This window comes from Homalodisca vitripennis, chromosome 7 (genome assembly GCF_021130785.1).
Source record: "Homalodisca vitripennis isolate AUS2020 chromosome 7, UT_GWSS_2.1, whole genome shotgun sequence".
NCBI classification, from domain to species: domain Eukaryota; kingdom Metazoa; phylum Arthropoda; class Insecta; order Hemiptera; family Cicadellidae; genus Homalodisca; species Homalodisca vitripennis.
The window spans coordinates 15,150,750-15,222,838 of record NC_060213.1 but is presented as its reverse complement, the minus strand read 5'-3'; the positions used below and the strand labels follow the sequence as shown (position 1 = coordinate 15,222,838).

Here is a 72,089-nt window from a genome sequence, read left to right as displayed (position 1 = left end):
TTCTTATGAAAAACTCTTTAAATCAAAGGGTAAAGTTAAATTCAATTCGTATACTTATTGTTTTGACTATGTGTACTAATATATTTTATATGCTATACATATTTGACTATACCTGTCTGTAATTTCTTGAAAATATCGGTCCGTAAAATGTAAACCACTAAATGTGCTTGATGAGCGCTAATCTCGGGAACCAATTCGGCTAATAATCCTTTTTACTAAATAATATACGTTGAGGTTCTAAGAAGGTTTAATAAGGAGAGAAAAATTTCCCAGAATATGTAAGAATTCGGCGGGAAAGTCATCAAAATATTTACACACTTGACTGCTGTTGACAAGTGTTAGCTGAAGTTCATCAAAAGAGGCAGAAACAGTTTCGGCAGAGCAAATACTTTTTTGTGATTCAATGTTTATTGAAATTACATTTTAACTTATTTATTATATATATATATATATAAAAATAAAATAAAAGTTTAAAAAGTGAGTGGGATTGTTATAACGGAGAGTAATTCAGGAAATGTCCAGTCCTGATTTATTAGTTGACGCAGGTAGTTATAAACTTGTGTGACAAGTGCATCATTAATTTTGTATTTCGTCACACAAACCTGTATGTAACAATCGAACGTTATAACCTGTTATTTCTGCATAAATTATCAGTTCATTTGAAGTCGACACTGGAATTAAAGTATTAAACTTGAAAGTAACTAAGTGATATTATACACAACAAATATTTTTAGAATATTATTCGCTTATGGAATTAAGTACGTGATTCTTAAAAATGCATGTTTTCAAAGCTATTTGTTACTATCTGCATGAAAACACCATTTATACTCTTTGATGATACTTTCGTTTTTTTTTAATTCGATTACAGTTAAATAAAGAAATAATGTAACAAAGAGTGAGTTTAAATGTGACAAATTTGCTACCGTAATGTTAACCAGTGATTATCAGAAATTAACTGTTGTCCATTCATCAAGAGTTGAGAATGTGGCACCGCCCACCATTGCTGTGACATCATGACACGCAGGTTCACCTGAGATCTACAGCAGCGCCACCTCGGTAAATACCAACTCGCCGAGTGGCCTCTGTGTTTACACCAGATTCTCACCGCACTGCGAGAAGCGTATTACTCTCAACATGTGGTGAATAAACTATGTAAAGCCTCATTGGTCTCTGACCCAAATCCATGAAATTCCAAAAACAAAAACTTTATCAAATTATTTTCAATTAAATCAACACCCTCCATGTCAATGCTAACTTGAGAAATTGACACGTAACCAAATATATTATATGCAGGTACATTTGCATGTCTAATTATAATACAGTATCAAACAATTATTAGCCAATTAGTTACCTTTGTTCTACAATTCCGTAAAAAACACTGATTAATTTAAAATGAATCTTCCTGTGAATGAAAAAATGGCCATGTCATTATAGGAAATTAAAATGTTCAAGAAATCTTATTTTAAATTTTAAATTAAAATCATAGTGGAACATAGTAATATCAGATCAACCCTCCGCCACCCCTCAATCTTGTATTACAAGATTTAGACGACTCCACTACGTACAACTTGAAGGGCCCCAGCCGGAAAGAACATATACAGTAATGATTGCAAGGCGTAACGTGCGGTAGCTATCCACTCTGCTTGCCTCTGCAGTCAAATGTAGGAAATTTTTGATCGGAGAATATCGACCACGCTGGTGTTAACTATGCTTTGGCCTCAGCAGTCAAATGTAGGAGATTTGGGTCCGGAGAAATTTCGACCAAGCCGGTTTTCACTCTCCTTGACCTGAGCAGAGAAATGTAGGCGATTTGGGAACGGAGAATTTCGACCCCAGCCGGTTTACACTCTGCTTGGCCTCAGCAGTCAAATGTAGGAAATTCGGGAATGGAGTATTTCGACCCAGCCGGTTTTCACTCTGCTTGGCCTCAGCAGTCAAATGTTGGAGATTCGGGAACGGAGAATTTCGACCCAGCCGGTGTCCACTCTGCTTGGCCTCATAAAAAAAATGTAGGAGATTCGGGAACGGAGAATTTCGTCCCAGCCGGTTTACACTCTGCTTGGCCTCAGCAGTCTAATGTAGGAGATTCGGGAACAGAGAATTTCGTCCTAGCCGGTGTACACTCTGCTTGGCCTAAGCAGAAAAAATGTAGGAGATTCGGGAACGGAGAATTTCGTCCCAGCCGGTTTACACTCTGCTTGGCCTCAGCAGTCTAATGTAGGAGATTCGGGAACGGAGAATTTGTCCCAGCCGGTGTACTCTCTGCTTGGCCTCAGCAGTCTAATGTAAGAGATTCGGGAACGGAGAATTTCGTCCCAGCCGGTGTACACTCTGCTTGGCCTCAGCAGTCTAATGTAGGAGATTCGGGAACGGAGAATTTCGTCCCAGCCGGTTTACACTCTGCTTGGCCTCAGCAGTCAAATGTAGGAGATTCGGGAACGGAGAATTTCGTCCCAGCCGGTGTACACTCTGCTTGGCATTATTATTCAAATGTGGGAGATTTGTTAACTGAGAATTTCAATCCGGAAAGTGTCCATAATAATATCCGTCATCCTCCTATCTTCTTTATACTGCATTCTCTGGCCTGTTACCACACACTCACCTCTGGCCAAACTGAGCCAGAGGTGGCACATTCTTCTTGGCCCAAACGGGGTACAAATCTTGTCGACATGCTATTAAAAAGCTCTTTAACAATATATCATTCGTTATGGGAGGAAATCCAAAATGGAGGTGACAGCTAGGGTTATAAATCGAATTAAATTCGGCCTAAACTTTGTATCATGTTGACGGTTCAATTTTTAATTTGGAATGAGCAATTAATTTTGATCACCATGGAAATAATGAACAGTGTTTGTGATTGTTAGATTTTATGTTTACAAGTATTAATGTTTTGGCCAACTAGCTTTTAACAGAACTGTATGCTGGTAATGCAGTGGCCAGTAGAGGCTATGCGGTAAAGGTGTTGAACGACAATACCAATGACTGTGACTGTGTGTTAACTCTGGAGCACTTACCGCTATAGTGGTATCCAGGAGGGTTGGGGTTGTAAACCCTCATTCATTAAAATATTCGAGGTAAATTTTAACTTGAGTTAAACTGAAATTACACTCGTAGTCAAACCATCCTCATATTTCACTGTCGTTTTAATTTTTTTATTTACTCTTATCTAAATTCATTCTTATCTATAACAGATGACATACAGTACAACACAAAACTTGCGCCTAGTATTCTTTCCGAATGAAGAGTTCAAGTACAATCAGTAGGGACTGAGAAATACAATAAAAACTGCCCCTTTCGCACACTTCCCGCGCTTCGAGTGAGAGAGACGATGAGTAATCGCATTAAACACTTACCGATGGATCATCACTTTGAACGGCTAGTTTGTAATAGTCTTAACATCTCTATTCATGTTGAAAGTAGTTGTGTATTAGTAACTTTTGTTAATGATAAGTGCTGACAGTGTTAGTAGTAAAGAAAAAAAATTAAAAGCACACTTTTTTTGTTTGCCGATTATAATGTTTTAAATCATTTATTTCATCCACTGTTACTGTTACACTTCTCGGTAGGTTTCTACCAAAATTGTCAAACTATGGTAGACAATTCTACAAAAAATATAAAATTAAGACATATAGAAAATTTTACAGTTATCAAAACATGTTTTTTATGGTTGACCTATCAATAGAAATAAATTTACTACTAAGTATGTATATAACACTAAACCTTTTTTAACACTTTTTAACTTTTTTATTTTCGTACAATGTACATTTAGAATTCTGGGAATTCATCTTCAGGTACTAAGCTTAAGTTAAAATATGACAATAAATAATTAAAACCAAATTGTCATGTGTTTCTTCACTACCTCGGTGGCTAAATTTGTTTTATTTAATTTTATGTGTGATCAATGTATATTGTTTAAAACTCTATCGAATAATAAATTTGTTGTTTTAGCATACTACTAAGTATGCTAAAGGTATGCTATGATGATGTTTCATTTATTTTAAAATATATTTTAATAATCAAATGTTCGCAAAAATTTTATGTACTCCCAAAGTAAGGAAATATCGTGGTCTCTTAATATTTGACTTGAGATTCGTATTTTTTTAACTTTTTTAATTAAGCAAGAAAACATTGTTTTTGTTATATAAATAAATATTAATAATAAAAAACGCTTTATTAGCAAGTAAATGATAAGTTCGTACTCAAATAATCTCAAAAATCTCAAGCAAACAGTAAATATCTATCAGACCTACCATTAACGTTTACATTTATTCCTTAATAACATTAAACGGTACTTTGGGATTATACCGACCACACCCCAGACATGAATCGTTATTTCACATTTCGTTTCTACTGATTACTAGATTAGCGTTAGTAGAACAATATTTCGTCAATATAAAACAGGAATTGTCTTATCGCAAACACCTCCCCAACCTCAGACAGAGGTCAAAGTCGAGCGTCTAGTAGATAACGTGATTGCAGAGTCTCGCCGCCCGTTCAGCTGGTGCATCGCTTTGTTGTACTTCCGTGTTTTACCTCTACATTTCTCCAAACACAAAAATTCAACAAAAACAAACATTTACCAAACTAAACTTTTTATTAAAAAAACACTCAAAACTTGTTTTATATTCTTGATTCACATTCCGCCACCCAAAATGCGAGTGCCTCCGGCCATCAGCGCGGGGCAAGCACCGAAGGAAAAGAAAAACATCCCTCGAGATAGTACCTATCAGTAAAATATCAAATTCTAGAGGGGCTAATCAGAAATATAAATTGAATTGTAATGGAAAGGCAATGATGTACCGTGCAAATCACGTGATGCCGCGCGGCCTGCCGTAATCAGGATTCTCGAGAAAGATAAGATAACAGCGACAACAATACCGATCACAATACCTGGAAATGCTTGTAAGTTTGTAATTTTGTAATTGAAGAGTTGTTTTTTCGTTCTATCAATGTTTTGTTTCTATAAATTTCTATTTTTGTGTTCTTCATACTGGTGTGGTCGGTATAATCCCAAAGTACCCATTAAACTTGAAGTAGCTTTATTTAAAGAAACAGATTAAATTATTAAGGACCAAAATAGAGAATTGAATTATTATAAATGTTTAGATTTCAGTTTCTATTGTTCTATGACCTAGTATTTTAAACAAAGGTTGTCAAGAGAATTTTGTTTCGCTTGACGATGGCAAATGTCCAGAAAATCCTGTTTCCTTCAGAAGAATATAGACTAAATATTTATTTTATATACCTAATACATTTCAAAGCCATAGGAAAGCTTATCTGGGCCTTCGTCAACTAAAAACTCATCTTCCACCAACTAATTTCTTCTGTCAAGCTTCTTTTTTTAATTTCTTCAGTAGCGTTTTCGCTTTTCACACTTGTACTTTGGTAGGTAAGCTTTTTGAAGGTAGGATTGATTCTTATTGGCTACAAGAACTTGGTTTAACTAACTTTGACTAACTATAACCATGAGTTTCCTTTTACCAACATTTTTCCTCTTTTTAAAATCCCCTTTCGGTTTTGACGTTGTCACAAAGTATATATGTACACAAGAATACTCAATACTGTTTGTAAACAAATTAATAGAATTAACAAACACTGAATAAATGTACAAATAACCAATACTTTAGATATAAACAAGAAAACAAATTCTCTGACCAATCACCTGTCTTGACTGTAAAAGTCTCTAAGCAAGCTGCCAACTTGTGGGAACAAAAAAACATTACTGTGCACTACAACGAATTTTCCCACAATGTCCCAGGACCAACGTCATCCTATTTTGCATGACATGTTATCTTTGAAAAAGCATTTAAAGTACTTTCCGATGACGGTTCAGCATACACCTTATATCAAATTCAAGAAAGAATTCAAAAAATAATTTCAAAAGAAATAAAAAACAAATATTTGTGCTTACACATTCTCCTTAATTTGTAGTATTTTTTCAATTCTCATGGGCTATTAATCTGTACAATTTAAGCATCTTGAAGTTCTTGTCTTTTATTTCTAATTTAATTATTAAACCATTTTTGCTTGTTATAAAACTGATATATTTTTTTAATAAAAGGGAACGCTTTGTTAAAATGTTTTTCAACGACTGCTTTATTGAAAACACTATTCCAAAATTCTAGTTGCAATATTTTCAATAAGTCTTATTTCCTTTTCTTAATAAAACGTTTTACTTTAATTTATTCAGGTTAAGCATAGTTGCTACTGAGAAACTGCCAAATAAAAGGCATTCGTAGTCAGACAAGTGAGTAGGAGATTGATGATTCTTGGAGCATTGGAAATATTTTCATTTAACACCACTAATAAATTACTACAAATTTTCCAATATTAATTTTATTTTTGTGAAGTTGCCTGACGATGGAACCTTTGATTATGAAAGGCCTCGCAAAACCTGAAAATTAATATTGGAAAATATTTAGTAATTTACTTGTGGTATTAAATGAAGTAGGAGAGTTTATAAATTTGTAATGTGAAAGATGTTATAAATAATGTTAGCAATAGTGTGCTTCCTCTGTCACATCTCAGGATGATGCCTGTAATAGCCTGTCTTAAAATCTTTGTTATGAGGAGTACCTAACATTACAAACTACAAATGAAATAGAGTTGATTATGTATCGACCTATAATCGTGTAACCGGTGTTCGCTGTTACGGAAGTTATTTGAAATCGGCACATACTAAAAGGGCCTCAGTCAAAACAACCTACTTTTGAGAAAAACTAAAAAAACTGTTTCTAGAACATAGAATTAATAACAAAAATAAATAAAAAATACTACAAGGTAGGATAGGTATTGGTTAGTATTTTTGTTATAAGAAAACATTTTTATGAATTCTTTGTATTTAAAAACAATCTTAAAAGTGTCAGACTTAGGCCCTTTTAGCATGGAACGGGGTTTGCAATGAATAATTGAGTTCAAAATCATACTTTTAAATATTTTATTAGTTAAAATGAGGCCAGTTTGCTTTTATATGAATATATGAATATACAGAAGTAATATTTTAATTAACATTATGATCAAAAACAGTTTATGCATCATCTTCTTCATTATTTTCGTTGTCCTCAGTTGTTGGCCACTCCAAAATCAGGTTGTAAAAATCTGTATGTTTATGAGGAATGTAAGGCAACAACCTCCTGATGTCTTGTAGCTTAGCACGTTTAATTGGAACCTTATTTAAAGGGTAAGCAACCTTATTTGGCAGCAAAACTGCTTGGTGTTCTGATTGGTGTTCTGATTTGGTTACGTTATACAAGTTAGTAAATGGATTGATTGACTGCCCGGTTCTACTCAGCAGTGTTGATCTCTCTGTCTCAAGAGGAACCCGTTCCAGAACGATATTTCAAAGACGCCATCGTTCGACTTCTTACTCCTACCACAGCGGCCTCTCTAGACTCCTGAGAACTGGAAGTGATATTGCTACTCATGTAGACTTTTTCAATGAATCTGTTGTGTCTTTTAAATGTAAGGTAGCTTCCATTATTTGATATGTAATTTAGCTAGCCAGCTAGCCTATAGGTACTAATGTCAGTCTTGTTATTTATTTTCCTAGTTTAATTCATTATTGTTTTGTTACCATTCGTTAAGTAATGTATCTATTTGTTTCATATTTTGTTATTGTTGTGTAGTATTTATTAATCCTAGTCATATTCTTGTTACTGTTGTACTTATATATAAAACTAAAACACTAAGTTACTCTGCACTATTCTATTTGAATAAATGGTGTGTACCGTTGAAATAAATAAATAAATATGGCCAAGGCAAAATGTATGAGAAACTATTGAGTCAATAAAGTTTCTTCCCACAATACAAGAACTAAACTTGGAATCATAAGTTAGATGCATAAATTGCACTTTCTCATTTCTAGGAATATTCCTCGTTTTAGTTTCTTGAGATATACAATTTCTTTTATAGTAAGTAGGCCACCAACTTTTGAAATCCAAAATTTCTTCAGATTCTACTTCTTTAACTATGAACTTGGAGGACTTACTTGACTGTATGATAAGGCATGTCACTTCATGAATGGTATATATCCTGTCATGTATTTTCAATTCTTTCTTAATAGTTCCAAAATCCCTATCACAGGGGAGGAATGAATGTCCCCTGATTGGGAAGAATTGTAAATTTTACCGATCGCTTACTTGTGTTTGTGCCATACTTCGTGTATGAAAACCCGAAGTAAGACAACCAAAGTAACAAGATATCGTGCTTTGGGAGTATTTTACTAGAAGCTCGTATTTTATATTTCTGTGGTTATTTCATCTCCGCACCGTGCGTCTCTGTATGGACGTTAACCGCTCGGCTGTTAAAAACAAGGTTACATATTTCAAGTGTCATGATTAATTGTGTATTTGTAGAAACAGTAACTATATACTTACTCTATAATATATATGTAAAGAGACTTTAGATTATAAACGATTATTTATGGATTATTTGTGGATATTATGATTGCAAACTATGGGGGTGCTTTTGATCTTAGTAGTGTTTTTGACAATTTGTTCAGCATATATTTTGTAATATAAGGTCAAATAGATTCAGTAGATTTTGTGCTTAAACTATAATGAATATAAACCTCTGACAAAATACTCATGCCAATTACCGCAATTAGTCCTTCATCAAAGAAGCAATTATCTACGGCATATGAGAAACCTCTATATATGAAAGTTTCAGTTTTGGACTGTGAATGGACCTCATAGCGGTCTCCTTAAAGTTCAATGGACTGAAGAAGAAAGGTGCTCAGAAAATGGTCAACAGTTGATAAAAACAAGACATTCTTTGTTTCAAAATCATTACACGTGAACATTTGTATAAATGAATGATTATAATGGTAATTTGCCATTGTTGTAGTACATAATCTGCAAATGATGAATATAGCATTTCGAAATCTGGTGTTCACTTTCTATTTCAGTTGTCCTAAAGCAAGACGGTGGATGGACATATTCTCTTTATATAGAGCGAATAACGTATGCTTCTTTAAATCCGCAGCAGTACTGGAATACATTGCATTTTTCCTTTTTTTATACAGTTTTGGAATCAGTAAAGGTGTAATTAGAAAAGTTCAGATTGTTAAATCGGATTATTCTTGCTTCAACTTTGCTGTGTCTACGGATGCTGAAACACATGCTTACTTCTTCCTTCCCTGCTACCTAGTATAACTAGTTTTCTCAATTCTTAATCTTACTATCTTTGAATTGGCAATTAAAAGTGGAATGACTGTAAAATCGTCACTCGATCTTCCGATCTAAAATTAATTATGATATATTACGTAAAATATGCAATTCGCTCTTATATTTTATAAAATCGCTTCAAACCTTGTCAAAATAAAAACCATCGTTTTTCTCACAATAACACGCCTATCAAACACAACACAAAGTTCAGTTTTGGGGGAAAAGGTGGCATCAATTTTAGTAAATTGGCTCATATGTTATATTAAAAAGGTATGCTTAGTTACTATCCTTAAAACCTATAAAGTTCAAATGAATTAAATTCAAGCCCGTAAAATAAAACTTCTTGTTAACACGACTACGCTCATTTAATGCATAACGCAAACTTTATTTATTGATCAGTTATAAACGTAGATCAATCACTTTTTATCGTTACTTAAAAAATTCATGTATCTTTGTCTTTATATGAGAAGTTTTTGGGCAGTTTTCATTTGTAAGCGAGTAGGTTTTGTAATAAAACACTCTAAATTTTTCTTTCATTGTTCTACTATTTTGTATAGTTTCAATAAATATTAATAAAAATAAGTATTAATTAAAAATGTGATATGACTGTCTATAGGAGAATTTCTAAGTTCCTATCAAAGTAAAGAAAGCTGATAAATATTTTAAATATTATAGACATCGTAGGTACTAATAAATTATCATATCATTCAATAGTATTGAAAACCTTTATCAAAAGTAAGTATATTTTTGAAAATTGGAATCAAAGTTACAGACGGATATTATTTTGTGTTTTTCCATTATCCTTTCACGACAACGACGGAAAATACGGGACGAGGGAGAGAAATAGAGACACAAAGTAGGTGTATATATTGGTACAGGCCAGTTCCAATGTCCAGTCGGGAAAAGAGTTTATTTTTCAAGCCAACGAACCGGCAAATGTCTCCGAGATTAAAACCCTCAATCACAGCCCTGCCGATTTAGTGTCTTGTACTCATTTATATTTTACTCCAGATAGTAAACCATGCAACTTTACCATAAAATTGAAAATTGTCATTAGTTGCAAGAGTAATAATCTTGTATTTATTTGAACATTCGTATACCTTATTTTTACCATTTCTCTAATTTACATTTTCAAATTAATTTCAAATCGGTTAAAAATTAATGAGTAGAAACATTACTATGCTAACAATATAATAAGATCTAAATTATTACAATGAGTTTGAATGTAATTACATTTCCGAATGATACTATCCTTCCTCTAAAATACTACGTAATCATAACTCTTTTGTATTTTTTCATAAATTACAGATTAATCTTCTAATTACTAGTTGTGAAGCCAATTGTGTTTCACGTTGGGTTTCATAAGTGGGTATAAATTGTGATTTAATATAGCAACTGCAGCCTTTTAGGTCATTATGAAATAGAATTCTTAAAATCTACTAGTACATAGTCTGCTTGATCTAAGTAAAGGGTTTGTGACTAATATTTTGGTGACGAACTAAACTTTGGTTCAAGGTTTGTTGCTGATGATAGATGGCTTTAAATTATAATAGGATTTTGTACATTTGCCATCGTTATATGGTACATAACAGAGAACAACTATAAGTTCCAAAAATCCATTCATGTCGTCTTCTTTGGGTGTCAAAAAATCCCTAGTACATAAACATGCGTAGTATACTTAAAAACTAAAAGTGCGGCAATGAAGTCCCAATCAAAAACTTAACTCTCGCCTGAATGGTACACCAACGGCATGAAGCCCAAACTGGCTATAATTAACCCAATCTTCCACCTTCCCTAGTGCGCGTGACGTATTGTTTAGTCCTATTGGTTCTGTGTGGTGAGCCATTCTTAGGTTTATTCAGTTTGTTCAGGATTCAGTAGCAATCCATTGCTGCTAGAATTTTTAGTGTTAAAGCTTGTTGTGCACGTTTATGTATTAGGGTTTTATACAACTGAAGAAGAGGGTAGCATTCAATGCTCGAAACGTTGTATTATATAACATCTAATGATGATAGTGTCCCAAATACTGTTAATCCTTTCTATCAATTGATCTGACCGTAATCCTAGGACAGGAATAAAAAGTGCAAAACGAGAGTGTAAACTAACTCTCTCGTCTACTTCCTAAAATATTAGCTTAAGAAGAAATATATAAACTAAAAATACAAGATAGTTTTTTGCATTAAGTACTGATATTGTTATAAATTAACGCAAATTCCAATCAAACCAAACTACTTTATAGAGCATTAAATGGGATCAAAGAACTGCAAGCATCCCCGCTTGAACATCCACAATCTAGGACAGATCATTCTAACTAGCTAAGACAGTCTAAAGCTCCGGAATTGACCCTCGTTATGTTCCAGGATCATGTGGGTTTCAGACTGGAACCAACCAACTTCTACAGAGATAAACAGATTTATCTAAAACATCTACAGCGAACAAGATTAGCTTGAATGTTTATCTAAAAGGAAGACACGTTTTATATTCTTATTATAAATATAGACGTGTTCAAATTCAAATTCAAATTCAAATGACTTTATTTGTATTATATATACAAAAGGGCGAATTTAGGGCCATAAGGCCCTGTCTTACAATTAACCCTAATATAATAATATAGAACTTAAGTCAAATAAAACTACTACTGTACATTTAAAATAAAACAAAATTATATAATAAAGGTATCTTTAAGAATTTAGTATAAATACATTCATACAAAAAATTCATACACACATTCACTAGCACCCTATCCGTCCTCCAAAACCTACCCCAACTAACCCGTCGCTGACATCGTTTCTAGCAATTTAGCTTTCAGTAAGGCTGCAAACCGATTTCGACTCCCTACTGACTTAATATGGTTAGGAAGGGAATTCCAAGCTCGACAAGCAGTAACGACAAATGATTTGTTGTAAGTTGAGGTTGTTGTGTTTTTTTAAAGACTATAATGTTTATCTTCACCATTATATCCGCAATTCTTAATGGGTCTTTACGAACATTGGCTTTCAAATTTTGTAAGTAAATAACAAAAGTAAGACTCCAGTTTTAGGAAGATTGTTAACCAAACTACCATAAACTAAGTTGAAGAAATGATAACTACAAATTTGGAGCTAATGAGATCTGGGCTCTCGTTGTGCATTCTCTTCACAATAAACTTACACGTCCTTGTTAATCCATTGGTCTTAACTGAAATGTAAAGATACCTGGGAATACATTTTGACCTAAAATAGTTATTCAGCATTATTTCAATGAAAGGCAGATCCATATAACAAACCTATACAACTTTTAAACAAAACTAGTTCTGTTTCACTGTTAACGAGACATCTTTTTCAACCACCACTAAAACCAAGAGGGTGAAACCTTAGAGTGAATCCTGTTTAATCAATAGAATCCTGAATAATTCCTTTGGAATTCTAGGATTTCAACTAAAATTAGCAAACTTGCTATGATTCATGGTAATCCAGACTACCTATCCAGTGTCCTTCAAGGCAAGATGGTGGAACTCTTGAACCATGGACATGTCTTGCAGTATTGCCCATATGTAGACTAAACTTTTTATGAATTTTTGAATAGGTTTTTATCAAGAATTATTTGAAGAAACATTTGTAGCTGAGGAGAACTCCATTTTTCAAACAACAACGATTAATTCATTGTTATAATGACGATAGAATTTGGCAAATTTGTATGAAATCATTATGAAATATAATTTAACAAAAATACCTATTGCAGTAATTTTACTATGATTCATACTATGATTTTTTAGATATCAAGAGTTTTTTATAGGAGAGGGAACCGCTAGGTTCCGAGTCGAGAACTTCTAAATGTTTGAATCTCCCTGAGGCGGATATGTTTCAGAGTCCGAGAGTAAAAGAAGAAGAAGTCTGCAAAAGCTAGGATTTTATCAGAGACAATTCATTTTACTGACAATGAAATTAGATGCGAAGATGGTGGAAATCAGGATAAAAACACACCACAATTTGATCCGATTGACAGTAGAGTACAAATAACGTCCTGCATGTCTTAAAGAGGCGTATATTCTCTCAAAGCATTAAACAGAAAATTGAGCTTTTATACTCTACTACTACTAATTTTTGGAGGTCTATATCAAAATTTTTGTACTTAGTGTTATCAAACATTTGGGTAACGTATTGTCATTCTATGTGTACACTAACAACTTTTTGTTTGAACTGTATGTTATAATAGTTGGTATGATCACTTTAGTAAACCAATATAACATAAAAATAACAAAGTTAGGTCCATCTGAGAAACTTTTGAAAAAATTAAACCACACGTACAGTATTAAAAATTAATAACTATCACAGTTAATGTGAATTCTAATCGATGTGGCTCGACAAACTATTGAGATGATAAAGAAACAAGAATAAATATAAATGCTTCCTCAAAAAGAACTGACCCGTTAAACGATTGTTCAATTGTCTCTAAATGTCATCCTGGATATGTCTCGTTAGATACAAATAGAAAAGTTGCCCTCGCCCGAGTTCAGTTCGCTGATTTCCTTGAAACAATGAGCAACGATGACGGCATGTTGTGACAACTACTCACTCACAAACATCTTCAATGTCAGTCATCCTTTCTAAAACTTTATTTTAAATTTAATGCAATTAAATTATTTATTCTTTAACTACATCAATGATATGCTTTCAACATTCATTTTAAGCTCTTTTATTGAAAATGTGGTTTTATTAAAGTGACAGAGTACTATCGTGTTTATAGTGACAGAGTACTAGCATGTTTAACCCATATAAACCCAAGAACTGGAGGACTTTACAAGACACCGGCTACTTTCTGGACTCCCCTGCTGCCCCAATAATGGAAACTATGGGTACATACGAGTTATAGTGACAGAGTACTAGCATGTTTAACCCATATAAACCCAAGCAATTAAGGACTTTACAAGATACCGGCTACTTTCTGGACTTCCCTGCTGGCCCAATAATGAAACTATGGGTACATACGAGTTATAGTGACAGAGTACTATCGTGTTTATAGTGACAGAGTACTATCATGTTTAACCCATATAAACCCAAGAACTGGAGGACTTTACAAGACACCGGCTACTTTCTGGACTCCCCTGCTGCCCCCAATAATGAAACTATGGGTACATACGAGTTATAGAGACAGAGTACTAGCATGTTTAACCCATATAAACCCAAGCAATTAAGGACTTTACAAGATACCGGCTACTTTCTGGACTTCCCTGCTGCCCTAATAATGAAACTATGGGTACATACGAGTTATAGTGACAGAGTACTATCGTGTTTATAGTGACAGAGTACTATCATGTTTAACCCATATAAACCCAAGAACTGGAGGACTTTACAAGACACCGGCTACTTTCTGGACTCCCCTGCTGCCCCAATAATGAAACTATGGGTACATACGAGTTATAGTGACAGAGTACTAGCATGTTTAACCCATATAAACCCAAGCAATTAAGGACTTTACAAGATACCGGCTACTTTCTGGACTTCCTTCCTGCTGCCCCAATAATGAAACTATGGGTACATACGAGTTATAGTGACAGAGTACTATCGTGTTTATAGTGACAGAGTACTAGCATGTTTAACCCATATAAACCCAAGCAATTAAGGACTTTACAAGATACCGGCTACTTTCTGGACTTCCCTGCTGGCCCAATAATGAAACTATGGGTACATACGAGTTATAGTGACAGAGTACTATCGTGTTTATAGTGACAGAGTACTAGCATGTTTAACCCATATAAACCCAAGCAATTAAGGACTTTACAAGATACCGGCTACTTTCTGGACTTCCCTGCTGGCCCAATAATGAAAACTATGGGTACATACGAGTTATAGTGACAGAGTACTATCGTGTTTATAGTGACAGAGTACTAGCATGTTTAACCCATATAAACCCAAGCAATTAAGGACTTTACAAGATACCGGCTACTTTCTGGACTTCCCTGCTGGCCCAATAATGAAACTATGGGTACATACGAGTTATAGTGACAGAGTACTATCGTGTTTATAGTGACAGAGTACTAGCATGTTTAACCCATATAAACCCAAGCAATTAAGGACTTTACAAGATACCGGCTACTTTCTGGACTTCCCTGCTGGCCCAATAATGAAACTATGGGTACATACGAGTTATAGTGACAGAGTACTATCGTGTTTATAGTGACAGAGTACTAGCATGTTTAACCCATATAAACCCAAGCAATTAAGGACTTTACAAGATACCGGCTACTTTCTGGACTTCCCTGCTGCCCCAATAATGAAACTATGGGTACATACGAGTTATAGTGACAGAGTACTAGCATGTTTAACCCATATAAACCCAAGCAATTAAGGACTTTACAAGATACCGGCTACTTTCTGGACTTCCCTGCTGGCCCAATAATGAAACTATGGGTACATACGAGTTATAGTGACAGAGTACTATCGTGTTTATAGTGACAGAGTACTAGCATGTTTAACCCATATAAACCCAAGCAATTAAGGACTTTACAAGATACCGGCTACTTTCTGGACTTCCCTGCTGCCCAATAATGAAACTATGGGTACATACGAGTTATAGTGACAGAGTACTATCGTGTTTATAGTGACAGAGTACTAGCATGTTTAACCCATATAAACCCAAGAACTGGAGGACTTTACAAGATACCGGCTACTTTCTGGACTTCCCTGCTGCCCTAATAATGAAACTATGGGTACATACGAGTTATAGTGACAGAGTACTATCGTGTTTATAGTGACAGAGTACTATCATGTTTAACCCATATAAACCCAAGAACTGGAGGACTTTACAAGATACCGGCTACTTTCTGGACTTCCCTGCTGCCCCAATAATGGAAACTATGGGTACATACGAGTTATAGAGACAGAGTACTAGCATGTTTAACCCATATAAACCCAAGCAATTAAGGACTTTACAAGATACCGGCTACTTTCTGGACTTCCCTGCTGCCCTAATAATGAAACTATGGGTACATACGAGTTATAGTGACAGAGTACTATCGTGTTTATAGTGACAGAGTACTATCGTGTTTATAGTGACAGAGTACTATCATGTTTAACCCATATAAACCCAAGAACTGGAGGACTTTACAAGATACCGGCTACTTTCTGGACTTCCCTGCTGCCCCAATAATGGAAACTATGGGTACATACGAGTTATAGAGACAGAGTACTAGCATGTTTAACCCATATAAACCCAAGCAATTAAGGACTTTACAAGATACCGGCTACTTTCTGGACTTCCCTGCTGCCCTAATAATGAAACTATGGGTACATACGAGTTATAGTGACAGAGTACTATCGTGTTTATAGTGACAGAGTACTATCATGTTTAACCCATATAAACCCAAGCAATGAAGGACTTTACAAGATACCGGCTACTTTCTGGACTTCCCTGCTGCCCCAATAATGAAACTATGGGTACATACGAGTTATAGTGACAGAGTACTATCGTGTTTATAGTAACAGAGTACTAGCATGTTTATAGTGACAGAGTACTATCGTGTTTATAGTGACAGAGTACTAGCATGTTTAACCCATATAAACCCAAGAACTGGAGGACTTTTCAAGACACCGGCTACTTTCTGGACTCCCATGCTGCCCCAATAATGAAATTATGGGTACATACGAGTTATAGTGACAGAGTACTATCGTGTTTAACCCATATAAACCCAAGCAATGGAGGACTTTACAAGATACCGGCTACTTTCTCGACTTCCTTCCTGCTGCTCCAATAAAGGAGCAACATACGAATTAACAAATGTATAACTACCTACTTTCAGTTAGCAATCCAAAACTATCAAGACGCCATCTGTCAATTAATTCCATCAAGATCTTCTTGGTACGTGTCAATACTTTATCTTTATTTATTGTATTATCTATTCAGTTTTAAATTCTATCAGTGTAAATAGCATCCATTGTTTGACCATATTGGACTTACCTCGTTGGTCAAGTTATAATTAATTTTTGAGGTCATAAATTTGTGTATCAAAATTTTATTCGGCAACTGAATAGTTTTCTCTCATAACAAGTTGTAGAAATTTCATTTCAGGTAGTAACTGAGTTTGTCCCCTTTAGATTACATTCTGGATAATGTTTCCATCGTAACTGTGATACCACAGGTATCCAAAAAATGAGTTTACAATGAAGTATAAAGAAGGACTTCGCCTACTTTTAAAAGCTTATTAAAAAATAAAGTTGTGATTTAACAATGTTGTCACCATTTAACATAAAATCTTTCCGACTATAAAATTGTATTGTTCAACACCTTATATTTTCTTGCAATGTGGATACAACAAAACTTGGATACCAAAAATCTGTATTAATTTTTAATTTTGCATACTTGACGTTTACTTAATTGTATCCATACAAAACGGCTGCGGTTTAAAGTTACATAAACCAGCTTGTTCAAAATTGCTTTGTTATCGTTCTTTTAACTCGTTACACTGGTTAAACCCCAACAATCCACACTAAATATGAGGGAAAATACAAACTGTCACTTTGTTTGGATTGAGCCGTTTGAAGTCAAATTTACAGCTTTACATTCCACTGAGGTCTTAATTTCAATGTATCATTGCTTCTGGTGCTCTCTTTTAGGTATTTCTTCTTAATCCTTGATGCTGTCTCCTTATATGATGAAAAATAGTATATTTCATCGAAAAGTAGACATTAGGTTGTCCGTTGTCCCATACAACTTAAATTGTTGGATAGGATAGGTATTGTCTTCTTAGTATCTAATTTGTATACTCATGTTGGCAATGTAGCTATTAATTAGTACACTAATGGTTTATTAAAGAATTTAGCTGCAATACTAACGTCAAACTTATCATTCAATCCGATCAATACTTTAATAAGAATGCCTAGTTCTCTACAGTCACAATATCTCAGAGGGCATTTGATTTAAAAAAGCAACCTTTACCCTATGTTCAAGTATGCAGTACAAATTATGTTTTACTACCGAAATTAATAGAATGTCAGTAACCTTATCTTTTAATGTTAGCTCGGTGTCTAAGAAACTAATTAACATACTATATAATTAGTTTTAGACTTGGTGATTAAAGCAAACCTTAATTGGACATGTATTAATAATGTATCATATCCGTTATTAAATTACAAACTAATTGAAGTTTCATACTTCCAGATCTAGAACACATTTAATTAATTATACATCAACTGTTATCGTTCGCTTTTGTAACTGATTACATTATTACATAATCTCAACCATATATTTATTTTATTATCTTGGCCATGCAGCTTGCATACAGTAAAGTCTGCCTTATTTGGGATACGTTTCTAATTTGTAGTAGTGACGTTTTTCATTTCCAGTATGTACTGGTACCTAGCGGAGATGCTATGAACTAACTAGTAGCGTTAATGTAAGTTCTGACCAACATAATTCGTTGGTTCTGACTTGACTCCAGCAGTCTGGCGTTGTGTTTTAGATATGAATTACAGTTGTTGCTTTCATATATCAAGAAAAGATTTGTAGTTAATCCTATTAGAGGATATTTCATTAAGGTAAATGTATTTTTTATGTTTATCACTTCCATTTGTTAAGAAAATAGTGCAGTAATAATTACCTTCCAGTTCCACCAGTCGTACTTAATCGACAGTGATAAAGTTTAGGTTATGTTTCAACACGTGGGGCGTCCTAATTTGGATTAGTTCCTAATTTGGGGTGCCCAAACTTATATCCATCTTTTATATAGGACATACAAACTTTTTTATTTGCAGGTGGCTCTGAGAAAGCAGTGGGGTCCAGAACACAGGAAATCTGCTGTTGAAGCTGAAAAATCAAAAGAGATGGGATATTTTAAGCTTCAAAGGCATTTAGTGTGACTCGCTAATAACTGGCTCTTGTTCTCAGATGAAGACGACAACGCAGACTGCTTGTACTGCTCAGGATTGTATTCAGAAGAATGCATCCGGTGCACAGCTTGGTTAAGATGATCTCACTCGACGTATGCTGATATTGGATCTGCAGTCTTTGATTTTGATTTTTGTGCAAGAAAGAAAGCCACAATAGAGAAATTACTATACAATTTGATGTATTTAATTTAAATCACTCGTTAAATGTCATAATTAAAAATACTTTTCGTCATGTTTAATATAACTCAAAGAGTTTGTAGAATTGTATGTCTCAATAAAACTGGACCTTAAATATATTCTCTATTCTATAATTTTCTTACACGTACTCTTTATTTAAGACACTGGCCCAAATTGGGAATATCTGTTCTAAATTTGGGGTAAATGACACTTTGGACTGTTAAATGTTTAATATGACATTTTTATTTTAATAATTGTTATGTATAATATAATATACTGCACAAAGATTCCTCTAAAGGAATGTTAATTTATATTTCCAAAAACTGAAAAGAAATGAGGATTTAAAAAGTACCCCAAATTAGGACAACTTAATCTAATGAGCTCTGTAATACAACACGTTGTATGCGATTTCAACTACTTCATCCAGCTAACCTCACATTTTAGTATCAAAAGGATGTAATGTTTCACTTAAAGAATTAGTTTTTTAATTTGGCTTAATGCGCTTAAAACTGCTTGAACGATTGTTGTATTTGTTGTAGTCTAATTGTGTATAAAGATTTGTTGGAATTTCATTATTAGCTTATTTCATAAACTTTGACAGTTTTTCTTTGCCAAAATTGTGCAATAACCTCCAACTGATTGTATTGCTAATTTCTCCTTTGTAGCAGTCAATGGAAAATAGGTTCAAACCGATACTCAGCTCATTATCGGTTAGGTCAGTTGTTAGTGAGCGAGATCCTACATCAATCCTCACAACTTCTGTTCCGCTTCATGGCGGAAAACCACTCATGACTGTGCCCTGAGTTATTAACTTAATATTAACAATTAAAGAATTATTTATAAGTCACCTAAAATGTTAGGAGATTACTGAGCCCTATACTTCACCATAAATTTTTAGTTGTGTATTTTCATAAACCACTTGACTTATCAATCTGCAGGTTTTACTGTTTATAGTTCCCTCACTCATAAACTACCCCTCTCATTTTCACTGAAGTAACGAAAACCATTTCTATGTAATAACATTTTGAACATTGTCAATAAAAAACCTCGATTTTGTGAATATTTCTTAAACATTTTCTAAAAAAGTTACAACCTTTATTTGGCTAAGTCCTCCATAACATACTAAATTGTAATTGGTAAATCACAAACAGCTTTAGAGGAATATTTACCTTCAATTGTAAAAATAAAATCGTTTTGGAAGAAAGACACACCATCTTGGCTAGAAGTAAAGTACTACTCTAGAACACTTAACGACTATATGCACGTCCTTATAGGTATAATGGTGTCTTAAAACTTCCTTAACAATATTCTTAAACGGCAATTTATAAACCATATAAAACAATTACAACACCTTTTGGGTCCATGCTTCCCTTTACCTTTCCTATTGAATCAAAATATACATCTCCCAAATAACAATTATTTATGTTTGAATTCTAATTATTCGTAATTGAAATTATTGATTGGAAATAACACACATTCGTCTGAAATTAAACAAACGAGTTCGTGCAGCAGATAAACTCCTATACTAGATGACTTAGACAATCCACATAAACATTCTATGTAGACACCAAGGACATGCCGTGTCAAAAAAAATACAATATGTTCAACCAAGTCTTCTGTATAAATAAGCTAGTTTTGTGTGACTTACTGAAAAGGCAATAAGGTCAACAAGTAAGCTTATTTACTAGAATATTGTTAGTAATATTATACCAAATTCACGTATAACAAGTTATCATTGCTATTATCATATTAACAATATAAATAAAATAAATAGGCCTAACTTTCAAAACTATTTGGCTGTGTTGAACATAGATAGTATTTTGTCAAAGAAATTAGAATTGTATGGTATAAGAGGTTCCGTTCACAGTTTTTCTTTATATTTATCAAATAGGAAACAATAGATATCCCACAGTCCTACTTGTGCTGATTGTTGCAGTAGCATACAACAAATGTCTACACCATGATGAAAAATACTATATTTGTAATTAAATATAATAATGAAAGGGACGCTAGTAGAGTCTGGCAACAATAGCTGCTAGCTGAACAGTCCACAAATGGAGGGGGGACATCGACATTCGGCTCGTTTTCCGATCACACCACAATTCCAATCCCTATCCAGTGTGTTTACACATCGATGCTCTGTACTGTACTAACCATACACAGATAGGCTCTATAAGTCTATAGGGGAGAATAATGGCTGGATAATAACAATGAATGGTTGCCAAATTAAAGTACAAATAAACACAAGTTGGCGAATAGTAATAATGTATTCATTGTATGTTTAATTCTCTCGTGGTGTACACATATAATTAACAATATTTTTTGCAAATTTATATTTTAATGATTATTAACATATATAGCATGGTATCAGTGTTACAATAAGTTATTATTATTAAAAAGGCAGCCATGATAAAAAAAAGAGAACGCTGTAGCTGCATGTTTTTAACTAGCCTGTATATAGACTGACTATTATTATGACAGACTACAGGAAAAAAACACATCACGACATCGGTGGTAGTGATGGGATAATCGAGTAAAGCAAAGAATCGATCTTTTTGTTTCGATTACTTTAAGAATCGAGTATATAATCGGGTGCATGAATCGATTCACGTCCTTGGCTCCCGAAATTACATTTAAATAAACAATTCTTTGCGCGTTAGCGCTATGAAAACCGTCTCAAAAATAATTTAGTTGTAGCTACTAAATGTCACTAAATTGTCATAATTTTATCGCAATCTCTGTGAAACGCTTTATTAGATTAGACATTACTAATAAAGTATGGTCTTTTTGTTTATAACAATAAATTGTACATTTTTATTATTTTTTCCTGAATGTGGTTTTGATACATTTTAAACTTATATAAACAACATTATACATTATATGATGACGTAATCTATGTGTTTTGCTATATACAATTAAACATAATTAACCTATACATCATAACTTGGGTTTGTTATATGTAAACCCCTAAAGAGTTTGAACATTTGTTTAGATTTGTATTGTGGTATTTATTTTGCATACTGTGTCTATAACAAACTAATAATTTATTTCAGTGAAAATGAAGAATTTAAAAAAAAGAGCCAATATTTCTAATAAATGAAAATAACTGTATAATCGATTCTGCTTTATTCGATATCCATTCTAAAATACAAAATTGTTTCCTGTTAGGAATGAGTGGAATTTAAAAAATATCAATTCGATTTTGAAGTGCTACATCCAATTATTACAATATTGATATCTAAATATATATTATAACTATACAATTTAACAATGAAACAACAAAATACATACCTAAAATTGTCAGCATAAAGACTAGCATAAGTAACAAAAACCACTTACAAGAAGTAAATAAATTAGTAATAAATATAAACATAGCAAAAAGGAAATAACATAAAACAATAATTGAATAATTTTAACAATAATACAATAAACTTACTTAAGAGAATAACAAAAACAAGATAACCTATGTACACAAATGTCACTTCAACTGCATCTTAGTGTACCTAACATTTAAACTGAGTGTACTTAGAGTTTGAATCCTTCCCTCTCAATTATGTAGAAGGGCCTCATATCCTTACAAATAAAGTATAAATAAGGGTCACAGTTATAGCTGAATGCTTTTTACCTCCTTCTGAAAACAAAACAAAGAATTTACAATATTGTTATTAGAGATTGTTTAATTTAGGTGTTACATCCGATCTAAAAATTAGGTCCTGTGTGGATTGAATAGATCGGGTATGCACTGTAAGCAGGATATTCGAAAATCTAGATTCAAGGAACAGGTTATTCAGTAATAACAGCAATGGTTGTACACAAGTTATGTTTTACTGAATACAGCTGTAATTGTACTTTACAGTTACAAATTGTATTAAAACAAATTATAAACCAAAATACTGTGATCTTGATAAGAGGAAAGATAAATATTCTCAATAAACCTTGATAGGAGGGTAGTTTTTTAAAGGCGTCAAAAATAGGCTGCCGGATGCAACTAGAGTTTGAAGTTCCGGGATTCGTCTGAACTAGGCTATGTATTGCTGGTACACTGGTCTTGGAATCCTCATTAAATGAACTTGTAGATGGACAAGACGGCTGAACTCCTGAGGGTTCCTTTGGATCGGAACAAGAAAAATATCTTACAATAAATTCCAGGTTTACGAGTACTTGATGGAATTGTGCTTGCACCATGGCTAATATTCAGTTGTACTGTCCCAGATACAAATTTAATGAAAAACATCGGTTCATTATGAAATTTGCTATCCTTTGTTAAAAATAAGTTTTAACAATAACTAAAGCATAGTCGGTAAAGATTTACTATACGTGGTATAAAAATAATTTGTTTTATTTTACCAATTAAAAATTACGTAATATTGTAAAGAGTAAAGTTTAACATTTTCATAGGAAACTATGTTTTTATGAAGGAAATTGAGTTTTCCAGTCGGCCGAACTGAAAGTAGATAGAAATAGAAGGTCCCAGTACTAAACCCACAAAATTTGGGCTTGCTATAAGTTATGGATATTTTTTATACAAAGGTACATTATTAAAATGCATATTTTGTATTAAAAAAAACTGTAAACATCTCCGGTTGGCCTTCGAACCTAATCTAACCTCGCTATAACACCCAATTTGAATATATAACTAGTCAAAATATTATTAGAAAGACTGACCCGCATATGTCTATTAGAATAACAGTAGCTTTTTTGTAAAAAAAAAAAAACATAATAATAACTTCACAGTAGTTAAGCCTATTAATCGTGAAGGGAATAGTGATATCATTTGCTCAAAACTGCCGTTTCTTCTACGACTTCAAGTATATTATTGTTGTTATTGCACTACATAGTCTATTCTTCATATTTTCTTGTTGTATAATCTATAAGTTGTTAACGTATTTTTCAGAGTTTAATTTAGTGTTATTGTTGTTTTTCTCAGTTCTGCTTCAAAACTATGATAATTACTTGAGATAATTTTGCTTATTTTACCATTTTTGGGCATGTATATTAGACACACACACACACATATTATAGTTAAATTTTTCCATTTTATTATTTGGATAAAAATGATGATATTTCTGTTTTCTAGTTTGTAAGACATTCACACACTCTTAATGTGAAGAATGCATGAACTATAAAACTAGTGGTAGCTAAATTGTAAGTTTTTTCGTTGTTTTTTTATCACATTGTAAAGTGGTATACCGTTGCAAATAAAATAAACAGGCAAAAGTACTCGTATGATTCGATACCAAGTAATTGGTCTTCCGATACCAAGTATCGAAACAATAGTATCGATACATTACATTACTTGTATTTACTTGTATTGTATCTGAACAACCCTACCGGTAAGAGTTGACTATAGTTAGGTTAGAGTTGTCTATGGAACTCGAAAAGGCTTTCCTAAATTGCTAGTCTGGAGATATAACAGTCTAGTCTAATATGTGTTAAATTTATTTGGTTTATTCATTATTATTCTAAGCAAAATAATTAGTAATTCAGTTAAATGGCAAAGATGAAGGCTGAAGCATCATCTGAAGAGGCTAACTTGTTTATACACAAACAGGTAAGGATATAAATTTATTCAAACAGGATGTTTACATTAGCCGCGTTAGCGATGACGATCAAAACCCATTTATCAATTTCTTAAAATTCTATGTTTTCATTAACTAAAGGAACTTTTGGGTTAGCCCATAATTGCACAACTGATAATTGATTGATTGAAATTATAGGTTAAATGCCATAACTTTAGATTAATACTTCTAGGGGAATCTGAGTTTCTTGGTGGTGGGGATATAAGCTAAAGAGGCTTGGCATTGGTGGAGGGGCTAATTAGGGCTGCAGTATAATAAGTGGCGGTATTTATTTACATTATCGTGACCATGGAAAATGGACTTTTTTCATGGGTTGGGCATTTATAGCCAAGTATTATTATCACAGGTGCATATGAACTGGGGGGAAAGTATATTATTGTATTATATTTATGCCTTTTGGATATTATTGCAGGATTAACGTATAAGTCAGACTCGTCTTAACGAATTGCTTCCACGTGAGATACCGAACATCCAACACAAAGGTGTGCCATTACCACTACTGAACTAGGAGGTTAAGAATAGACGTGGAGGAACAACGGTAGTTCAAAATGGCGTCCCTTCTTTATTTGAGAAGGCGCAGAGTATTACCAAACTTTGTCAAATATGTATAGTGTTGCCAGAGGACGATAATTATCGTAAAGGTGCGATAATTTCATTTATTTTATGCGCCGGTAAGATACGCGATGGGTAGTTATTATCGTACCATGAAAGATTTTTGACAAATTTATACAAGTAACAAACCAAAAGTTAATTATAACATAATTTATTATACGAACATAACATACTTTTTCATTAAATGTGTTTGTTACGATTATGAATGCAGAGTTATAGGAAACTGTAAAAAACGGAGTTTTCAGAGGATTTAAAAAAATCGTAGCTCCTTTGATTTTCGTTGCCGACGAATTTTTTCTTCAACATTGTTTTCAGGGAAAAAAAATTAACATACCTTTCCATGGTCACGTTAATGTAAATTGATACCTAAGTGGCCACCAGGACAATCGAATCAATTGTCAATTAGAATAATTACATTATTGAATATAAAACATTTGGCTGCAGTACAGTAAGTGACCACCACCACAATTGAATTAGGATACTAAATATTGATTAGAAATACCTCAATCATTGAATACAAAAATATTATAATTATTGCCTTCTCTTTTTAACGTGGAATTGCGATACTGTTGGGATAAGCTCTCACAAAACTGCGACGAAATCGAGAAGAACAACTAACAGCGTAAAGTACATTGCATTTTATAGCATTCAAAAAAATTTTTTTTCATTGTCATTATAAGATTTTATATTCTGACATAACATTTAATTTCATGTATTTAAAAAATTAGACACTGTGCCAGGCCACTGGACAATCTTTCTAGTTGGTAGACAGATCAAAAAGTATAGTTACCTGGGTTTGAACGTTAACCATGCAGTAACTAATACAGTTAAATTTACAGGAGTTACATTAACATTTTAATTGTTTACTTTTGCGTTTAGATGTATCAAGCAAATTATTTACAAACTATAACCAAGTCTTGTGTCTGTAAGAATTAAAAAAGGTACTGGTTTTTCACTACTAAAATGCAATTTTGAAAATTAATTATTCATTGTTAAACCTGCCATTAGAAGTCCAAAACCTACATAAAAAAAGCTGATGGGAAATGGTCAAATTTTAATGTAGTATGGCCTCCTCTTGTAGTTAAGGGCGCGAAGGACCCACGCACAATCTTCGCAACACCGCCCTCGACAGTATGACGGTTCACGTGTTTCAACCAGCAGGAGCCAGCCGTGGTAAATTAACATAATGTGTTTAATTACGTAGGCCTAATTGTAGTTTTAAATTGTGTTTCCACAAATAAATGAGATTTAATATAAAAATAATGAAATAACGTGACCAATGCCGAACCCGTTTAAGATTAAAAGTTAAAAAGGTTATTTGACAACAACTTTTATCCATATAACTCTAAAATTAGATACTCTTAATAAGTACACTTGTACATATATTGTATAAACCTTGGGTCTTAAGGATTACTAGTTTTCTTGGTTATGAATGTTCAAAGTTACAGTTTGGTTGAAAACGCCACAAAACGACACCATTTTTTGTTTTTACTGACTTAAATTTAAAGTTTGTAAACAATTTTCTTTATAATGTATAGATACAGAAATAAAAAATCTAAATTTCTAGTTTGCTCAAGTTAGTTAGTTCTAGAACGTTTCAGCTTACTCAACTAGTTAGTTTGTGGTTTACGTTCAAACTAGGTTATCTATACTTGTTGAGTAGTATACAAAGAACGGTCATGCTTGTTGCGCTGACAGCATTGCTGATGCATGGTTGCTAATACGCATACAAACAAAAACGCTTCTAAATGTCATCTTGGCGTCTGTGACTAGTAGTCTACTGGCGATTCTTTGAGGTTATGATATAATCAGACTTTATTTTGAAATTACAAACATTTGTAAACTGTTAAGTAAGACCAATTTAAACAATTTGTTAATGATCTCTATTAAAGGTACTAATAGAAAGGAATGCATTTCAATGACGTTTAAACATTATTGTTTATAAAACAAAGAAGACTACAGATTTAATTATGTAAATTTATTTTATTATGGCCTAATAAGTGTTTTAAAGTTAAACTAATGTTAAAAGTCAATTGTTAAAAAAATCATACTGTTTTTTTTGTGTGTTTTATATGAAGAAGCCTTTTTGTTTGTTTGTATATTTTTACAATAAGTTAAAAATTGTATTTTCGAACTAAACTGTTTTTAATCAAACCTCCTCACAAAAATCTGTTCATCTTTGCGGATCTAGCTATTTTAACAACAGTATATTTATTAATGTAATTATTGGTTCTGGAGGCTAAAGTATTTGAGAACTTCAGACTTTTCCGATAAGTAGCTAGTATTCTCTGCTGAACACCAATGCTAAATAAGTGCTACAGGACAAGTAATTTTGCTAAAAAGTGTGAAGAGCTTGTAGCATTTTTGCTAAGAAAATTTTCATCTCAATTTAAACCCTGAATTATATGGTATTTGAGTAATGGCCGCACGTACAATGGTGATGTAGGCTACATGTGTTACTTGTGTCACAAGCTGTAAGACACAAGTATCCTTCAAAATAGTAAAAAGTAACTAAATTTTACACAGTTTGTTACATTATATAAACATTATATAGCCTAGATAGTTTTTTTTACTCGTCATGTAATTATTACCTATTTTAAATATAAAAAATCTGAACTCTACTGTAATTCGAATACCTATAACGTAATTTGATTTAATATTTTTGTTTCAGTAGTTAGGATAATCCAATATTGATGATTCAATTGTGGTGGTGGCTGCTTATATGATACTGCAGCATTTTGCCTTGAAATATTAATAATTATTACCAGCTGATTTTATACAGAATAACTATATTGCTTAAAATTAAGGGTGATTCCATGTCAAATCAACCAATAAAATAGTTTTCAATTTGACTGTTTCAGATTTGGCTGAAACTTGGTTTATTTATATTCTCTGAGATCCTGAATCAAATTTATTTTTTCAAATCTATCCCTTCACAAATTTTGAAAAAAATCACAAAATGCATTGTTTGTATTGTGCACTTAAATTTAATCTAAAATTAGCTGTAGTGCTAGAGAGCTGAGAGATTTTTTGCTCATTTTTAAGAGGGACTGGACTTTAATTTGATACTCAACTTGAACATTTAGGTTAAAAAAATGTATCATGAGATATATTAAAAATGTTGTAAAAACTTTGGTAACAACTGACTGTCCATCGTACTTGCAGCGTTCACTGTACGTTGATCGAACGAATAAATCGACAAATAAAATTCTCTTATAGTCCAGAAAAAAATTGTTGCAAGGACTTTTCCAGCAGAGACAAGTTTTGGCTTTCACAGGACAACCTTAATCCTTTCTACGCCACTCCTTACTTGCCATTTTTGACTCGGGGGTGTAGTGGTGTACCCACGTCTCATTGCATGTAACAATGAACTTTAAAAATTATTTACCCTCATAGCATATAGATTGTAACTTGATTGTAACAGAATGTTTATTTATAGCTCAGCAATTAAAAACTATTGTTTTGTTAAAATAAGGTTCAGAGTTTAAAATTTAAAATGTTACACTAATTTAAATTAGAGTCTAGTAAATAGTCAAAGTTCAATACAGATATATTTTTTTTTTTAGTTTCATATCAGATTCTAAGCTTGTTAGGTTCAGATCTGGTGTTAAAATATTTCTTAGTTGTGAAAAAAAACATTTGACAGCAAAAGATATAACGAAACTTACAGACCATCATATTTAAAATTTATCTATTGTACATTACGGGTACAGTTTTCTGTGTTGCACCAATTTAACTCAAAGTGAATACTGTTCTAGGAAGATTCAGAAGATGATGATGATGTGTGGGATGATGCACAACTTGTCAAAGCCTATGACAGAGCAATCTACAAAGCCAAACAACAGGTCTGTAATTCATGTATTCTGTAACAAAGTATATGGAATTTTTTAACGTAAGCAAAATAGAGTTAGAAGTTTAACCTGTAGGTCTCTTAAGAATTTGACTCCATTCACCATTGAGCTACCCTATTAAAATGGATGAAATGTGAGGTATTTTTTTATTTGTGGAAATATAATTTTTGTACGGTTTCATGTCAATGGTATAAAATAAAAGGCTGAAGAATTAAATGAATAGAGTTAGCATCTCTGCTACAAAAAGAAGATTTTTTTAATGTTGGTGAATTGGGCATTGAAGAACATATTGTAGAAATGAACGATTAACTCTAAACTAAAGTATTTTACAACTTCTTCATTCACATTGTGATCAATTTGAAGGCCTATTTTCTGACAACGGCTAAAGAAATTATTTTACTCTCGCTAGTGTTTTAGAAACGATTTCCCCGAAAATGTCAAAACTTTGTGATTTTATGGCTGGGACCAAATCATTATTAGTAGGAGGCTGTATTATTATTTATTTATTTACTGAATTAAATGTTTATCACTTAAAAATTGTAATGGATATTTTAAAACCCTTCATAACAAATTTCAGGTAAAAATGCTAAAAAGTTTCATCACAAATATAAGTAGATTTTTATGATTAATTCGAGAATCAAAGAGAAAGCAATGTGGAAACTAAAGCAAGGGGTTGATAGGCAACTAAGTTATTTTAGAGAAGTTGTGAAGATGTTTGAATAATTTCTCTGTCTTTAGAAGACTGAAAATTGGATTTAAAACTTTGCTTTCTATGACCGATATGAATTGTTCCAATAATAAATTAGTTAAATGATTTAAAAACAGATCAGATTTAAAACAGGTGTTACATAGCTTTTAAGCCATATCGTATTAAGCCTCAAAAATATTTACAGATACATGCAGGGTCCCCACCCGACCGTGAAAACCGTGAAACCGGGAATAAGCCGTGAATTTCGTTCACCGTGAAAAAACCTTAAATAAGCCGTGAATTTTGTTTACATACCGTGAAAATCTCTACAACTTTTGAATAAATAAAATCAACACGGGTCGTCGTCAGACGATCATATGGGAAAGTTGACCTTCGCTATTGCAAAGTAAAAAGTAGCACGCAATGTAGGGGATAGACCACGAAGTTTGACAGGTGCTGCTATCTGAGCGATTGTACTGATAATATGGTTTATAAACAAATGAGGAAAAGGAAGGGCCGGTGGGAGATGACGCTTCCGGCTCAAATCACGTGAGGCCTGTCTTTGTCTGTCGCCAGGTTCCGGGCCTTGGCTACGCTACGCGGCTGTAAACAAGGCATTCTCTGATTGAACGCGAGATTAATAACACAATTTAATTACTTGATAGATTGTCGTTTAATGTAAACACTTTTCGTATTGGAGTTTTATTGTATCAGATATAGTCTATTATTGTTTTCATAAAATAAAAAAAGTATACAAATCCTTAATCTAATGTAAGGAATTTAAATTACATTTTAACTTAATTTCATTCTATTAAATCCCTTATTTTATTTAAATATTAATGAGAAAAATGCTATTCAGTACGATATCTATATCGTTGTGTGTAATGACTGTTAACACAATGTAATAATTATAAAAAATTTTAATTTATGGTGGACAATAAATTGAATTAATTTAGGGTCTTGCGTAAATAAATAGTATAATAATGTGACGGAGCAGAACCTACACGACACATATCAATTAACGCAGCGAGACCATAACTTTATAGGCCTATATAACTGTTTTAATTACCAGTAAGGTCGTTTGAGAAAACAATTTTATTTTTCATCTCTTTAGATATTAAACGGTAGTGATATGCGTTTTCCTTATCAATAATATTTTTTATGATTCCTAAGCTGCATGGATATTACGAGTGTACACGGTTTAAATCTTTTATGGTGAATGTGTGTTTAAATTGTATAATGTATTAGTAAAATATTGCAAATGAAACGTCATGTTATAAAAACGTTAGAAAAAAAACCATTGCATTTTTCTAACCAGGAAACAACAAACGTCAAGTAACTTTGTAGTGTTAAGCTTTATTACTACAAAACTACAAATCGAGGAAGTCGTCCAAGTATAATTTTGTCGGGTTCCATACGACTACGTTAACGCTATTAATCATTTCATGCAGATGAAAAATATATCGTAGTACAAGGTTCATTTATTGTAATGTGGTGCAGCGATGTTATGGTAAAAATAACCTTTGTTGTCTACTGTCAATGAGAGTGGAAGGGGAGGGGTATATCGTGTACTCCACTCCCCCATCCTCGGACAACAGCTGGTTTCATGTCTCAACATGAAAGATTTGTTTCCCCAGCTCGACACTCCAATCTTATTCTTATTGTGAGAATTGATATAAAGATTTAAAGCTTTTCATTCAACTCATTCTGACACTTTCTCACGGAAATTCTTCTGTTGAAAGAGGCTTCTCTGTCAACAAACAGTGTATAGTTGAAAACTTGAAGGAGGAGAGTTTAGTCGCGTTGAGAAAAGTTTGTGACGGCGTATCAGCAGCAGGAGGATTGGAGGCAATGGAAATCACTAATGAATTAGTTCATGCTGCCAAAAATTCCCACGCCCACTACTCGGAGCACTTGGCAAAACAACGAGAAGAAATGAAAGACAAAATTAATTCTGAGAAAGAGAGGAAGCAAGCTGCAATAGAAAAAAAGAATTGGAAGCACAAAAATTCCAGGTTTTGTCCGACGTCAGGAAAAGGGCAGCTGAGTTAGACGATAAGATACAGGAACTTAGCAAAAAGTGCAAATCGTAATTCACTTTTATTCTAGACATTTTTATCAATTTCTTTATTTATGTGTACAAATATAATTTTTTTTTATAAACTGGTACCAAATAACTTTTCTTATAACAAGTTGTATATAATTTTTATACATTTAACGTTTATATGTTATTTTAATTTCAATAAAATTGCCTTTTCTTATGTACTAATTAAAATGTGAACCTGTGATTATGTGAAAATTTTCCTGTGGAAGAAATTGATCGAAATAATAATAATAATGCGTTAAACAAGAAAATAATTTAATAATCACGCAAGTGTACTTCATGGACTCAAACGAGTTAGCCTTAGCCAACGTACGAATCCTGTCACCCTGCATCTTGTCTAACCTGTGTCAACAAAGTTCTCTTCAGATTTCAACAAACTTGTAAGTTAAAGAAAATTATGAGCTATGTGCATGCTAATTATATTGAAATTTGTCTTTGTCATTGCTTTGATGACTGTTATGATGATGTTTTGTAAAAATAATATGCCTTGTTATATTCATTATGTAGCAAATCGCACATAAAATCGGGCGCTCGCCGCTCATTGCTTGCGTCGTAACCGAAGCCTATTGTTATTTCGTTCTTTTAGACGTTTCCGTCAATTCCTGCACGACCAATGACATCGTTAGTCAAATGGGAAGAAGTTTTATATTGTATTTTACCGCTCTGCCGCGTCTGTAGTGTTTACGTCTCAACTTCGCCCCCCTCCAACACGATTTTGTTTGTACCGGTAACGTTGTTCATGAAAACTTTCCGACCTTGAATTTTAATTTTTTTAACCGTGAAAACCGTGAATTAGCCGTGAATTTGAGTATTTAGATTGAGTGGGAACCCTGTGTATCTAATGTTAAAATAATATAAGTTTTTTGTTTTCCAGAAAGTAGAAAACTATTGTTCCAGATTTATGCTTTATACAAGAATCATTATAACAATAAACACTCTTATTTAAGAATTGTTACTGTGTAAAAAGTTATTTATTGTTTGTAAAACATTTTTTGTTTGTACTTGTAGCCTTATAATTATTAGTCTAGGGAACGCCTCTGCTAAAGATGTACTGCTGTTGTTGATCTAAGTAAGGATGTTTTTAGTTAAGTACATGCCACCTAACATGGCTGATTGATCTTGAATCGAATTACTCTATTGTTTATTCTACTTTTACAACATCCAATTTTGTTACTGAGCAGAGCAATGTCATTTGTTGTATTTTATTGAAGTATTTGATATGATTTGATCTAAAAATTGGAATGCAATAAACATTAAAAATACTACTTTATTATATGCCATTGCAATTTATACATTCTCTATGAACAATGAACAGATGATTTGTAAATAAAGAATTTGTCTATTGTCTATAAACTGTTTTGTGCACATTTAAAATCTTGTAATGTCCAAAAACAAGAACCGTATTTGGTCTAGAAGACTAAAAATTTAATGTAGTATTGGGTTTCTTTCATAAATAAATTGTAACTTTTATAGATTCTGGATAAAATCCAAAAAGAAATGAGTCTGACGGAAGCAGATATACAGGATGTGCTTGGTGATCCGCCAACCCCCAAAAAGCGAAAGAAGAGAAAAAACAAAAGCAATACTGGTGGTAATTATGTAAGTATAATTAACTTTTTACTATTACAAATTGATAGGAATAACAACAGGTTACTTTTAAAACCTTCTATGGTCCACTGATTTAACATTAATACTTAAAACAACACATAAATTTTAAATTGCAAATTTCACAGTCCGAAAAGATAAAAAAAAGTTGGTGACGAAGAAGCTCAAAATGAACTATTTACATCATTTTACATCAGGGATATCTAGACTACAAAATTCATTGTAATCTATGTAAAGAAGTATTCTAATTGTCTCATTAGATGCTACAATCACAATTCAGTGCACTACGATGTTTTAGACACAATCTCTAAGGAACCATGCAACCACCAGGAACAACCAAGTTTTCTACATATAACTTATCTATAGTGGCAAAGAAAGGTTAATTCAGTGTGAGTGTTGAATTTAGCTCCAGTTCACCTTCCTCTTAGTGCAGCGTCTAGAATCTGGCTCTATCATATACTTGACTTCTGGAATCTGGAGTCATGTTCATCTGAAGAGATAAAAAAATTTTTGCAACGACATCAGAGACACTTGGACTATAAAGTATAGAGTAATCTAGATGAAGTGCACTTTATGAAACAATGAAAATACCTCTTGTCTAGATTCCAGTAATTTAGTCTGCAACAGTGTCACATCCCAAACACTGTACTAAGAGGAAGGTGAACTGGAGCTAAACTCAATATTTACACAAAATCGTTATGTAGGTCAAATCGGATGTTAACAGTTCATTCAACTCACTAAAACCACAACATTGTCATAGAGACACAAACATTAGTGTTCTTTAAGAAGATATTCTATTTGGGAGCAAAATACCTTAACAGATTACCAGCTGTAATTAAAAATGATGGTATTTTAAAAGATACATTAAAAAGTATTTCATAGCTAAACCATTGTATGAGTTTTAAGATTTTATTGCAAATATTAGTTTTGGGAAGAAAACTCTGTTAATTATGTCTGTTGATTAGAGTTATGGTTTTATAGGTATACTATGTACATTTTATGAATAAGACACCAATTTCAATTACAGACTTTGTACTTCACGAATAATTCATCTTCAATTCAGTCCAAAAATCAGTAACAATTGATTTGTTTGGAAAAGTAACTCTTGTTTTACTTTTCATTTGATATATTTAGAAATGTTTCTGTAAGATGTTTGGATTTTTTCTAGCCGATGTGGAAAGTCGGTAGTGCGTGCCGAGCAATATGGTCAGAAGATGGAGAAGAATATGAGTGTGAAATCGTGGAAATGATCGATGGAAACTGGTGCACTGTGAGGTTCATTGGTGAGTCTTTTAACCTTTATTCCTTATTAATCATAAACTAACGTCTTTTTTTTATTCTACCTAGAGCTAGCTACGTCCAGGGTTATTGAAAAATATTTGAACTATAAAAAAAATCATATCTTCGTTACTATTATAAATAAAGAAACTTTTATGGTTTTGGTCGGTAGAAGAACTCAAAACGATCTGTTACAAACCTTTTATTTTTTGTTCTCTTAGGACATGAAATTTATAAATTGGACCTTGTTCTATAAGGACTTTTGTGCTGCTTCCAGAGTGACAGGATATTTTGGATGGGTAAGGTTGGGGTTAGAGGTCACCTCCTGTCAAGATCTGCGTAGAAAAATGTATGACACTAATCTCAAGTCATGTCCCCTCGGAAGAAGTTGAAGCAAGCTTTGAACCAGCCTCTCCAGTCAAAGCAGGCAGGGGATGGCACAGTCTTATGTCTAGGCTAGCAAGAACCTTTGACACCAGATTTGACACCTTTGATACCCATTGCGGATCATATTGTTTTGGCGTATGGGCACGAATTAATTTACTGTCAGCGGCCGAAACGAACAGCAATGGTGTACCACATCGTATCGCTCGCTATTGTATACTAGAAAATTCAGCTATGAAGGTATTCGTTCAGATGGGACATGGGCCTACTGGGGTATCTGTGATGTAGGAACGATAACACGCGAGCAAGGTTCTGGGGTGGCAGGGATGATGTCTGAATCATAGTCTAAATAAAGCGGCTCGGGCGAAGCGATTACAACATCCGGGCCATTGTCTAGACTAAACCCGCCAACATGTACGTCTGCATCGTTTAGTTCTTTGTCACTAACCTCAAAAGTATTATAATAACAATTGAGGAAAACACCCAATCAGAAGCGCTAAAAAGCAGAGAGTAAACTCATATGAATGATTTTTCAACTTCAACATAACAACTGCGATCTGTAGGATATTTATAAAACTTTTGAAAACTCTAAACGTAGACCGTTGTTAAACACTCTTAGTTGACAAGTGAAGACGATCGCCCGATCTATCAGACATTAATAGAACTAATTGGAGGGAAACTTCAAAGCAGACCGCTTTTGCGACCTGAGCTCGTCATCGTGTCGTTAGGCCCAGCCACGGCGTGACGAGCCCAGCTCGTCAGTGATCTGCAATGGGTTAAGTGACACATCGTTTTTACTGTGCCCAGTGTCTGTTCAACTGGTAGGTATAAACCAGCCAAAAGTGACCCCTGCTGGGTAGTTACAAACCTTTTACTTTTTAAATATGTGCTCCGTTGGAAGCTCTGCAAACGCCCAACCGATAATTTATTTTTACCAAGGTTTGCTGAATCATGTCATTTGTGATTGTGGCTAGAGCAGCAATGACGCATTGCAGATCTCCAATATTTTCGCTGTAGACAATATTTTACATGTATCCCCCATAAGAAAAAGACTATTAGTGCCATGTCTGGGCCTCTTGGAGGCCGAAGAATAGGTCCAGCTTGCATGATCCAACAATTGCGAATCTTTTATTGAGAGTATCTTGAATTTGTTGGCTATAGTTTAAACAAGATAGGGGTGAGCCATGCATGTTAAAATTGTAATAACTGTTTGTTTTCTTGTTCAGTTTCATTTGACTGTGGGAAAACGTACTACTAAAGCATGTCCAAATAAACATTTCGTGTGATAGTTTATTCCAGCGTTTCCCAAACAGTGGGTCGCGGGCGGATTTAAGGTGGGTCGCGGCGTGAAACAGAAACAGGCGTCACTGCCACTCGTAAGGCCATGTCACACTGCCGTGGCGTCGCGTCCGTCCATCCATAGTATGAACGTCCGCGTATGCCGCGACGGTCTCGAATCCCGTCAAACTACCAGACACGCGTCCGCGTCCGCGGCCAACGCCACGTATTTCTAGGAGGGTGGAAGCTCAGTACGCAATAAAATGTCGTTACTCACCCTTATGATTGTAGTTCACATTGCAGCTATATGTGTCCTGAGTAACTCGTAAAAACTTTGTAGCTGTAGCACAAATAGTTTTTGAGTTTTGACGGTAATGTAAAACACAGGTTTCGGAGAATCGCTGTCAAAGTTTTTTAACACTAATATTTACATTAAAATTGTTTAAAATTTTAATTTAGCATATCTAACCAGCAGCATAACACCTTCTCTTTACTTGTCTTTTTGTTCTTTTTCAATTCTTAGCTTCCTTCTTGCTCTTCTTACTTCCAGTGTTCCCAATTTTGCCTTTTTCTCCGAGTATCCCACTCTCAAAATGTCAAAATTTTCAATGAGAATCCTAATGGTTTTTTCGACAAAATATCTTTGTGAGCGTGCCTTTTCAACCTTGGTTCACATCAAGAATAAGTATAGAAACAGACTGGTGGACGTTGAAAGTGATTTTAATCCTGACATTGAATTACCTGTTCAGTCAAAACAATGCCAGAAGTCACACTAGTATTATAGAAAAATTATTTGTAATCTTGAATAACCAATAAACTCTTTCTATGTTTTCAATACTAAGCTGTGTACATATTTATTTACATTTTACATTTTTTTTCTATACACGTATATAAATATAAATCATGTGTATTTTATATTAATGTTATATATACATAATATTCATATGTATATATAAAATCACGGGTGAGGGATTGGTCGCGAATGTGAAAAAACATTTGGAAGTGGGTTGGGAAAGGTTGGGAACCACTGGTTTATTCAATAGAGAAGAAAGAGCTAATACCTCTGTCATGCATCAAAGAGTACCACTTGTTTAACTTTGGAAAATCTTTATCGTAGTTGTCAATTTCATTAGGTTTTTAAGACCCCAAAACCTACAATTATGACAATTGATGCAACCATTGACATGAATTGTAGCTTCATCACTGACGTGTTTTTGTTGAATTTTGTTTATGAAAATTATGCTTTTATAAATAATTTTTTGCTAGTAGCCTAGTTTCTATTTTCTATGTTTTTGTTTGTGCAATGCCAAGCATCTGCTACGTATATACCACTTCACGATGTTTTGTAGTTTTATAAATATTTTTTTGTATAGAATATACTATGCGTATATTCTATTTCATAATTAGGAATGATTTTTGATTTTTCAAATGTTTAAATTTGTTGTCATAGTCAGGGTGTTAAAATACGTTTTATAAGTAATACAATTTTATGCCCATATTTTTTTGCAGATTAAAAGCATATATTCTGGAAGCTCATATTATAATCCATCAAAATAAAGTAGAAAGTAGGGGATATAATTTTGTCCTTAAAATATAGCTATATCTGTGTACCTCTGCAAATTCCTTTGCAATAGAGTGGTATTTTTAATTCGTTTTTTATTATCAGGCGGACTCCAACAGTTAAAAAAATGTGATTGATGATGATTTTGTTTGAATCATACTTCTTAAAAAAGCTATCAGGATTCGAAATCAGGAATCAATTTTTAAGATTCGGAATCGGATTTGAGATTGAAACTTCTGGATTAGTCCATCACTAGCCCACTTACCCAATGTTAGTGTGGCATCATAGGCAGAATACTTTAGGGTGATATTGGAGTTAAGGATTTCAGTTTGACACCACACATTGATGGATCAATTTTGTATCAAAACTTAACAGAAATAAATGACAACCATGGTTAAAACAGCAAACCATGCACTCTTTGAACCTTATTTCGTTACAGTCTCTAGTTTGGCCAGGAGAAATCCTCAACAGGCAATTTACATCGCTTCTTAGTGACCAGAAGAGGGCAGTAAGGGCAATTGCTGGCTTACAACCAAGACAGAGAGCTGTTATCCATTCTTTATCAACCTATCAATAGTAATGGTTGTGACTTACCCAGCAGAGATCATTTCTGGCTGGTTACTGGGCACAGCAAAAACCGACGTGTCACTTAAATCTGGGCAACCCTATGGATGTCCAAGAGTGGCACATCACTAACCGCGAATGTCGAGATTCTGTAGTGCAAGGGCAATTCCATAGGTCTAGTCTACTGCGGGAGATGACTGTTGGAGTTTGGTGGGATTCATTCCCTAACTATCAGAGGTTCTTGCTAGCCTCAACAAGGGTGTGCCACCCCCTGCCTGTTCAGACCTGGCCTCCCCTTCTTTCGGGGAGACATGACTTTGAGATTGATGTAAGCCAAATTTGATGAGATGTCAATTTTGATGAGGACCCCTCGTTACTGAGCCTATTGATGTAGGTCAAATTTGATGCGAGTGTAAATTTGATGAGAGTCCCAGGTTATAACACCAATTTGCTATGTGTCACTCCCACGTTGGTTACGATAATTTGCTGAAAGTCAGTTCTTTAGAATTATTCACTCACCATGTAGTTGTACGCGCCTTGTCACCAGTGGCACGTTGTTATACCATGTTGTTCATCATAGTATCGGTCGCCATCTTGCCCAATGCTAGCTGTATTTCCTCGTATTACTCAAAAATTATTAGATTTGAATGTCTCTGGTGTTATCACCAGAGACAAGTCTGTGTGTATGTCAGGGTTCAAAATATATTAAGTAATAATTACAAAATTTAACATCACTCCACACTTTTTGTAAAAGCGATATTTAAAGAAAGTCAAAGCAAGTGACCACGAGATTAGTTTATTAAATGTCACACTCTCAACAATATTATAAACTCACTCACCTTGCAGTGCTTTGATAATTTTAAAAGTCTAAACAATATCCCATCCTTGATTAAATTTCAATATACTATACAACAGATCATTACTTTCCCAGGAGAACTAACACAACCTCCTTGCTTCGAGTCTGATGGTAGAAGAACGAATCTCCGTATAATACGACGGATACTGATTCAAAACAACACTCATCACTTCTCTCGTTCAAATCAGCGTCTTCACGAATAAATTTAATTTAATTCTTTCTTATAATTGTCGAAATTTATCACGTTTACTATAATTAATCAATTTAAGTATTTCTATTTTCTTTTTATTTAAATTTTTAGCAACATGTGCTTTATGACGTCATAAATTTTACAAGTCATTCATACCACAATTGGCTCTTCTGCGTAATTCTATTTAATGTTTTTGTAAAACACGAATTTTGGTTATGTTTACTTCATTTTAATTAATCAAATCTTTTCCCGTATAAAGTTCAATAAATGTCTTCGTTATTAAATAAATCTCAATTCCGACAACATGTGATTCACTGATGTCACAGTCTGCCGATTCATTGACGTCACAGTCTGCCAATTCCCCGCGAATATTCAAATGTCGTAATTTGACCTGTTACAAGATGTGGTGCCCTAATTCTTCTTCATGGATCTCGATATGAGGTGGCCGCTACTCCCTAACCTTACCCATCCTGAATATCCTGTCACTCCGGAAGCAGCGCTTAGGTTCTTACAGAACTAAGTGCAATTTATAAGCGTCTTGTCCTAAGATAACAACAACAAAAAATGGTTGTGACTCATTCTGGAGGAAGTTATCTTTGTTCATGACAGCAGACTATCCAAACGTTGCAGCATCCATCACTATAATGCTTGAGGTGCATCACACTTACACCTTCATTTGCACCGATTATTATTATTATTATTATTAGTATTAATTGATGCCATTACAACTGTCTATAAATTAGTAAATAAAATATATTGTCTGATGTTTGTTGTTGCAGGATACGATAATGAAGAAGAAGTGCTACTAAGAGAACTGATCCCTTCCTTTGGCAAAAGTGTGATAGAGTTCCAATTGGCCTCTGCTAAGTCCTATAATGCTGCTTTAAAGGTAACTGACTAATAATGTAAACCGAATAGTCATTTTATACATTAAAATATAAAATGTACAAATTCCACTTGTGAGGAAGTTTTCACCCAGTTTACTAAGAGATTCTACTCAAGGTCTTCAAAAACTTCTAAGACTCAGACTGGTAGAGCCCAGTTTATTCACAGTTTTATTGGCTGAGCGTTAGCGAAACCTCTCATGCTGATGATGAAATCCGATAACTGTTCATCTTTATTCAAGATTCAATCATTCTTTAATCATAGAAGTGTATGTTTGTACACTTTTTTCTTCAAGTACCATCAACAACCAAAAACGCTTTTCTTCGAATGTTGCAGTGGACATATTATATTTCTTTTCCCTACCACTGGCTGAGGGTTCTCCTTTCAATTATAATACAGATGGTTTCTGTACAGCATTGCCTTTCCTGTCAGTCTTTCCCTGTCTTCACTTTCCTGTGTCTTCAAAGTGAATCCTGTGTTTGGTTGAAATCATTTTTATATTCCTATTATCCTTCCACTTTGACACAACTAGAGATTCGTCATAGACACCATTTCTCCTATCTTCAGTCATGCATTTAGCTCATGTGGAAGGCCTTTCCTGTTAGAGCGAAGTGTAACTACCAGTTTTGTCGAGTTTTCCAGTAATTTGTGTGCCAGTTCCACTATGGATGAGTAGTAGTTATCTACACACAACATATGATTCACCATGAGTTCTATCACAACAGAAGTGTCATAAGCACATTGGTGTCTGTTTGTGGTTTATATACAATTTTAGGCTAGATGTGTATCCTGTTATTTGACAAAGCTTGAATAGCTTAATTCCATTTTTAAGAGATTTGTTAGAAAGATATTGACGAAACTGCATAAAATGCCTGAAGGAACCAAAGTTTTGTTTGCTGTTTTGTCTCAAAAATAAAGCATTTAACTAAGTAATTAGTGGATATACCTCTGCATTTCGGCCTTTTTGGGGGATGTTATCATTACTGAAATGCCAAAAACGTAACAGAAGCTTAAACCAATTTCTACTCATTACTTTCTGGCAGCATGATTTTTGGAGAGAATATGATTAGTCGGTAGTCCAAGCCCATTCCCAAAATAAATCCAATAAACTGTTTTGGTTCAACTGAAGGGTAGAAGTAACATTCTGATCTCATCAACCATCATGTTCCAAATATCATTGTTAAGAAATTCAGAGTAGTAATCTACAAACTTGGCATGTATTGGCAAATTTAAATGGAAACCACTAACATAGATAATAAGAAAATGTTGTTTTTTATCTTCAAACAATTCCTACTGTTCCAGCATATCAGTTGGTTTAGTTCCCAGTTGTATTGTATCGTCTTTTATTCTTATCATGGAAAATGTCAACGTCCATTTCATCTTTATCTGTATTCAATGAACGGTTCTGAACATGACTTGATGAATGACCACTCAGCAGATCGGTATTGTCAAAATTGTTACCAAATCTTTCAAATTCATCTGACATAGGAACGCCCAGATACTCATTTAAAGTAAAGTCATCATCTTCATGTAAAGTCACTCTTGGTAAAATTTTGCCACAGAGTGTATTCCAGTACAGATACTCTAACAAAACAGATAAGCAGTCACAAAAAAAACAAACTCTCCTCTGTTTTCGTTGGGAATGAGTGTTAGAGAGGTTAGATGCAAATGGTGGGAAGCTTAGATTGGAGGAAGCATCGGAGAGAGGATTCTAATCAGTAAATATTAAGTTCTGCATATACCAATTGGTACGGCAGCTTCATTTGTATCGTAAATGTACTATAAAAACCAAAATGCTTTACCAATTGGTCCACAATTTTAATTTTTTTCTGAATTATACATTGATATATTGCATGTGTATTAGACTTTTGTAATAACAATTTTAATTAATAAGTTCAAATAGCCACCTAAATTTAAAATTTAGTTTTGCTGTAATTTAGGTTGGCAAACAGGCTATAGCAAATATAGTAGTTAATGTGTTAAGCCACCAAAGTTAACCAAGTGCTAGTTAAGATTTAAGATGCCTTTGGGGGGGGGGGGGGGTGGGGGGGGGGGGGGGTGGGGGGGGGGGGGGGTGGGGGGGGGGGGGGGTGGGGGGGGGGGGGGGTGGGGGGGGGGGGGGGTGGAAACAACGGTGGTTTTTTTCTAAAGAAACATTTTGGATCTTTGATCCCACTTTTTTCATAATCACATATTTTTAAAAATCTTCCCGGAATGCTGACGGACTTCTGATATTTCATAAGTATTGTCTTGACTCCTCTGGATAGAAACCGGAACCTTTTTGAGGTGTTAAGGCGATTCTGTTTCAGCCCGAAGTTTTCCCTCTTTTCCCATGGTAGGGCTAATCAATTCTCACTATTAATTTTTACTAGTCGGGGTCTCACTAATAATCTTTTTCCCAACACCTGAAAGGAATCTTTTGGGGGTCTAGCCCGGTTTTCGGTTCATCGCTTCAAGAGCAAATTTTTTTTTTGTTTTTAAACCTTGGGGTACTTGTTTTTTTTTCCCCCTTGGTCTTTTTGGGGTTTTTCTTTACCAACATGTTGATGCCCCTGGAGGGGGGCCCGGCAGTCTTGGTGCACCCCCGTGGGGGTTTAATATTTCCCCCCTGTATCGAGGCCTTCATAAGTGCTGACAAACGGTATGGCTTTTTCGATTTTTTTTTGAGGGTTTTTCCAGTTGGATGACTCAAATTGGGTTTTTTCCCCAAATCCAACACTTTAAAAATTTTTAGGAGCGGGTTTTGTTTTCCCCATCTTTTCAGAGGGTTCTTTAAAATTTTTCATACCATGGGGTTTGGGCCTGGCACTTTTTTTAGTTTTTTGGTGCCGACCCCGTTGGAAACCGTTTTTTTCCTTACTACTTTTTGGGACATTGGTTTTTTGGGGGGGTTTTATTTGAGCACGTACACCCGGTCGGACAAAGCACGTTGTATGTTGGACTCTTTTGGGAATGTGGGGGTGAAGGGTATCCCGGGGAACTGTATGGTATATGCGGGTGAATAGTCTGACGTATCCGGAACTTCAAATGGGGGGTGGACCAAGTATTGATATAATTTTCAAAAAAATGGGGGTTACCCTTTTTTACGGGGGTTTTTTAAAAACTTTGGAGCGTGGGCTGTAGATCCCCCAAATTATAGCTCAAATTTTGGGGGAATAAAACCCTGGGTTTTTAACATAGACAAATCAAATCAGCAATCGCGTTTTGTTTTTTCGGGTTCTGAAAAATTTTAATGGGGGCTCTGGAAAAAATTTTGACATATCAAAATAAGCAATCGCGTCTTGTTCTTCAGGTCTGAGATTTGAAAAAGGATCGGGCAACATAGTTTTTTAAAAAAAACAAAAACGCGTTTTGTTCTTCAGGTTGAGATTTAAATTGGGACTGGGAAACCCTTAGACATATCAAAATCAGCAATCCCCGTTCTGGAATTGATTGTCCTAAAACATCAGCGTGGGTTTTCCAACAAAACAATCAAAATCCGGAGTTTGTCTGTCTAACTTGGACATGCATTTCTTTTTTTTTTTAATGGGGGGGCAGGAGGAGTTCCTGACTTCAGCACCACACCTTAAAACAAACTTGTTTATCGAAGGAGGTTTTTCATTAAAAACCGGGGAAAAGAAGCATAAGCTGGTGGATTTGACGCTGACATACACTTTTTTGTTTTTTGGGGGCCCGGGATAGGTTAGATGCAGAAACCCCCAGTCCAAAATTTCGGACTTTTTTTTCATTGATGATCTTCGAAAAAACCACCCCCGTACATTGAGAAATGCTGTTTGCTTGCTAGCAGGAGAAGACGCCATTATTATAGAGCTGGCTACCTCTTACTGTAGGGGGGCGATTGACGATGGAAAAGGATGAGGTATGGATGCACTTTTTTGTTTTTTGGGTGGCGGGATAGGTTAGATGCAGAAAACCTCTTTTTCCACAATTGGGGAATTTTCCCTTGCCCTGATGATCTTCGAAGACCATCCGAAAGCATTGAGAAATGCTGTTTGCTTGCTAGCGGGAAAAAGACGCCATTTTATAGAGCTGGCTACTCTCTTACGTAGGGGCGATTGACGATGGAAAAGGATGAGGTATGGATGCACTTTTTTTGTTTCTTGGTGGCGGGATGGTTAGAATGCAGAAACCCTCTTCTCCACAATTGGGGCCCCATTTCTTGACTGATGATCTTCGAAGACCATCCAAGCTTTGGGAGAAATGCTGTTTGCTTGCTAGCAGAAAAACACCATTATTATAGAGCTGGCTACTCTCTTACTGTATGGGCGATTGACGAGGGAAAAAAGGATGAGTATGGATGGATGAAAAAGGGAAGAGAGTAGGAAAAGGGGGGGTGTGTGGGATGAGTGGAAGGAAGGATGAGAGCATTTTAATACATTTAAACTCTGAACTAGAACAAGTTTTTTGTAACTTTTTTTCAAAAAACGATCCATTATTTCCTCACCAGACGGGCCCCTGCGATTTTGTAGGTAACGGGGCAAATTTTGTTTTAAAAGCCACAAAACCAAAAATTTCTCTTGCCAATTTTCTGCGGTATTTATTTCCAAATACATCTTTTTTTATAGTAATTCTTACGCGGGCTCCAACCGAAAGTCTGGGTCTGAAAACTAGAAAATCTCCAGTGTTTGCGTACTGTTTTTTTAAAATTTTTTTCATTGCTTGAATTCCCCTTCTGTGGGCTCACTTTATAGTGCTATGAAATTTACTGTTTATTGGGCTAAAAAGCTTCTGTAAATGGACAAAACCCCCTAAAAGAGTTTTGAATTTCAAAGTGCACTTTTATTTTTTCATTGAGAGTTCCCATGGGAAAAGCTCTATAATGGCACTTTTTTTCCTCATTTTCAGAAAGGTAAAAACTTTATTTGATTTTTGTGTAAAAACTCTCTAAATTCCTTATTAACAAAATTTTCCCTTTCCCTTTAAAACCGTGTGAAGAAAGGGTTTGGGGGGTTTTTGACCAAACCCAAATTTTGCTCTTCTTAATTTTTTTAATAAACGATTTAGTAAAACCCCTTGGAGCTTTTTTGTTTTTAATGGTTTGCCACGCCCTATTTTGAAAACGTATCAAAATTTCATTAAGTAAATTTTCGAAACCATCAATTTTTTCCTTTTAAAACCTAATCATTACAACAAGGTCTGCAGCCCACAAAAACATCAATACCCAAGTTAAAAATTTTTCTCTTAGGGAATCGCTTAACCACCCGGTTTTTGAACCTCTAATGCCGAAGCAGGATTTCTTTTTTCCGGGCTTTTCTGCTTCTTAATTTCCCGATACAACTACAATTCACTTACAAATATACCAAACATAATTTATAAGGGGCGATGTCTCGCGCGGCGCGGCGGGGACTGGACAGTGACGAGGCGCGTAACCCATTGTTTGTTTTACTTATAGAAACAAAAACGCGGGGTCCCCACACGGCGCGGTGGTGGGGACGGTTCAGCAGTCTCGCGGCGCGGTGATGACGAGGCGCCTGCCGATTGCTTGGGGGTGACGGTTCAGCAGTCGCGCGGTGCGGGGCGACGAGGCGCGTGCCGATTGCTTGTACACTTTCAGTAACAACGCGTGGTGGGGGGTGGCGGGCAGCGAAGACATGCGTGGTGATTCGCGCGGGGGCGTTCTGACTACCCGTACTCACACTCTTAGTCGCTCTCTAAAAAATTGCGGGGGGCGGGACAGCGATGACAGCTGGGGATTCCGCGGCGCGGTTCTGACCACCCGTACTCACACTCTTAGTCGCTCTCTAAAAATTCTGTCCCAGATTCGGTCTCAAAAGGTTTGCCCCCAAAAACCGGTCTCGGGTGCTCTGTCCCAGCAACGGCCAAAGAATACTACGGTTTTAAACCCACTAAACAGTACCTGGCCACATTTTCCTGAACTTGCTAGTAAGAGCGGAGTTAACAGCGAGGGTCCACGCCCACTGAGGGGAACACTATGAAAGGAGGTTGCCTCCCAGCTCTAGACTGAATGAGGGGTATTAACTACTAAACGGTATCTGGCCACATTTTTTCCTGAATTGCTATTTAAGAGCGGATTAAAAACAGCGAGGCCCCACATCGGGCTGAGGGGAACACTATAAAGAGTGAGTTGCCCCCAGCTCAAGACCAATGATGGTATTAACAAACTAAACAGTCCCCGGCCACATTTTCCTAAAACTTGTAGTAAGAGCGGAGTTAACGCGGGTACGTCCTGGGGGGGAAAAATAAGGGAAGGCCTCCCCGCTTGATAAAATGTGGTTTTTTAATACAAAAACTTTCCCCGCCACAGTTTGAATTGAAAAAGGGGCCCCGTTTTTTTAAAAAACCCCGGTCCCAAGGGGGGGAAACACTTGAAGGGGGGTTGCCTTTTTCCATTGGGGGGGCCGTTTTGGGGAAATTAAAAAAAAAAATTTTCCGGGGCCAAAAAGGTTCCCCCTTTAATTTTTTTAAAAAATTTAAAAAAGGGGGGAAGTAACCCGGGGGGGTTTTTCCCCCGTTCGCTGAGGGGAAAATTTTTTAAAAAAGGAAGGTTTTCCTCCCAGCCCCTGTTTTAATAAAGGTTTAACTTTTTAAAAATTGGGGGGGGTTTCCTCCCAGTTTTTAAAAAAACTTTTCCCAATTAAAAAGGGGGATTTAAACCACCCCCAAAAAGGTTTTCCCCCGTTGGGGAAAAAAAAATAAAAAGGGGGAGTCCTTTTTCCCACCAAAAAATATTTTTTAAATTAAACGTAGGGCCCCAATTTTGGGAAATTTAGTAAGAAAGTTAACAATAAATATGGGGGGAACAAAATTTTTTAAAATTTTTTTTCCCCCAGTTCTAAAATTAAAATTTTTAAAATTTTAAACCCCCGTTTTTTTTTTTTGGCCCAAAAAGGAATTGTTTTTAGCAAAAACAGGGGGCCAAAATCAGCGGGGGCCCAAAAGGGAATTTTGTCCCGCTTGATAATAATTTTTAAAAATAAAAAAATTTTTAACCGGGCCCAATTGGGGGAAATTTTTTAAAAATTAAAAAAGGGGGCCCCCCCGGGAAAGGTAAGGGGAAAAATAAAATTGGGGGGGGTTTAAAACCAAATGGGGGGCCTTTTGGGGCCCCCCTTTTAAACGGATTGGAATTGCCCCCTTTTGTAAAAAAAATTTCCCCACGGGGTTCCCCCTTGGGGCACCCAAACAAAAAAAAAAAATTTTTTTGGAATCCCCCCTTTTGGAAAAAAAAATTTTTAAAAAATTTTTTTAACAAAAATTAAAAAAAAATTTTTAATTTTTTATTTTTTTTAATTTTTAATTTTTTTTAAAATCCTTTTAAAACAGGGGGGAATAAAATTTTTCCCCTTTAAAAAAGCTTCATTTCCAAATTAAAAAAAAATTTTAAATATATTTTTTTTTTTAAATTTTTTTTTTAAAAATTTAGTATTTCGAAGGGAAAAATTTTTGTTTTTTTCTTTTTTCAAATTTTTTTTTTAAAACGATTTTTAAAAACCTTTCAAGGATTTTTTTCCCTTTGGGTTTTGGGGGAATGAAAGATAAAAAAAAAATTTTTAAAATTAAAATTTTTTAAAGTTTTTGGAAAGGGGGGTTTGTTTTGAAATTGGTTTTGGAAAAAAATTTTTGTAGGGTTAAAACCCAAATAAAAAGGGCCCAAGCGACGGGGGCGGGCTAAAACAAAAACAAAAAACCCCTTTTTTTTGGGACCTCGTTTAGGGGGGAAAAAGGGGTTTTTTGGAAACCCCAAAAAAACCTTTTTTTTAAACGGGGGGCGTTTTTATTTACCTTTCTAAAAAAGAAAAGGGGGAAAAATGGGATAAAAACATTTTTAAAAAAATGTTTTGGGTTTTTTTGGGTCCTTTATTTTTCCCAAAAAATTTTTTTAAAAAATGTTTTAAAATAAAAAAACTGAAAAATATTTAATTTACCAACCCTTTTTTTAAAAAGGATTTTTTTCATGATTTTTTTTTACATTTTAAAAATTTTAAAAGAATTCGTTTTTTTTAAGCCGAAAATTTTGGGGGGAAACTTTAAAACCAATACAAAAATTTGGGAACCCCCACAAAAAAAAAAAAAAAAAAACCGGGGCAAAAAAACCCAAAATTTTTAAGTTTAAAAAAAAAAACAAAAAAACAAAAACCAAAAACCCACCCCCAAAAAAACCGGGGGGAAAAAAAGGGAAAACACCCAAAACATCCAAAACAAACAGAAAAAACAAAAAAAAAGCAAAGGGGCCGGGGGGAAAAAAACCAGAAACCAAAACCCGACTTACCCAAACCCCCAAAAACACATTTGAAACCCCCCAAAAAAAAAAAAAAAACAAAAAACAAAAAAAAAAACAAAACCCAAAAAAAAAAAGGGGACAAAAAAGGGGGAAACAGAAGAAAAAAAAAAAAAAAAAATAAAAAAAAACCCCCATTAAAAAAAAACCCAACAGCACAAACAAACCCTTTTTTTTTCAAAACCAAAAAATTAAACGACAAAACAAAAAAACAAAAAAGGGGGGCCAAAAAAAAGGGGGGAAAAAAAAAAAAATTTTTTTTTAAAAAAACAAAAGGAAAAATTTAAAAAAAACCACCCCTTTGGGAAAGCCTGGAACCGAGCAGATTTTGCACAATCTTGTTTTTTTTTTTTTTTTTAACTAGAATAGCTTTAAATTAATGAAAACTGATTGTAATGAATTGAAGATATGAAACTGCACCCTAGCCTACCTAACAGGTTATATGGGCAGGTATACTTTTCAAGTTCAAGTTCAAAAGTTCTTTGTTAAAATCACTGAGATTTAAATCGTCCGTCAATGTTAATAATTCAGAACACGGATTGAACTTAATAGCTTAATGTTTTATGCGGCATGTTCTGAGATTTCTAACTATTAATTGTCTACCATTCTCCTACAGTAGTGAAGTTTTTGCTATGCTACATTTTAGTCACAAGTTTATAGTGAGGGCAGTACTGAAAGGCAGATGATCCGTTGTCTATGAGTTTGTAACCGAGTATGTTTATTTCAGATTGGGGACCAGTGGGCCATTTGTTTAGTGTTGCTAATGGTCCTGTCTGAGCCAAAGTAGGAAATTCAGACAGCTCTAGATTGGGGCAGCAGAATCTGGTAATAAAACGGTTCTGTGTAGTCTTTTCAATTCCAGATCATAAGACGAAGATAGACTTGTATAGTTCCCAAATTCATCTTTGCGGAAGAGTGTATTTAGTCTCTAGATGTCTCCTGGGGAATGGTGTTACCTCGGGTTTGGACTTTAAATGTACTTGGTCGATATACTTTGAGAATTGTTTTTGTTTCATAACTCGTTTTATTAGGGGTTTGTCCTTGTGAAAGCTGAGGCTGCTTGATTTCTCTGTACATTTTTGCTGGTGCGCTTTTTTCATGGAATGAGACAGTGTACCTTTAAATTTGTGGATGCTACGTAGATTCTAAAGTTTGAATAATTCATTATCATTAATCTTTGGTCATCACAGCAACATGGTCCGAGAGGGTTGAAAAAAATGCTTGGGCACGAAATCCTTTTACGGGTGATGATGGAGTACAGCAATTTACAAAATACCTGAGGGTAGTCTAGGAGCACTTCACGGTTTGATTGGCGGATTGAATTTAGATCTCTAGTCTGGAATCACCCCTCAGCTGCATGGATACATTCTGCCTCTCTTGCTACCCGGATCGAGATTAACTGTATCTCAACAAGAATATGCAGAATAAGAATTGTATGGAATTTGGATGCCCATTACCAAACCAGTTGCTATACGTCGATGACTGTCCATCACTAATATAGAGTTGCATGTCGGTTGCATCAAACAGCATGGTATTGTATGCAACGTATACAGACAAGCTGTAGCTTTGTCCGAGACTGATTGGGCTATGATGTCTTCTACAGTTACAGGATGTCTTCTAACTACATAGTTAAATGTTTAATCTTTTAAGTGCTAAATCACTGCAACAGCCACATTCGGATACATATTCCTACTCCATCACTCAGGAGAGTTCAAATTGTACTGTATGTGAAGGAAAACAGGATTGTCCCAGACATTTGCCATCGTTCAGTGAAACAAAAAAAATCCTGTTTCCTTCACAATCCTTCCATTGTCAAAAATAAAACCTCAAAACAAAAAATTGTATTGTACGAGTATATTCTACTGAGGTTAAAAAATGACTTGGCCGTCACTTATTCCTCGTTAGGAAAACAATATTTGTGTTGAAAAGTTAAACATAGAAACTGTAATACATTTAAAATACTCTTCTACCGTATGACCTGTATCCACCGTAAGAAAGTCATCCTAAAAATCACTCAAAAGTCCTTGAGTTTTTATAACAAAAAATTAATATCTGTAATTTATAGCAGATTAAAGAATACGTAGTAGATAAAGTATCCTTGATCACAGTTTTTACGTGTTTTGAATATTTTAAAAGCAGATAAGTATAAATGTTCTAATTACACAGATCAGCTCTTTTGTGTGTTCAGATTTGTCAGTTCACTTGCGGTAAACAGTAGTTAGTTTGACAATCGTACCGGCTTGCTGAAGGGTGGAGGCCAAGGCTAGCGCTGTCAGAGGCGTGTCTTCCGCAGGCTTCACCACACAGCTACACCCTGCGGCCAGCGCTGCTGCAGCCTTCCGTAGTATCATGGTGTGGGGGAAGTTCCACTTCCATGCAATACACAACGATTAGTCACTGATTGTAAAGTAAAAATCTTACTTATCTAATGCAAATTTTAGATTGTGACTTGATTCGAAGTTACTAAATATATTCTCAAGCTGTGTATACATCTGGGTGCTGTTTCCAGTTGACTAGGAGCGTCTGATATAGACCTTTGAAAGAGCTAGACTATTATATCATTCAGTTCATACAACCGGACCAATACTAGACCACTGTAGGGAATAGTTGTACTGGTCACTAGGGTAATGAATTAATACCCATTTTCTAAGTAAGTTGAACTTGGCTTTTAAAAAAGTATAAAGGGCATCCTCACTCCATTTACATTCACTCAATCATCTCATATTCATCCAATGTGACGCGCACTGTATTAAAAAGAATGGATAAATAAGTAAATGGGTAACGTATATTCCGTCGAATTGTTTGAACTGTGAGGTTTACACCTAACAGCTGTCTGAAGCTTTAACAAAGGATTAAAAACGTGAATATTCCAACTGTATAGAGTTTACACTTCTGTCTCTTTAGTATGCAATATAATTTCTTTTGTTTGATTAATTTGGTTTACATTTTGTATTCTTTATAAAAAAAAATATACAACTCAACGAGTCTAGTTACACTGAGTGTAGAAGATGACGTAGAAATCGGGCGATTGCTCACTATTGGCCGAGACAATTTAAAATACCCCTCTAGGCTGTAATGTTATCACGTGACACCACCTGATAGGACATCATCGCAGCTCTCGTTCCAAAATGTGCATCCACGTGTGGTTAGATAAGGGCTCGTACCTCGTTTGTGCCGGGAATGTGTCTCGTAAAACTCTTGTTAACTATGTAATGTAACTGTGTAATTCAACACACAAGGTTGTGGGTATTATCTTGAGAACCCCCTGAACCCGCTTTAGATTGCGTGCGTGTGCATGTGTGCGTGCGTGCGTGCGGCCCTTGATTATGGATCAAGACATCATCACACTTCGGGGAGTGCCACCATTTCTCTATTCAACCCCTTTTCCTATTATATTTTTCCCTTTCTATCCAAGTTTGTTTAATTTGTTGTCTCTAAAATGTAAACTTACTCTAAACAACATTCATTGCCCTCCCAATCGGTTTCTTTATTATATGCATGATTCAGTAACATGGCTGTTATGAATAGCTCATTTGAATTTCAGAGAGTCTTGTAGAGAAAACTTCAACAAATTTACTCTGCCAAGTCTCTACATTTTCGAAACAACTCTGCCTGTGAACACCCTCACAGACAGGTGTTCATTTCATCAACAACCTGGCCAATTTTTATAAAGAATGCCGCGACACCCAATGTGCTAAAACTCGTTTGAAACGCTTTTTTAGCGCCACAAGCATTTTATTATGTTACCGAGGTTTATGGCATTTGATTGGGAGATCACCCAATCAGGAGATTGACTTCGGCGCAGTAGGTGGAAAATTGACAATGAATGAAGGATGAATGAATTTTGAATCGTATGTGTGAGTGTGATCCTGATGTGGTAAGAATGTACAAATGTTTAGCTCTGAACTCGAATTGACTTTTGCTATACATGTGCTATATCATGTCTTCGCAATAAATATTGATTGATTAAACAGTATCAATAACAATAAACAAATTTGTATCCTTATGTACAGTGTGCAGAATATGAATGGTGGAAACTGATTAACAAAGTAGAAATAGGAAAGTAATACATTTTAGCTTTTCAATAATTAAAAAAAACACGATATTAAGTAGAGAATGTTTATTAGACTAATAAAGTTTGTCTTAGAGAAATTTCTTTCTGTGTGTTGTCCCCCCCTCCCAGAAGAGCCAAGTCCTGAGTGTTTCAGCATCCCCTCCCCAAATAAAATTCCGTAGTACTTGGTTGAGACAAACCTTAATTTAAACTGGTATTGAAAATGTTTGTTGTTCACTACAATAAACACATAACGGGACCAAATGACTATCGACCAACTATTTAAATACTAATAATATTGATAACAATACTTATGTAATCAAAGTGTTGACCAGCTGAAGTGAATACGCTTACCGGAGTTATCAGGGCGACAACTCCAACCGGCTCTCTCAGGTAAAAATACTGTTTGGTATTGTCACCACTCGTCATTGTTTCTCCCTGCAACAATACCGAACTCACTATTATCAATAATACATATTTTAAACAAAAATTCAACATTTTAAAAATAATTTTCCATTAAATTAAGTGTACAGACACATTTAAAGCCCACTATGTCTGAAGTTATGTTGTTTTAGCATCTAAAGTTATGTAATACATTACATTTTTCATTTTGCTATTACTGGTTTTGTTCTTGACTGGTATTACTGCCTATCGTTTGTACACCAAAAGTGGAAAATCCTGTAACAATTCTGGTGACCTCCATCGTCGAAATTAATCTTTGAAGAAAGCGATTTGACTACATCTACTTCCTGGCGCACCATTGGACATATGTTATCGTGGATGTGATTATATTAATAACACAACCACAGACGAGAAAATATGAAACGTGTGCACTGAATATTATTTCTTAACAATATTGGAAATGGTCTAAATTTACAAAAAATAAAAGATTGATGCATAATACTAAAAGAACCGGATTAAACAGATTAAAAACATGGGGCTTGACCACTAGATCTTTTCTCCAAGTTTGTGCCTTAGCCGTTGGCGTGTGCAAACTGGATACGGAAATAGAATTTTCATCTACATAAAAGAAATCATTTAGATCAGTCATTAGCCCTGAAATACCATGGTGTATGGTTCCAGATTGTGCTGATTGTTCCAGAAAATACCTTAATACAAGAACATATTGAATAAATAATATTTCAATTAACGTAGTAGCTCTTGGAATACTATTACTGTAGGTTGCAAAACACGAAGTACTGTAATATTTGTACAATACCATGATTCTTGTTGCCTCCCCGGCGAACATCTCCACGAAGGCATTGCCGTAAGCCACTTCCGCTACAGCCTCCTGGAGAGGTTTTCCGGACTCCAGTGCTATAACTTGGGCGATCTCCAGCGTGTTCAGCTCCAGGATGTCGAACCATCGTCTGAGCAGAGCGGCTCGCTCCTGTACCAGGCAAACATCCGTGCTCACTCCTCAACAGTTTTAAAAATTAAGTTGAAATTCTGATATTTTGAAGCCAATATTTACGGTTTCTTCCTTGCCTGTATAACATTAGTATTTCCGTGTAAATAATAAATATTGAAAATATCCCAACAGTAATAGATATATAATCTCCTAGATAAACGACTTTAGACAAATAAGCCAGTTAATGTTTTTTAAAGTTTGAATGCCAAGAAAACAATCATAACAAAATAAGAGCCTGGTTTCTCAGTAAAGCATGGATAGGAGCTTTAGTGTGGTCTAATCAGAATTGTTTGAAACATTTTTTTTTTCTCTTAGGACGAGGACCTTATACATTGCACTTAGTCCTTTAAGGACCTTAGCGCTGCTTCCGGAGTGACAGGATATTCAGGATGGGTAAGGTTGGGGAACAGGTGCCGCCTCCTATGGAGATCCATGTGGAATAATTAGGGCACTAATCTCAAAGTCATGTCCCCCGGAAGAAAGGGAGGCCAGCTCTGAACCAGCCTCTGAAAGCAGGCAGGGGTTGACACACCCTTGTTGAGGTTAACAAGAACCTCTGATATTTAGAGAACGAACCCCACCAACTCCCAACAGCCATCGTCCGCAGTGGACTAGACCTATCGAATTACTCTTGCTTTCCAGAATCTCAACATTTGAGGTCAGTGATGTGCCGCTCCTGGACCACCCAATAAGGTTGCCCACATTTAAGTGACACATCAGTTTTTGCTGTTCCCAGTGGTGGGTTCAACTGGAAGGTGTAAACCAGCCAGAAGTGATCTGCTGGATTATGTTTAAAACATTACTTCAGTTTGTGATGCATTAGTCAACAGAAACTTTTAAATACATCATTATTAAATAGCTTTTACCCGGATATGATAAAATCATTTGAAGGATGTGCTGGACAGCCTCAGTTTACTCAGTATCCCAAGTACTTCCAAGATCAGATAAGGACCAGTGAAGAAGTACACTATTGAACTCTAGATTTCATCATGCTTGAGGTTCAAGGCCAGACCTCGTGTTTTAAATTTCATTGATGGGAAGCGTGACAGTTTGAGTCAACATGGATTATAGGAAGGAATGTTAAATTAAAGAAGTCTTTACATCTAAACATAAGAAATCCATCGTCCCTAAAGTTTCTCAGTACGGTTTTCAGTTACAAGTTTCCAGGTCTATTTGAGCAAAATGGGATGATTTGTTAAGAGCTTCATCGTGTCGATTTATGGGTAAAAGTTTCACTTTGAAAGAGTCTGTTGTTAATGTGGAATCACAATACATTCCAAATAGATGCTCTAGTTACACAGTGAAATAGAACTAGAAGGTCAATATGGATTAGTAGTTGGGTATCTAAAGAAAGAAAAACAGTTTCCACTTGGGGTAGGGTGGTTGGAAAATGCTTTTCATTATTTGTTATTAGTTTGTTTACGTTTATTTAGACAGGACTCTGAGGTACTACCACACATGTAGGTTTTGAGGGAGGACGACATTTTGATAACAATAAAAACACTTGAAACTAAAGTGAATAGAAATCTCTGGAAGTATTTTAAATCTGTTCAAAAGTAAAATTGCATGTGTTAAAGTTGACTTGTTATAACCATGTAAAGTAAACAATGTACGGTCAGAAGGTTGGGGTCTCAGGGTGCGTCTGAACAGCGTCTCTTCTGATTGATTGTATTGTGTTCAATGCTACGAGGATCTCTTCAGTACTGTATCGACAAGTAGCTGAATGTTAGTAATACACGGGGAGATACTTCAATAGATTTGGTCACACCCAGATTTAAAGTCATGGGATGTTTAGTAAGGAGGGAATATTAACGAAGATCTGAGAAACACTCGTTGTAGGTCCGTTGTTTGTCAACTTTTGTCCTTCCTTCTGAGGAACTGTTTCACTTACCTTGGAAGCTAAGGTGCTCCAGTTCTTGAAGGCAATGGAGGCTGCCTTGATGGCGTCTACGGCGTCCACAGCGTCCATGTCCGGTACAGCAGCGATCTCGGAGCCATTACTGGGATGTGGTGAACACGGAGAACGTCATCTGGCTGCGTGCTTCTACCCATTCGCCATTTATAAAAGCTCTGTTCTGCACTAACGGGAAGAACTCGTGATCTTTGTCCTTCGTCGTAGAGCAGAGCTGAGGTACCAAGAAAATGATGAACAAACACACCGACATCTGAGCACAATGTGAACTGTTGGCTTCACAAACGGTTGATACCATTCAGTATGACAGCTCTAGATTGTAAAGATTAGAGTTCAGATCAGCTGATTTGATACTGATAATGAAACTACGCTCACATTAAACGGTGTCTATAGTTTGCCAGTTTTATCTGTATAGTTAGTGAAAAAATAAATACATTTAACCATTGACACCTACTCCTATTGCTTGATTAAGTTTAAAGCAAATGTTACTTTTATGGAATACGAAATAACAATTTATTATTAATTTTTTTATTTATTAGTGGATGTTTGTCACCGATGAAAGTAACAAACTAAGTATTTTAATAATAAATTAAAAAATTTTTACACTTCGGTAAAGTTTAATATTTTTGGTTTAAGCTAATAATTTAGTTCTAAAATCTCTAACTAAATTTTACTGAAATAACTTATTTAACCTTTCCCTATGAAAGGAATTAAATATAAATTTATTGGAAACGCATTCTCCTAAATTATTTCCCATAATTATTGAAGAAGTGGAAGGATATACATAAAGAGGGTATAATAGAGACAATCGTTACTGTTACATAATATTATGATGTTTTTTTTAGGACATTTGCATCGTGATACAAGAAATTAAAAGTACTACATTTCGAGATTGTTTAAGATTGTTGTGCGAATTAAAAAAAAAAACCTCTTAGAGTTTAGGATTTATTTGTGTAATCCGATCCTGTGTAAAGGGTGTAAATTGGTTTCATAAACTCAAGCCAACGCGATTCTCTTTGTAATACTTGATAAATATAACATGCGACTAAAATTAAGCCGAAATGAAGTGTTACAAGATAATGCTGTCTTACACAATTTGTAAGAAAATACCTCTTAGAGTTTAGGATTTGTTTGTGTAATCCGAGCCCGTGTAAAGGGTGTAAATTGGTTCATAACTCAAGCCAACGTAATTTTTAGTTCCATTATTCTTGGTAGGTTTTAATACGGGTTTGAAGTTATTTGTAATATTCTTTATCGCCAATGGTTCAAAGAAGATATTTGTTGTGTTACGGTGATTTCACTGTATTTTTTGCTCATTGATAAGTTAATGTTAAAATATCTAGTAATGTCTAAAGTTCTAAGTTATAGAAGAATAGTGGTTTTAGTGCAATTTTGATTAGATGATAACCAATTTAATAACACGTGAATAACATGTAGCTACAAAAACGTTAGTAATGACGTTATTCCATACATTTCTCTGATATTACAATTTTAGTGTACAATATACATCGAAAATTGCTCAGCATATTGTAAAATCTTTTGATCCCAATAACTTTCAAAGGTTTAGTTAATTTAATTGTTACGACACAATAGACGCTTATTTGGATAGTAAAATTATAATACAAGGCGATGACACGTGAAAAGGAAAACGTTATGTACCTGTCATATTTGATATTAATGTTTATACTATCTCCTATCTTATCACTAATAACCGTATTTCTCTCTCTCTTAGATTAATTTCTCTATTGATTTCGACGAAAAACTATTACTATAACGCTCTTGTAGAACAAAAAGTCGTCTCACGGACTAAAACGCGAGAAATGATTTCCTTAAGCTAGGGACGTTAAGACAATGCTTAATTGTGTACATCCAGAAATAAGTTCTCGTTGACCTGCATACATTGTTAAACGTCAACACAATTAGCAGTACGGAGGGCAAGTGGTCCTGTGGAAGAGAACTTGTAGACTGCACCGAGCCCTCTCGCGACTTTACAGTCCTTGTCACCCTGGGGCTGGTGGCTGGTATACAGCATGGACTCGGAACGTGTCACTTTACTGTTTCTCAGCATAAATATTCAACAAGTTTTACACAATTTATGCAGTCTGGTTAATGATATTTTAAACTGTTTGATAATATTTATTTGGTCGATATTAATTTAGAATTAAACTTAGCAGCCAATCTCATAGGACGATTTTTGTCTCCTTGTGTGGGAGGTATGAGAACAAGCTTTTATTTTTTTTTTTATGTATATTTAGAAAAATTCGGCCTAATCCAGTTCTTTTGGAACCGGAAAAAAAGCATCTTTTGGTTGCTTTGTAGGTTACGTTGCATAACAGCACCCGCGCGCGTGTTCTCTCTCTCTCTCTCTTCCCTGTCCCCCTCCCCCTCCACCTCCCTTAATCTAAAAATGTACAACTCGTTTTATGTATGGACCTAGAGAAAAAATAAAGTGTTCTGAATTCTTAAATCCTAATAACATTTATGTTACATAACTACGAAGTCTCCCACGCTGTCCTAGATTGTTGAGTCTATGCTTCCAGTAACGGATATAATGAGGAATTGATTTCTGAACCAATGTGACCTTATTTGTTTGAGATTTTATGTTAGGAAAGAGTTACACCCCGGATAAAGTATATCACCTCGAGCAGTAATGGGATTTTTACACATTAATACAAATAATTAAGAAATAACGATAATTTTACTCCAACGCGAGCTATAAAACGTTCTGCTTGCCTGTTATCTCGAGAGGCAGGGCAGCAGGAAAAGGGAACTTAATATTTCAGAGATGCAGTAACGTCGGGGGGGTGGCGGCTAAGGGAGGCAAACATTAACCTTCACTTTAACTGAGTTACTTAGGGGACGGCCGAGTGGCAGGGTCGCCAAGTGGGGCGAGCAAATATTTGTACTTATTTGCTGCATTTGTGCGTATTTTACTAAATCGTTTTCAATAAAGTCTAAACTAAAAGAAAAACACTAATTTAATCGTTATTAAAGAGCCACCAATGCCTCATTAAAATCGTGTTGTCCATACTTCTGCCCAATCTTCACCTAGATTATACTAAATTTGGTAGTATAGGTGTCTCTGATCTAGAAACGATGTAAAGAGTTATTTTAAGCTTCATCGTCGCCGAATTCATTGGATGTCTTCAGACGAATATGACTCCAGATTTCAGGAGTTAAGTCTGTGAAAACGTCAGATTCCAGACGCTGCACTAAGATGAAGGTGGACTGGACCTAAACTGAGCATTCACATTGAATCAACATTTTCCACAATAGCACCGTTATGTTTGAAGAGAAATTGCTAAAATAGAGCAGGCTTACTTAAAAATTAGATTATATTCATATTCTATAGACAATAAATAAACTAGAGGATTTCTACTAGTTGGCTGAGCGCTGGCGAAGCTACTAGCTACAGGATCCTCTCTACTTACAGCATTCCACACCTCAAGATAATAGTTTATGATCATGAGCCAGTGAAAATTATATAAACTCAGGTCAGAGATGTTGATTTAGAGGTTGAGATAAACATATTATTCTGAGAACAAGTGAAATACGAACTACCCTAAAAAATGACAGCTACAAGAAAAATGAAAGGATTGTTGGATACAGTTAGCATAAGCTACATTTTACTTTTTAATTCTTAAGAAGGTTAAGAACATTTTTAAACGTAGAGACAGATGTTTATAAAAACTAGAATAAACAATGAGTGCACAATATCTTCGACATAACGTCACAATATTGCCAATAATTCCACTAGCATTTTCTGGTATTCTATTTATTGCATCACAATTGTAGTTACTGTTAATTACATAACATCATTGTGGTTGACGCTTACTCATTATTGAATTTCTTAAATATTATTTATACTACTATTCTCACGCCTAGCTATCTAGATCTTTTTTAAGTTACCACAATATGAATTGTAATGTGAATAAAGATGTATGACAGTTGTAGTTAATAAATAATTAATTAGGTCATGTAGTGTATAAATCTAGATAAACTAATCAAACAAACATCGACAGCAGAATTTTTAACGATCTTATACTTCATAGGACAGTTATTTATTTATTTAAAATACTAGAAGCAGTTGAAATAATTATTGGTTGAGCCAGAGACGCTCTTTGTTTCTAGAGACAAGTGGTGAGAGAGAGACGGAGTTGTCTTATTGGCTGAAGCTAAGCCAATCGATCATCGATGACATTGATTGATTGGTTGATCTCCATAAATAAATAAATATGTCAAGTGGGACATTAATATTTACTAATTAATCGAAGAAAATATTCACAACAGCATTTTTGACAATCCTATAAAGTGACATTTGTTTACTTTTTTATCCTGGAAACTGTTAACATTATTCGTTATTGGCACATTCGTTTCTAAAGACGAGTGGAGAAGAAACACGGAGTTACTCGTATCTTATTGGCTGAAGCTACGCCAATCGATCAGCGATGACATTGATTGATTGGTTGATCTCCAGCCAATTGGTGGCTCTATCCTCTCTGCTCGTCCATATATAACTTAACATCATTAATTAGGTCAAGTGATAAAACTATCTAAAATTACGGGTTGAACAAAACTTTTCGACAACGGAACTTTTCGATGATCTTAAGTAATAACATTTTTTAAATCATCAGTGATAAGCGGTATTGGGGGATGCCTTTGCAAACAATCAGATGATGAGATGAGAGTGTTCAAATTACAGGAATAAGCAATTATTAGAATATTCGCTCATTTGAATTTCAGAGAGTCTTGCCAAGTCTCTACTTTTTCGAAACAACTCTGTTCTGTATGTCTAAATGTGCCATGACTACTGGCCAAGACGTTCATACGTATGAGACCAGAGACAAGGAAAACTACTGAATTGGTAGACACAGAACGGTGGTTTACGAACATCTGCCCACACAAGCAGGTGTTCACTTCATAAACAAGCTGCCCAATTGGATAAAGAATGTCGAAGTACCCAACGTGCTAAAACCTTGTTTGAAACATTTTTAGCGTCACAAGCATTTTATAATGTTACCGAGATTTTAGCACTTTACAGGGAGATCGCCCTATCAGGAGATTGACTTTGGCGCTGTAGGTAGAAAATTGGCAAAAGGTTGCAAGAATGTTAAATTGTATGTTTAAATGTGGGGAAAATGCAGAAATTTTAACTCCAACCTTTTATATCGACTTATGTTATAAACTTAAATCACGTCTCTGTAATAAAAATTGATTTATTGATTGTTTTAAATACTAGAAATTAGTAAGAACTGGTAAAGTTACTAATAGTTTGAGTATGATCAGATTGGTATAAGTTTTATTGTTCCGTAATTAAATGCTAAATAAAAAAAGCTCATTTCCGGGTGTGTTTAAAGTTGATATGTTAACCCTTGTGTGATGTCTATAGTAGAGGTAACGAGCTGCTCCTACAAGTGAGGATTGTAACAGTCTTTGTTCAAACATTACGACCTGCTTTGTTTATGTGTCGTCTCGAGTGAACAAACTGTAACTCCGCTTATGTGACGTCTACAGTAGAGATAATGAGTCGCTCCTACAAGTGGGGATTGTAACAGTCTTTGTTCAAACATTACGACCTGCTTTGTTTATGTGTCGTCCCGAGCGAGCTAACTGTAACTCCGCTTGTGTGACGTCTACAGTAGAGGTAATGAGTCGCTCCTACAAGTGGGGATTGTAACAGTCTTTGTTCAAACATTACGACCTGCTTTGTTTATGTGTCGTCTCGAGTGAACTAACTGTAACTCCGCTTGTGTGACGTCTACAGTAGAGGTAATGAGTCGCTCCTACAAGTGGGGATTGTAACAGTCTTTGTTCAAACATTACGACCTGCTTTGTTTATGTGTCGTCCCGAGCGAGCTAACTGTAACTCCGCTTGTGTGACGTCTACAGTAGAGGTAATGAGTCGCTCCTACAAGTGGGGATTGTAACAGTCTTTGTTCAAACATTACGACCTGCTTTGTTTATGTGTCGTCTCGAGTGAACTAACTGTAACTCCGCTTGTGTGACGTCTACAGTAGAGGTAATGAGCCGCTCCTACAAGTGGAGATTGTAACAGTCTTTGTTCAAACATTACGACCTGCTTTGTTTATGTGTCGTCTCGAGTGAACTAACTGTAACTCCGCTTGTGTGACGTCTACAGTAGAGGTAATGAGTCGCTCCTACAAGTGGGGATTGTAACAGTCTTTGTTCAAACATTACGACCTGCTTTGTTTATGTGTCGTCCCGAGCGAGCTAACTGTAACTCCGCTTGTGTGACGTCTACAGTAGAGGTAATGAGTCGCTCCTACAAGTGGGGATTGTAACAGTCTTTGTTCAAACATTACGACCTGCTTTGTTTATGTGTCGTCCCGAGCGAGCTAACTGTAACTCCGCTTGTGTGACGTCTACAGTAGAGGTAATGAGTCGCTCCTACAAGTGGGGATTGTAACAGTCTTTGTTCAAACATTACGACCTGCTTTGTTTATGTGTCGTCTCGAGTGAACTAACTGTAACTCCGCTTGTGTGACGTCTACAGTAGAGGTAATGAGCCGCTCCTACAAGTGGAGATTGTAACAGTCTTTGTTCAAACATTACGACCTGCTTTGTTTATGTGTCGTCTCGAGTGAACTAACTGTAACTCCGCTTGTGTGACGTCTACAGTAGCTGAGGGTAATGAGTCGCTCCTACAAGTGGGGATTGTAACAGTCTTTGTTCAAACATTACGACCTGCTTTGTTTATGTGTCGTCTCGAGTGAACTAACTGTAACTCCGCTTGTGTGACGTCTACAGTAGAGGTAATGAGTCGCTCCTACAAGTGGGAATTGTAACAGTCTTTGTGAAACATTACGACCTGCTTTGTTTATGTGTCGTCTCGAGTGAACTAACTTCAACTGTGCTTGCGTCACTTTCAAGTTTTAATTGTTAGCCACTAATAGTTTTCTGGAACTACAAAGTGTAGTGTAATCTAAGATGAAGAGGTATTCTCATTGTCTAATCAGGTGCACATTTGAGTGCCCAATACGCACTAATAGTCTTCTGCAACTACAAAATGTAGTGTAATCTAATGTGAAGAGGTATTCTCATTGTCTAATCAGGTGCACAATTGAGAGTGCCACAATACGCACTAATAGTCTTCTGCAACTACAAAATGTAGTGTAATCTAATGTGAAGAGGTATTCTCATTGTCTAATCAAGTGCTCAATTGAGTGCCCAATACGCACTAATAGTCTTCTGCAACTACAAAATGTAGTATAATCTAAATTGAAGAGGTATTCTCATTGTCTAATCAGGTGCACAATTTGAGTGAACAATACGCACTAATAGTCTTCTGCAACTACAAAATGTAGTGTAATCTAAGGTGAAGAGGAATTCTCATTGTCTAATCAGGTGCACAATTGAGTGCACAATACGCACTAATAGTCTTCTGCAACTACAAAATGTAGTGTAATCTAATGTGAAGAGGTATTCTCATTGTCTAATCAGGTGCACAATTTGAGTGCACGATACGCACTAATAGTCTTCTGCAACTACAAAATGTAGTGTAATCTAAGGTGAAGAGGTATTGTCATTGTCTAATCAGGTGCACAATTGAGTGCACAATACGCACTAATAGTCTTCTGCAACTACAAAATGTAGTGTAATCTAATGTGAAGAGGTATTCTCATTGTCTAATCAAGTGCACAATTGAGTGCCCAATACGCACTAATAGTCTTCTGCAACTACAAAATGTAGTGTAATCTAAGGTGAAGAGGTATTGTCATTGTCTAATCAAGTGCACAATTGAGTGCCCAATACGCACTAATAGTCTTCTGCAACTACAAAATGTAGTGTAATCTAAGGTGAAGAGGTATTGTCATTGTCTAATCAAGTGCACAATTGAGTGCCCAATACGCACTAATAGTCTTCTGCAACTACAAAATGTAGTGTAATCTAAGGTGAAGAGGTATTCTCATTGTCTAGTCAGGTGCACAATAATTGAGTGCACAATACGCACTAATAGTCTTCTGCAACTACAAAATGTAGTGTAATCTAAGGTGAAGAGGTATTGTCATTGTCTAATCAGGTGCACAATTGAGTGCACAATACGCACTAATGATCATCTGCAACTACAAAATGTAGTGTAATCTAAGGTGAAGAGGTATTCTCATTGTCTAATCAGGTGCACAAATTGAGTGCACAATACGCACTAATAGTCTTCTGCAACTACAAAATGTAGTGTAATCTAATGTGAAGAGGTATTGTCATTGTCTAATCAGGTGCACAATTGAGTGCACAATACGCACTAATAGTCTTCTGCAACTACAAAATGTAGTGTAATCTAAGGTGAAGAGGTATTGTCATTGTCTAATCAAGTGCACAATTGAGTGCCCAATACGCACTAATAGTCTTCTGCAACTACAAAATGTAGTGTAATCTAAGGTGAAGAGGTATTCTCATTGTCTAATCAGGTGCACAATTGAGTGCCCAATACGCACTAATAGTCTTCTGCAACTACAAAATGTAGTGTAATCTAAGGTGAAGAGGTATTCTCATTGTCTAATCAGGTGCACAATTAATTGAGTGCACAATACGCACTAATAGTCTTCTGCAACTACAAAATGTAGTGTAATCTAATGTGAAGAGGTATTCTCATTGTCTAATCAGGTGCACTATTGAGTGAACAATACGCACTAATAGTCTTCTGCAACTACAAAATGTAGTGTAATCTAAGGTGAAGAGGTATTCTCATTGTCTAATCAGGTGCACAATTGAGTGAAACAATACGCACTAATAGTCTTCTACAACTACAAAATGTAGTGTAATCTAAGATGAAGAGGTATTCTCATTGTCTAATCAGGTGCACAATAATTGAGTGCACAATACGCACTAATAGTCTTCTGCAACTACAAAATGTAGTGTAATCTAAGATGAAGAGGTATTCTCATTGTCTAATCAGGTGCACATTTGAGTGCCCAATACGCACTAATAGTCTTCTGCAACTACAAAATGTAGTGTAATCTAATGTGAAGAGGTATTCTCATTGTCTAATCAAGTGCTCAATTGAGTGCCCAATACGCACTAATAGTCTTCTGCAACTACAAAATGTAGTATAATCTAAATTGAAGAGGTATTCTCATTGTCTAATCAGGTGCACAATAATTGAGTGAACAATACGCACTAATAGTCTTCTGCAACTACAAAATGTAGTGTAATCTAAGGTGAAGAGGAATTCTCATTGTCTAATCAGGTGCACAATAATTGAGTGCACAATACGCACTAATAGTCTTCTTCAATTTGGTTAACAAAGCGAGATATCACACAGCTATTATTAGTAATTAACGTTTATTTCTTTGAAATCCTTCTCTACAAATTACACTTCCAACATTATCTTAGTACATCCGCACAACATTTGTTCCCAATAATTATCATATATTGTCACTTTGCGCTGGTTAACTCACAGGTTGTAAATGAATAAGGCACTTTAGTTCGATTCCATGCCACAGCTAATCGTTGTTGATTTCATTTTATACAAGAAAATCGTTGAGTTATCTTTTCTGATACTGCGGTTTTTTGTTTCTTAACACTTGTTGTAGTATCCTCCATATGGATACCGTTTATTGTGGCTGCTGCTTGGATGGGTGACCGCTGGCGATCCTTACCGCCTGCCCGGCCATTGGTGGTGGTTCGGAAGTCACCTTTAAGCCGTTGGTCCCCAGGTTAAGTGTTAGAGAGGCTTCTTAGCCCTAACTTCGCCTGGTAAAATAAGACATTCTTTACTTTACTTTTACTTTTTAATTTTGTATACCGTAGTATCTTTTCATTTTTTCTGGTTATTTGTAGATTATAATTTTGTGTTCTGCCAACTTTTCTGTAGATCAAAACCAGTCGCTTGCTCAATAGTAAGTTCGCTTTTCTGTAATATCTTTTTTTCTTGGTGTTGTGAAAAGAAAGTGTTTTGGTTTATTTATAGTGTTACGTTTGGTCTAGAATACCCAGAGATATCTTTTATTTTATTTTAATTTTGGTTTTTTGTTTTATTTATAGTGTTACGTTTGGTCTAGAATACCCATAGATATCTTTTATTCTATTTTAATTTTAATTTTGGTTTTTTGGTTTATTTATACTGTTACGTTTGGTCTAGAATACCCAGAGATATCTTTTATTTTATTTTAATTTTGGTTTTTTGGTTTATTTATAGTGTTACGTTTGGTCTAGAATACCCAGAGATATCTTTTATTTTATTTTAATTTTGGTTTTTCGGTTTATTTATACTGTTACGTTTGGTCTAGGATACCCAGAGATATCTTTTATTTTATTTTAATTTTGGTTTTTTGGTTTATTTATAGTGTTACGTTTGGTCTAGAATACCCAGAGATATCTTTTATTTTATTTTAATTTTGGTTTTTCGGTTTATTTATACTGTTACGTTTGGTCTAGAATACCCAGAGATATCTTTTATTTTATTTTAATTTTGGTTTTTTGGTTTATTTATAGTGTTACGTTTGGTCTAGAATACCCAGATATATCTTTTATTTTATTTTAATTTTGGTTTTTCGGTTTTATTTATACTGTTACGTTTGGTCTAGAATACCCAGAGATATCTTTTATTTTATTTTAATTTTGGGTTTTCGGTTTATTTATAGTGTTACGTTTGGTCTAGAATACCCGGAGATATCTTTTATTTTATTTTTAATTTTGGTTTTTTGGTTTATTTATAGTGTTGTGTTGTTTATTCTGCTAGTGTAAATAATATTTTGTAGTTGACTGAAGTTAAGATGAGGACCGAGTACTAGAAGTTAAGTTAAGAGGAGGAGAAGGAACTAGAAGAAATAGACACAAGTAAGCAAGAAAGAAAATTGCTCAGGGTAGGAAAAGGTTCTTATTGAGGGTAGGATAGTCATGGCAAGCCTGACTATACCTCGCTGGTGGTTCCAAGTCTAAGGGGATGTGAGTCATATAAAATACAATAAAAATTCTATCAGTGATTCAAGCTCTTGTTATTTGTACTTTTAACCTAGTACTGTGCTTTATTGAATAACTCTTTCATTGTTTGATATAATCCTAGGACAAACCAGTACACTATGGCGGAAAAATTCTTAACAAGATTCTTTTACACCACCAGGAGTAGAAGAATTATTAGTCGGAAGAAGTACTTACCCTTATTCTTCCAAATTTAGTTTTAGTTTCTTTAACGATACATATATTATTTTTAGTATATTAATGAATATACTTTATTATTATTATGTATGGAAATCTAAATTATTACTGTCGACTTTGAATAAGCAACACATTTACTTTTTGGCGATCATTTAAATTTTAAACAATTTTATGTGTTCATATTTTTGATTTCATTCTAACATTTTTAATGTTTTGAACAAATCTACGGGTACTGCGTTTTATTATATACTTGCTGCTTCCCGAGGCATCGCATGCTTTTCGTAAGGTTTGCCCATGCACGAGCACTTCTGATTCAAGTGGAATAAATTATATTTTCCAACGCCGATGTAGAGTTTGCCTTGTTGCCACGATCAAAACAATCCGTCAAAAGTGAACGATTATAACCGTTGTACACGCACATGTACTTTATTCTAAAGTGATCTAACACTCAAAGCTTTAAGTTCAACCAGAAATGTACTTTAAAGACAAATATACAGCATAACTTAGCGCCTTCAAACAGTGTTTAATACGTAACATTTAGTATACGTAACTGTCTCGTTATTGCAGTTTATGATGTGCAGGCGCTTTTAAAACTGTTATCTTTTGTAGCGCCGTCTGGTGGCTAGTTACATCAATGTGCATATCATTATGATCTGTCAAATAGTTTACGATTCTATTATGGACATACAGACAAACATTCATATATCTATTTTAATTATATATAGATTATTTTAACTTGTATAACAACAAATATTGCCAAATAATAACAGGTCTAAATGTTAATGAGACCAATATAATTAAAAGACTGTGGTGGTCAACATAGGCACGACTCCATGCACACAATTTGCACAACACTTTATCGACGCTGGTTTTACAAACACGTGACACAATTTCAATCTCACAAACATCAAAGTTTGCAGCGAATGTGTTAATTATAGTTGGCCAGGAATATTTAAACAAGTGTGTTAGATTAATTTAAAACTCCCAAACATGGACGAATTCACAGCACTTGTTGCGCCAGAACGAAAGTATCTTAAGAGGAAATCCCAAACCATTTAAGATGCTTGGGACAAATTGTCGCAGTTAAACTAATTACTTTTGTTTTCCGAAACGACAGAATTGTTTCTCTCGCTGAACTAAATAACCAGCTGGCGCACTTCTCTCTGCTTGGATTCTTAAGTGCTTTTGTTGTTGTAAGCTAAATTGCTACTAAATTAAGTATTCTTCATCACCCGATCTAACAATTCCAAAATAGTTCAAAAGTATGAAATTAGTTTGGTAACATTAATATATGAAGTAATATATAAGGAATAGAGTTGTACTGTACAACTACAATTCACTGTGAGTCAATGAAGCCAATTTTTCACTCGAGGGTCTCGAAACATTTAATTTTAGCCCACCTGTCTGTTTACACCATATCTAGAAAACTAACTAACCCTTCATTTATATATAAGCAACATTAAGTTCGATGATAGTGCAAGTCACTCCATAAGATTTGGCTGAGCGTTAACAAAACATTTTTATATTGGTGTTATGGATAACCATAATTGTAATGAAAAGATCGCAGAGTAAATAAATGAGTAAGCATAAAGAGCAAAAAAGAGACATTTTAACATGACATAGTAACACCCGTAGCACAATTGGAATTTTGCATGCAACCTCAGCGAAGCCTGTTGCAACAGATTTAATTATTTAAATTCTCTGATTAATATCTTTTCGATTAGTTCAAATTTTTTGCTTGGAACTGACAATCAGTAATCTGATTGGTTGACTTTTCCTGTTTTCTTCAAAACTTTGAAGTTTTACTTGATCTTTTTGTTTTGATAATTTATCCATTTAATTAAAAAATAAAATTATTAAAGTTAGACTCAAAAACTCTAGACTATTTCTACATTTTTTGAATACAATTCTTTTATTGGAAATTTCGAACTACTCCATCGGTTTAAGCGGCTTTATTTGATAATGTTGTGACAAATATTAGCGAAAATGCTCCTTATTGTATAGTTGTTATTACTAACAATATAACAAAATATTATGATTTAAAAAAAAGGATAATCCACCTTAGTTAAAATAAAAAAGTCTCTTAAAAATACCTGGAAACATTGAAAATGTCAAATGTTTGTTTAAAATGTCATGAAAACAAATTTGAAATGCAATCTTTAACAAAATTCAAATAAAATCACCAGTATGAATAATTTTTTCCAGCAATTATATTAGATTTTTAGGGTTTGATGAAAAGCAAACGACAATTGAATCAATTATATTTAGGTAATAAAACGTCAAAATTTAAACCATTTGAAGTAATTGAAGTGCACTGCAATCTTATTGAACCAAGTTTTGAAAAACATTCCGAATATTCTTATACAATCGTTGTGTACATTCCCCCAAAATGTTGCTTATAGATAAAATATTAGTGAAAACCCAAATAAAACCAACTAAATCCCAATTGGAAAATGTTTTAAAAGAATAAAAAAAAAATTGTTTAAACTGTTCCAGGTTCTGAAGGAAATTTGTTACAAAATGAAAGTAAAACAACAGTTTATGTAAGATTGATGAAAGATTTTTGAAAATTACAAGAATTATTTGTTCCCCTTATAAAATCTTCAGCTACATATAAAAATGAGTTGATAATGATGAAAATTTCAATAAAAATAATATGAGTCATTCGAAGACTAGTCTGAAAATATTGAAGAAAAACTCATTTCATTCAGAATAAGGTGTAGTTAAGATCAAATAAAAACTAGGTGAAAATAATGAAAATTTCAACAAAAATCAAGAAGTCTATTAAATAAACCCGCAAAAATATTAAAAAAATGCTGTTTTTATTCAAGAAATTGCTGATTATCAAAAATAAAATTACTAAATAAAATATATACTATATATATATAATTACATTCGATGATAATATTAATTTTTGTAGAAGAATGGTGTTTTATCGATAATGTTTTCCAAGACAATTCGTTTGTAATATTTTGAGCGTAGGGCTAATTTGTTCATTGACACCATAAAAAGCTCGTGCCTGTAGCCCCTTATCACTGTAATTTCTCTAAATTCTCCAGTATTTTTCGAAGAAGCATCTCTTTAAATTACCCATATTTATTGTTTTGTCTAAAACACTTCTGTTAATTTGTTTGAATGTTACCGGATTTTTTCAAGATATTTATGAGTACATTATTTATCAAAAAAACCCCCCAATTGTTCGCTATTTAGCCCGTCTTTGAATTTACCGATATTTTTCTTATTTTTACTGCTGAAACTTTCGTGATTCTTCGGATAGTCACTTGTATCTAATTTGATTAAATTTAATTTAATAGCTTTGTAAGGATTTTTCGATAATTTAAGGAAAAAGCTGTCTGTATCCATATAACAAAGATTCATATCTGGATCATATTTTTTCAGTTTATCGTAATAAAACTCGTACATTAACAATTTTGAAATGTCTCGTACAGAAAATCATATATAGATCGGTTTGTTAAATTTTACCTTTTGCTTGTACATGTAGCTCGCAATACACTTTTCAGAAAAACAGGGGAAGTTTTTGAAGCTCGTTTCCTCGCTTGTTTCATTGAAAAACTCTTCAATGCCAAGTTTAATCTATTTTTTTAAATACATTATTTTTGATTTTGCTGTTAAATTTTTATGTATTGATTTTCATTGAATTTGAGAGATTTTTGTGATTTTTATTAAACTTTTCCTTATTGACTGTAACAGATTTTTCATTAGTTTTAAAAACATTTTTAATTTCGTTTAAACATTATTCATTATTGTTTTTTTAATAGATTACTTTTAGATTTTTGAAAGATTTTTCATAAATATGTTACGGAAAACACAGCTTTGAACAAGAGATTGTTTATTGAATTATTTATGGTACTTTAAACAGTATTTTACATAAATTTACTTTTGGCTCTAAAAGCGGGCTAGAATCGGCATATACATGTACATATCTACTCGCCATATACACCCATAGTCTGGAAATGATAATCAGCTACTCTATCATAATGATGTACTAGCAGAGGGTCGATACTGCTTCGTAGGTTTATACAAGTTAAGAATAGGAGACAAAATGAAGAGTACAGAAGGACTCTAACACAAAGTGAAATAAGTTGCTAACAAATACGACTTTAAGATAATTGGTGTCACATAAAGTTTCAAAGCGAAAATGTTTTTGTTTTGGACTTTGTATCAAGAAAATCAATTCAAAGTTAAGTGAAGTAAAGTCTTATTTTACCAGGCAAAGTTAGGACTAAGTAGCCCTCTCTGACACAACCTGGTGACCAACGGCTTAAAGGTGACTTCCGAACCACCACCAATGGCCGGGCAGGCGGGCTGCTTTGCAAGGACAGGATCGCTCAGCGGTCACCCATCCAAGCAGCAGCCACGCTGGATGGTGCTTGATTCGGTTATCAAGCGATACCCGGTGTACCCGCTACACTGCGCCATTCGAAAACAGTGAAGCGCAATGAAAATTACACTATTTAAGCGACGAATCCAATGAAAAAAAAAAAAAAAATGAATTGGGTAGTCTGCAACTGAGTTTAAAAACCTCTTTATTTTCCTTGCTTACAGGTGGTAATTATAATTCATTCAATCGCCAACATTTCATCCTGAATTGCTTAGCTGGGAGTCCATTAACTGGAACAAAAGCTACTTGAGAGAGTTCAGAAAATGGAGTTTGAGATTTTTCAGAAGAGCAGATGTAACGTTAAATACTGGTATCCA

At 34.7% G+C, this 72,089-nt stretch overlaps 2 protein-coding genes across 2 annotated transcripts; one reads left to right on the top strand and one right to left on the bottom strand.

Annotated features, from left to right (window-relative positions):
• The first annotated feature begins 24,504 nt into the window (after positions 1 to 24,504).
• Positions 24,505 to 40,655, top strand: LOC124366622 (survival motor neuron protein). The gene is made up of 5 exons (XM_046823218.1): positions 24,505 to 24,755; positions 29,154 to 29,240; positions 33,512 to 33,637; positions 34,812 to 34,926; positions 40,534 to 40,655. Exons 1-5 carry the CDS (start codon positions 24,696 to 24,698, stop codon positions 40,653 to 40,655), a joined length of 510 nt encoding a protein of 169 aa, XP_046679174.1. The 5' UTR covers positions 24,505 to 24,695.
• A 4,099-nt stretch (positions 40,656 to 44,754) lies between these two features.
• LOC124366621 (succinate-semialdehyde dehydrogenase, mitochondrial-like) lies at positions 44,755 to 56,342 on the bottom strand. Its single transcript, XM_046823216.1, has 6 exons — positions 56,235 to 56,342; positions 54,152 to 54,322; positions 53,287 to 53,370; positions 51,115 to 51,247; positions 49,176 to 49,189; positions 44,755 to 44,853 (listed from the first exon to the last, which is right to left on the bottom strand). The coding sequence occupies exons 1-6, from the start codon at positions 56,310 to 56,312 to the stop codon at positions 44,755 to 44,757; spliced, it is 579 nt and encodes a 192-aa protein (XP_046679172.1). The 5' UTR covers positions 56,313 to 56,342.
• Between the last annotated feature and the right edge of the window lie 15,747 nt (positions 56,343 to 72,089).

Excerpts from the sequence above, each read along its gene's own strand:
- LOC124366621 (XM_046823216.1), bottom strand. The coding sequence starts at position 56,312 with ATGGACGCTGTGGACGCCGTAGACGCCATCAAGGCAGCCTCCATTGCC. Across the intron at positions 53,371-54,151 it reads GGGAGGCAACAAGAATCATG|GGAGAAACAATGACGAGTGG; the intron begins GTATTGTACAAA and ends GTATTGTTGCAG. Across the intron at positions 51,248-53,286 it reads TTGTCGCCCTGATAACTCCG|TGGAACTTCCCCCACACCAT; the intron begins GTAAGCGTATTC and ends ATTGCATGGAAG.
- LOC124366622 (XM_046823218.1), top strand. The coding sequence starts at position 24,696 with ATGGCAAAGATGAAGGCTGAAGCATCATCTGAAGAGGCTAACTTGTTT. Across the intron at positions 33,638-34,811 it reads GCAATACTGGTGGTAATTAT|CCGATGTGGAAAGTCGGTAG; the intron begins GTAAGTATAATT and ends GATTTTTTCTAG. Across the intron at positions 34,927-40,533 it reads GTGCACTGTGAGGTTCATTG|GATACGATAATGAAGAAGAA; the intron begins GTGAGTCTTTTA and ends TTGTTGTTGCAG.